Source organism: Battus philenor, unplaced genomic scaffold (genome assembly GCF_028537555.1).
Source record: "Battus philenor isolate CCGP_79_NKW_IND1 unplaced genomic scaffold, ilBatPhil1.0.hap1 SCAF_4, whole genome shotgun sequence".
NCBI lineage: Eukaryota > Metazoa > Arthropoda > Insecta > Lepidoptera > Papilionidae > Battus > Battus philenor.
The window spans coordinates 6,988,283-7,049,328 of record NW_027181704.1 but is presented as its reverse complement, the minus strand read 5'-3'; the positions used below and the strand labels follow the sequence as shown (position 1 = coordinate 7,049,328).

The window sequence follows — 61,046 nt, the reverse complement described above, 5'->3', positions numbered from 1 at the left end:
CCCCGGCTTGACAATTGATACGCCTTTTAATTTCCAATTCATAGGTGACCGATTCATTGCTCGCCTCGGTTGCTATTATTGAATTATAAATAAATCCTAGAATTAAATTAAAACACTACAGAACGTGTTTCTATTATTTCAGCTTTTCTTTTCGGCGGTTTCATCTATAAGTACATAGAGGAAGCTCATCGATTATCAAAACGTAAAAATCCTAAAGATTTTATAGACGAAGTTGATCCAAATCCGCCAAAGCCCCCCCCACCTCCTGAAGTGGAAACAAAATGTTAAATTTATTATTATATACCTTTATCCGATATTTTTTATATTTTATTTACTTTGTCGATATATTTTAATTCTATTAAGTTTTAAAGAGTAACTGATTTACACGACCTCGTCAGTTAACATGTATTTTTTTAAAAAATTGGATCGTTCCAAATATTCGAAGTAATTTTTTTCTTTTTTATAATTTTTCAATTGTTATCGCTAAAATATTTTAAAATCAATAATACAGTATGAATGAAGCGTGACAATTACAAAGGTTTTATGAAATTAAATTTATGTACCGTTTTTAGGAAAGTCTTGTTGACAAACTTGCATAAGACGTTTTTGTTTTCGAATTGTTCAGTTTTTTGTGTTAAATAAAACAAAAGTTTTTCTCTTCTTCAAATATATTGATATATTTTAAATTTATTTACTAGTGAATATATTATAATATCGTTTGTAATAACGAAATTTTGTAAAGCATTAATAATAAACACACAATAATAAACAGAATCGAGGATCTTAATTTATATCAAGGATTTCTCAAATATTTATCTTTCTGATCAAAGTATCTATTAAGTCGTATTTCTGCATATCTGTGAACAAATAATTGTTAGTATTAAAATGATCCCAAAAACTATTTTTTTCGGTGCTGTACATAATAACTTATTAACTTACGTCCCAAAATCGAAGTTAATATCAGAAAGTTCGTATTGCACTAGTGACCAGATTCCCCACAGGAAGTGCGAGGCCAGCGACAATTGTTGCACCTCGTTGTAAAGTTTCTCTACTTCCGTATCATTTGGTTTTTCCTTATTCAAATATTCGGACAGGTACGTACTAATCCAAAATACTTGATATTCTTTATTTGGATATCGATTATAGTCGATATCGTCAATTGACAAACCTGAAAAAGATACCATCGCTAAGTAATGACAATAATCCTAAATATGGCAAGCATTACTGGATGCGGGCCGTGCGATACCTGTCGTTGAGACAATTTTAGAGGAGGCCTATGGCTTGCAGTCTTGCATCTGTCGGCTGACACGATGATAATAGAAAAAATAAACAGGACTGTTAATAAAATATGTTTACTCTGAAGTGTAGACAAGAGGGTCCTAGAAAATGTGACGATCACTCTTTAAATATTTCAAAAAGGATTATGATATAGTGCTTAAACTCTTGGATACCTGAATAATTAAGAAACCGTATTTTTTTTAGACATTTTTGTCACTTTTTTGACACACATCGTAATCGGGGATTTACAATTTCCGGTAACGTATTTTAAAAGCGGTCCTAGTGTCTCGGGGTAAACCCAGTCTGGCCAAGCTGATCTAAGTTGGCATCATGTCCAATACAAACAAGACTGACTAAACCTAATTTAAAAACAGTAGAAACTTATAATCTAAATTCCTATACTCGCATCAGTTTAAATTCTAACACATATTGATAATATGTTTAATTTAAAAATACCAACATTACTCATGCAGTGGACATGGTAATTATATTTTAGTGTTGACCGTATTCGCATACAGCATTTGCGGTTTGATGTTAGAACACAAATTAGGTTATACGTACTTTAGATATGGAGCAATACGAAAACGATTCGTCAATTGATGTTACTTATTCAATACAGGACTTCAATCATGATGTAGAGATAAATGCTACGTATTTTATGGCTGTGAGAACCGGAGATTGAATGATTACATTGGATGTACGATACAATTGATGTGACCACAGATATTATTTTTGGTTGTAAGACAAAACTATACATTTTGTACAAATTATTGTGGCTATTTTAATCCGAAAATTCCTTGTTTCCTATTGAAATTCTAGCTGTCTCCCACCTGCTTCGCGGACTCGCATTAAATTTTGTGAATTTTATATTATCCATTCCCGGTAATTTTTAACACGTGAAAAAAATCTAACCATGTTTTAGTAATTTGAAATTAATACATATTTTTTTTATTAACATTCCCTCAATCCCCATTGCAAGTATAATTTAGTAAAACCTTTCTTAGCTGACCTTTACCAAATTTCAAATTAGTAATATACGTGGAAATCGCTCACCATATTAATTTGTTATTCAACTTTATCCAATAAATATATCTTAAATGTGGGCTTTAAACATACGATACTTTATGTGATTGTAGTTATTGGGAAAAGAATTAGTAAAAAAATAAAATAATAAATCCTTATCTTCTTTCCACTTAATAAAAGTTTGTTTTTTAATTTATTTATTTTCAACGAATCTGATAAAACGGGTATTAGGTTGTACGTCATGGAAACTTTAAACAAATTCGTACGGTCGAGTTAGAAGTAGTTTCTAATCTAAATTAATAAAGAGTATTTAATAGTATCCACCGTATCTTGAAAATAAATACAATGTGAACTTATCTGTTGTATGTTTGTTACGTTTACGCAAGGTTGATGTTTGAAGTAGTTTTAAATTAACGAAAAGGTCGATAACATTATTTAGATATTAATTTACGAAATGCCTACATAACAAATTATTAATAGAAAAAATTGTATTACACCAGGAAGCAATGTTAAAAAAAAGAAAAATTTGTCTAAATAATTTCCTTTTTCTGGTCTGGAGTTTGCGGCTTGCACGGCTGCCCAAATGCCGCAGAGAGCACCTAGCCTGAGAACCCTTTAAAGATAGCGAAACTTTAGGGCCCCCGGAGAAACCTCGGCTTGAGCCGCTTCATACTACTATTTCATCCGATTGGGAGTCTGCCAAGCTATTAGAACGCTTCGGCGGACGCTACATTGAATGACTGGGCTCAAGGGTCCCTACGAGAAGATTTTTTTTACTTTTATTTACTTGGTCTTTTTCTCTACGATTTTACGACACATGGCGCACGAGTATTCATTGCAGTACTTGTATAACGTGACCGAACTACAGACAGTATATGCCACTAAATTTATTTCTTGGATAAACGACTGGCGGTAAAAGATGGGTTCTTAGTATATTATTGCACATATAAAAATCAATTCAAAACTACAGTTTAGTTTCATTCACATTCATTTCAAAGTCCGAATGTTTGTAAAATCGATAACGATGTCGCTATCTATATAACAATAATACTGTATTTTTTAAGTAACTGGTAACGTAAATTAAAAAAAAATCAATGTATCTATTCAAGCAGGCGTTTACACGCCACTTTGTTATCAATTGTTGTAACACTATAAGTAGTGAGCTCCCACCAGTTCGGAATGGTCCAGAAACTTAACGATTGCTCTTTTTAAACGAAATTTAACTATGTATGATTTGTAACATAATTTAAAACTTTATTATAAAAACCATATACTACTTAAATGAGTCAATACAGCAAAATTTCTCACATTTCGATTAACCAAAAACTTTCGATTGCCGTAATAAGATTTATTTAAAAATATACCTTTTAATTTTAGATTTAGAACTAAGAAAAGAAAAGTTTAACGTACTTTATTTAAAACTACTTACCGACGTATTCGTTGAAATGATTTGCTATGTCAAATGCCTGGTAGTTATAAGCGGCATATTCATAGTCAATGAACGAAACCGTCCCTTTGGACTGATTGTAGATCACGTTTCCTAGAAGCAAATCATTGTGAGCAAACACAATCGGGCTCTCATTTCTGATTAAACGCGATTTTAGTCGCTCAAACTCTATCCTCAGTCTCGTTACAGATCCGAAACTATTGGCAAATCTACAACAGTGAATAAAATACGTGTGTTAAAAATTTTGAAAGGCCCAATATATCAAATTAAAACATCTAATGCTATAATTCCAAAACAAAAAAAAAATAAATCTTTTTTTATATGTACGCTATTTTTTATACCTTTCACGTAAACCTTAATTTATCTGCTTAATGGAAAATGTATCCAATTTATTCACTTTCACATCAATGTTTAAATAATTCATAAATTTTTGGACGTTTAAAAAAAAAGATTATTATTATTATCTATTACCATATAACAAAATTACGCTACATAGAAATAAACTCAACGGAATTTGTAACGGATTGTTTTAACACATGGGTGTTTTGATTTTTATATAAAATCGATATTTTATCGACTTTATTTTTATGGTAACCTTTACGAATTTTTAAACAATATTTTTTCCGCGTAGATGGAAGCGTTAGAAACAATGGAAGGATAAACAAATACAAGCCAATGTATTGCAGAAGTCGTTACTGAAACAGATAAAATGTTTTTTTGTGTTTAATGTTTGAATACAGGCGTACTGCGTTTGTGGTTTTTTAATTGATTAAAAATATTACAACGCTAAACATCCATTGTTCTTACTTTGCTTATTAAACTTTTTCAACACTTGCGTTCTATTTATACATTCGAAATCAACCATCATAAATAAAATATTTTCTGTTTAATTTGGCTCCCAATGTATATACCCAACCTTATGCTAAAGAATTGGATAACGCAATATGAATAAGGCAACGGATATCAGACTAGTATATTTGTCAATCCAAATTTTATTGTAATGTTATTAGTAATTACTGATTAAATTTAAATTGCAATGTTAGTTCTATAACCTAAAACGGAAAAATAAAATATAAAATAATATAATTAGTTATTTGAAATAAAAATAAGCGATTCAACACAGAAAATTTCGCATTTCGCGTAAATCATTGACATGCTATAACCTAATTTAATCATCGATTTATGAGTTAAGTGTTAGATTCTTATTCCAATTTTAGCATTGATTTGTCAAGGGAACAGAAGTAACTCGACGTGGACATTAAATCGTAACCCATTGACATTTAAAAAATGGCAAACGGTTATGGTGTAATATTTGCAAAATGGTTTAACAAAACAAGCACGTTAGGCACGGATATCAAATAAGCAAATTGAGACGTACTTTCACTTCATACACTGAAATTGTTCTAACTGCGCTGCAAACACCGCTTCCATATTACGTAAACAGTTCATGACTTGGTTTCGACGTGACCTTTAACTGATAATCGGTTGCCGCGAAGACTATTGCTAACACTGACACTAATACATTAACTTCATAACATTAGAAAACTTTTGCATTTACATATAAGCAAAAAATACCCAAGAACTGATTATTTGCATCACAAATATTAGCTTTTAAGCCAACAATGAATATGGGATAGCAATAACAATAAGAAAATTTCTTGGCGAAGTTGAATATTATATAAACAGATCTTAAAAGACAAAAATATTTGTTTTATCTTTTAGTGAAGGCATAAACTTTGATCCACATGAATAATTTAACCAATGCTAAGAATGATGAATACTGAACCATTTATATCCATAAAATAAACTGAATATAAATAACTTATCAGAACCTCTTACAATATGTAAAATAACTGACCTTGTCTGTTTCTCTTTCTTTGAAAATGTTTCCGGTATTAGACACAAAAATTGTTCAATTTTATCCCAAATCATTGGTTTTTTATCAATCTAAAAAAAGAAATGTTATTTTATGACACATTACTGATGACATTAATATATACTTATTTAATTTGAAGAACATTACAAAGTTGATGATTTTTATTAAAAGCAGAAAATAACATGTCAACATAGGCCTAAGGTCTTTTAGGTCTTAAGTATGCTGTTACATAAGTTGTTAAAGCTGTGAATAAATAATAATGGATTATTATTTATTAGTATGAAGATAAGCAGGCCATTCAACTGTTGCTGTATGAAATAATATAAAAGTATTACAACACAACATGATCTAGTGACTTGAGAAGGTTAATCCAGTTACTCCAGTAAATACATTCTTCCTGTGCACAATTCCTATGTATTATTACTGTACATAAACCTATTGTCACATCATATCAGACAATAGACGCAAACTGCAAGACATAGGCCTCCAATGACTGGTCTTGTGTCCATATTCATCAACCTTCTGCAACCATAATTATTATCGGAAACACTTGAGAACCTTTCAGCTCCAACAGGAAAAAAAACAATGACTCATCTATCATCTAATAACAAGTAACTGCAATTCTTTACCATGTTAAAATAGCACCATGCTGAGTGAGCACAATCTCAATCTTTTGGCACTGGCAATGGCACAACAAGAATATTTACATTAATCTTGGAGATAATGTAAGATTTCCCTGCCTATATTTACATAGTCTTAGGGGCTGGGAAAACAACCTTTCAAAAACGAAACATTTAGTGCAACCCAAAATGAGCCCATTGCTGCTTTGAAACCAGCCCACTGAGATAAGACAAGGCAAGAGGACAAGAAAAGTATTTCCAGCTCAAACTGAGGCTTCAAACTGAGACTTTTACATTTCATTACAAACCACAATTAGGCAGCAGCAGATGTCTTTGTATACTAACATTTATCGTGCAAACTGTAGTTAACATAATATAATCACAGATAGTGATAACACTCCTCTAGTCTTGCAACCCTTTCTCAAAAGATATTTATCTTTGTTTCACAAACATCCCTTGATGTACCTAAATAGTATTCTCATAAAAATATGGTTTTAATGAATGCAAGTAAAACTCACATTCCAAAAAAAGCTTCATTACAATTATGTAATATTATTCATAAAGGAGACAACAATTTTTATTGTTGACTCCCATAGTTTTATTTAGAAAAAAATATTTATAAACAGAGTTTAAATAAAGAACAAATTAACCCTGTTAACAATAATAATTTCTTAATCTTTGTAAATTAAGGGTATGATAAGACAATGAGAAAGGGATTATAATTTATCAAAGCTATACTGGTTAAAAAATCTAATCAACATTATTGCTATGCAAAGGTAATTTGTTAAGTTACTCAGCTTTAATGATAATACAGAATAGCTAATATAATCTATAACCATACATTAATTATCTTTCTTGATCTATGCTACTAAGCACTGCAAAAATTGTAACTAACAATGGGCACACTCTTACCCAGCCTTTAGTTATGGTATTCTTTGAGGTTTACATAAGTTTGCTTAATAAAGACTTTTATAGCAATGTCTTTTAAATCAACCAAAAGTATAATGTAATAGATTAAGAATTATATTCACAAAAAATACCAATTTTTAAAAATTTAAACTGGCTTATTAAAATAATTGATTAATTATTTTTAAAATCATTCCCTTATTAGCCACCTTGTACTACATTGTAAAACAAGTTATAGTGTGACTTATAAAAGAATAAATGAAAAGCTTCGGGTATAAATATAAAACTTCTTTACAGGTATAATAATATCACAATCTGCTGTTATTTCAGTTTTTTATTTAAATATTACTACTTACTTCTTTTCCAAGTTCAACTTTATGCATCTTTGCCATTTGTTGAGCCACCATGGTTGCAATTTTTGGATCAATAACTGTGTCTATGTTGAGAGTTACTCCAGGAAAATATTCATAAACAAGACCATTTTTAAAAACTCCATATATCTCTGGGGCCAATCCAAGAACATTAAGGGCAGTTATGTTTCTTGAAAGAAATAGTTATTAATAATAGTATATTAAATTTAGAAACCATTGTATAATATGATTCTAATTCAAGGGCAAAACTTACCTTATTTCTGCAGTTCTGTCAATGAGTAAGTCTGTCTTATTTCCATAAATACGAACAAGCACAACCTCATTACCTTCACTTATATCATCGTTCAAGTGACACGCGACAAGTTTATTTGTGATGCCATCAGTGAAAAGCTGAAACAACATACATTCGATAGTAACAATTTCAACGCCATTGTTAGTTATTAATTTAGTCATACCTTGAATTTAACTCTCTCCCTAGGCCAGCCTGGTCTAATTTTATTAAGAACCTTAAAAATTCCTGGATATACATTATTTTCTTCAATTTCTACTGGTATAAAAATATCTCCTGCTGCCAAACATAATAAGGACATTTTTAGTATTTATGAAACAATTACGAATTTAACCCTAATCGTCAACATATAATTTAAGAGCGACTGACATCGAACGTGATAAAAAAGAACTGCTATACATTTTATGTTATCACAGCTATTAAATAATTATTTATCATATCAAAAGTTTATATTTTCTTTGACGGACATAAGAAAGAGACACAGTATATCTTAAATGTCATGTAGACAGTTTTATGTCATAGTGAGATAAAACAATTTTAAGAATGAATTGTTTCATAATATGAGTACAGAATTAATTAATATGCCTATCGCTTACTTATGTAAAAATATACAATATGAATGTATTTTAAAAATTTGAATTAAAAAAAGAATAACCAGTTTCGAATTATCGATTATTCGATTTTTAACCTAAATAGGCTTACTTATAGTGGTATTATGTATTACTTTCCTACAGAATCATATGTATGAAGTTTACTTTTACGCGTTATCTTGCAAGTTTTATTTAAATTTAATGAACACATATAAATAAAATTCTGTGCAGTACCACAATTTTAGCCGCCTCCTTGATACATTTACTTAATAATTTTTTTTCTAATAAGTCGCCTTGTAGTCGGCCAATAATCACCTTGTAATTTAAAATAGTTTAGTTTATATTATTATTAATAGTTTAGTTATAGTTTTAATGCCTGGAGTCAATTTCTAAAAACCAATATGGTGTTAATACAATCTTACATACAAAACAGTACAAAGAAAGTAGCAAGGGGGCGCTTAATACTATTATATTTTTACTAAAAAATCAAAATCATCCGTTTGTAATAACATAGTCCTGAAATACATTTTAAAATATATTTTTGAGTGAAACAGGCCTTATTAATCTAGAGATTTATGTTTGTTTAGCTACCGACGTGTATAACTTAAAAATTAATATAATTTGTAAAGTTATAATTAATCAAAAGTTCTGTCAACATATCATTTAATAAGTATTGCTTATAATACCCAAACAATCGAAATCACTAGTGGAATTAAATTTTAATTTAAATATAGTAGTAGCATTATTTTAATTTAATTTGATCTGTTTAGTATAAGAAAAATTTACACAGATTTTCTTATTCGATACTAAACGCTTTCGTCATACTGATAGTAATATCGATAAATATGTTGCAAGAAATGTAGCTTCACTACTCTACTCTCTTATGCAACGGTGATAGAGTAGAGTTGGAATACATATAGTGATTAAAATTTGTTACAAATTATAATTAAAAATTAATTTCCATTATGGGAAAACACTTTGGTGAATTGGCTAAAATCAGAGGGTTAATTACCTATAAATTGTCGCCGCATGAGCAACGCGCTTATGCTGGTGCCATCTCCAATGGACTACCGAACCTATTTCGCAGATTTCGTGAAAATGTGTTCAGAGTTGCACCTCGTAAGTTATTTTATAAGTATTTCATTCACAAAATTGTTGACATTACCTTTAATTAAATGATGTTTATCGAACTTATGTAGTTCCTAATATACAACTAACGCAATAGGCAGTGTTAATATTTTTGTAGTGATTATAAACAATTAAAATTTTTATCCATTTTGCTATTACGTAACTTTGTTTTGAAAATGTATTGAGTAATTTCTCAGGAAACGTGTTTCATTGGAGATTAGCTATACTTCAATTAATAATAACAATGAGCAACTGTAGAAAGCCACTTGTTTTTTATGTAAAAGAAGTGATTGTGACGGAAAAAAACTTTTACTTTAAAAACTTCGTGGTGGTATTGTCAACTCATTTTATATTATAGAGGATTAAAAAGAAGACACTTAGATGCTAGATTAGTTGTTTTGACATATGGAAAAATTAGTGTGAAATATTGTAGCGATTGTTTTCCATCTAGTATAGATTTATATTTGTGGTTTTTTTGAACAAAATTACCCCACTACCTAGCGCTAAATAAATACTTGTGTTGGTTATTATGATAGTTTTTCAACTTTTAGAATAAATATCTCTGTACCGTTTCTATCTGCATTGCAATTTAATCCTTCTAATTGGTCATTACTAATGTGTGTGGTCTATGGCCAAAATGTATTGAAATCTAAGAATGAGAATGTTCTTCATGTTCTCTTTCTGCATAAGCTCAATTTGTATGTTGAGTAAATAATTTCATTTATTTTTCAGCATTCATTGTTGGGTATCTAATATATGAAGGTGTTGAAAGGGAACATCACAGACGCACACGCAAAAACCCTGCAGATTTTGAAAATGATGAATAAATGAATCAACATGTAGATAATTTTGTGTAGAATCTTTTAATTTATTTAATAAATAAATCTTTAATTTTACTGTTCTTTTTCCTTTATAAAAAATTTTCATTAAATTTTGCTCATTCATCACTAACATATATACAGAAATTATTTCTATTTGCTGAGAAACTGTAAATTTGGAAGTTCACATCAATTCAGTACAGTACATACATTCAAGATCAGTTCAGAATTTCACAATATCTGTAGCACATCATCTGCACTCACTGCTCTATATGATCCTTGAGGTGCTACATCTTATGAGCCTAATAATTTCACTGGAAAGAAATGAGAAGGACATAAGAGGAGCATGGTAATTACAATATTCCATGAAAAACATATTGTAAATATGTATTATAACATAGCTTAAACATTGTAGTATGAAAGGTCCTCAAAAACAGTGGCAATAAAAAATATTTATTTTACTATGCCTCTCGCAAACTAAAATAGTGATACAATATTATTTAAAAATAAAAGATTTATAAGGCATTAATATTTAGGACTTAATTTTCTTAAAAACCAACACCTAAATTGTATGAGGTATTTTCAAATTTGCAGTCCTTAGAAAAAAAACAACGGATTGTACACATTTGTTTTATTAAAATATATGATTCTTGTATATTTCTTATTGATCAATATTACATCTCTAATACCTAAACTACTAAAATTATGTTATTATGAATGTAAAAAATTCATTAATAAAAATTTTATATATTAATTAACTATTAATACTTTGTATTTCATTTATTTAATGTCCCGATCATTAGGGTAGCTGGTTTAGTTGCCATTACTGCACTGATTGTATTATGCATAATTTAGAAGCAAATAAGCAATAGTTATTAATAGTAAAAATGTCATCTAAACTGGGATTCATAAAAAGACTAAACATCATTGCAAAGAAATTTATATAGTAATTCATGTTAAAAATATGTAAGTAACTTTAGAATTTGGGCCATGTTTTGATGTAAGTTTTCACAGTCTTAATAAAAGTCCATCTTTAGCCAGGACAACAAACATTCTTTTGTCATTTGTTTAGTACATATCTCGGGTTCATCTTAGGCAGTCATATAATCAAAAGGTAAATGAAAAGAATGAATCTTAAGTAAATACTTATATAAGACATTAAAGAAAATTTACTTAACATGGTTGATGAATTTCGCTTAAAAAGTGTAAGTCTTTGTTAGTTCATTGCCAGTTATAATTGAAATATTTAAAAAACAATTAATTGAATATTCCATAAATTTTTAGTTCATAGAATTATTTTACTAAATTAACTAAACTAGTAAAGAAATAAAAAGGCATTTAACCCTTTACACTGTTGAATTAATTTTCTGTAAATTAGTTGAATATTTAGAAGGCAAATATAACATTTTGTAAAGTACCTTACAAAAGTTGTTAGAAAAAAAATAAGGTAGTGGTTGTCAGTGCAAAGGGTTAATATTGGTTATAAGCAATTAAGTACAACAGGTGTAACAGTGGCATTCATGAAAAAGCATATCATGTTATTAAATATTTGCTTATAGGACAAATGTACATACACATATTAGCAAGTTTTTTGAAACTCATTAATTACATTTGAATTGAACATAAAGAATAAACCAATCCTAGATTGTTACTACTGAATTGCAGAACAGGTAGCAACTGACATTTAGGACAAACCCCCCACTTCTGGATTACTTCAGTCAATAATGGATTGCATAGTTATGGATGGTGATGGTATTTACGAAACCACATGACACAAGAAGAGAAAAAATAATTCAAACACTTAATGAAGTACGTGGTTCCTTCTTTTTAGGGACATATCCATACAAAAATATAGATCCTATAACTAATGTTGTACCAGCAGCAAATTGTACTGTCAAATGGAAATCAAATATGTACATTGAGGCAACACATGATATTATAATAGCAACAGATGTTGCAAAGCCCTTGAGTATGTTATCAGCGTACTTGACTACAACAGCTACTATCAAACCCCCAGCGGCTTGTAGTACAACTAAATACCAAACAAAACCATCAAATCCTTGTAATAAATCCTTTGCAGACCCTTTGATAAGATATGTTATTGCCGCAAAAGGTAATGACAATAAGCTCAACTGGACATTTCTCATCCACACCTGTAAGAAAAGAATATTTATATTTTAATGGAAATCTTTACCTAATTATAAATTGATTTGAAAAATGATATCCTGTTTAACACTACATTGTGCTTATTACTTTGGGTGAAAGGCAGTCTCATAACTTTGCTAAAGCAACCTTTACCCAGTTTACTGTGTATATCGTGTGATCTACATGAAGTCTTGATAAAGTGACCAACTATAAATAAACATTATAAAATAGTACTCTGCATTAAAAACAGGACGTCAGACACAAGTGTGCAATATAGATAAATTTGTATTTGGAACACTTTATCTTTATCCACCACAATAAAAAAACCAAAACCAGCCATAATTTGCCTGTTATTACTCTTAGTCTTACTCTTCTGCCATTGTTCCAAATCAAATGCGGAATATTGTATATATATATATATATATCATCATCATTTATTTATATAAATGATGACATCAAAAGCATGTAATTGTAACTTATATTTTCAACTAATATTTGAGTAATTTTTGTTCATTAATTGTTAATTTTAAGATTATTAAGTCATTTTAAACTAGAATAAAATCATAATGAGAAATGGTCCAGATAGGGTATATAAAATGCACTACTTACAGATATGTTAGATTCTTTAAGTACTTTTTCAAAGTAAATTCCAGCAAATCCTGAAATAAAGCATGCTGCTAACGCTGCACTAAACCCAATTACTTTAGACTGTTTTTGCAGATCTTCAGAGGACTTTGTTTCTTTTGCAGCTGATGACAATTGTACAAGAGCTACTCCTCCTGCTAATAAAGCTAAGGCACACCACTGCCACCGTTTCAATTTCCTTTTTAAAACTATTACAGCAAAGAAGGCTGTTGTAAGCAATTTCAACTGGTAGGTAACCTGAAATGAGAAGTTTTGGAATAATGACGGTTTCAAGCAATATAAACATTTCAATATATTTTTGAATATTTTCAATGATGCTAATAAGTCTGCAAATGTAAATATTGTTGTACCAATAAAATCAGAAACCATGATATGATACTCCAACAATAATTACCATATTATTAGTAAATAATTGAAAAGCTTTAGTCACATGTAACAAATTTGAAATATCGCCCTAAAAATACTTGAATACATCAGATATATAAATTCAGAGCGGTATGAATTTATTTATATGACTTAAAATTTTTTGACAATGTTCGTTTAGTTAATATTTAATAAAGATTATCGATACATATTAATCATTAACATTTTTCAAAAATTTTGCTGTCTTGACCTTTAAAATTTTTTGAACAAAGAGAGTATCATAGTTTTAATTTAAATATTACTTGTAGAGATAAAAATTTTATAAGGAACATGTTTGCTATCAGCAAAGCCAGGTCTAGGGTTTGGAGGGGCACAAACAAAACAAAATTTAGTGCCTTTTTATACAAGAATATACAAAGTTTCAGCAAATTAAGATAAAACTGTGATTTAAACAATAAAGAACCATAAAAAATATTTATTTGAAAATACAAGTTCAATGCCAAATAACTCTTTCAATGCTATATGCTATTATTACACCAGATTAGGAACCCGCAGAGTTCTTAAACTCAAGGCTCAAAGGCCCACTGTTGGACCTCGGCTTGGGCAGTCATTCATCAACCCTTTGTGCAAACAGAGTAGTGCACGAAACACGACGAAAAAATATTATCACCGGCTCGATACTTAGATTAAATCTCCCTGTATCGGTATTAGTTTCATTATTCTGTCTAAGAACTGGTTAAATTCATTAAAGTCATAAGTGTACAAACTTTGAACGTGACAGAAAATTTTTGGGGAACATTGGAGCTTTTTCGTTTAGTATAGAAATGTCGCTATAATTTACAATCGAAAAATATAACACGATTTTTATTTCAATATAATATTGTGACTTTGCTGTAGTATCTAATAGGTATCTCTTTAATTAAATGAATAAAAGATTGAAATATTATAATAAGTACTCACTTGATAAGTAGCAGCATCCAAATTAGAAGCAGAAACATACAATAAGTTATTCTGAATTACATACAAAAATGATGGCACACATACTCTTAAAGTATCTTTGATGTTTAATATAACTGTTGCATACATTGTATGTAAACCCTTTTTTAAAGTGCCTGATTCTTGCATTACTAGTATAATACATATTAATAATTTAAGGATTTCTGCCATAAAAACAGCTGAAATAAGAAAAATAAATATATTTTTCTTCATGTGTAAAAGTAAAAATAAAGTGAATGCAATACCTATAGGAAAAAAAGGACGTCACATAATTCGATCTCTAAATCAATTGATAAATATAACAAAATAAGTAATTTATCAAAACCATAGCATTTTTTAAAAACTGAAAAATATTTTAAGATAATTGTTGTGAAGGCGCTTGAAACCTTTTTCTCTATGTTGTGTCTACTAGGGTCTCCAGTGTTTTCACCAGTCATCTAGATCAATGTTCAAAAATCTATCCGGAATTAAATGTAATTTTGTGTAACAATGTAACATATCTTTATTTGCAATTGCACTGCATGTTTAATTTTAGTGTAGATGAGGTAACAGTCTAGACAATGTTGTGTTTATTTTACTTCTAAACTGGTGGGTAATCCTGAATGCCTATTATAAATGTCTTTTAGTAGTCGCGTCCCATAATAATTTATGTCTACTTATCCAGATTCATCAAATTTATTTGCTGTTTCCAAATGCATATCATGTCAACTTTAAAATTATAATTTATTTAGACAAAGCATTTTTGAATGTGATTTAAAGATTTGAGAATTCATATTAATAGAATTTGTTGAACTATTTACATAGGTTTGTACTAAATTCTATAAGGAATTAGCTAAAAACTTCATGACATATTCTTTTCCAAAATTATTAAAAAATCAAAAGGTTATATATTTATTTAAAATTGTTGTTATTTTTGCAGTCCATATCACAATTTTATTGTAAATAAATTATTTAAAATAATACAACTCATTGAACCTTTTTTTATTATTATAACAATATGCCCTTAAATTATATTAATTAAGCAACACATAAAACATGTATTAAAAACAAGTATCTTATTATTTATGTTGAGAATCTAGTCAAATTTTATTAACCTGAGACTTCTTCTCAAAAGAAATTTACCTGAATATATTTAAGAGTAATTATTTCATGAGTTGATTTGGGGACTCTGTGAGTCTGAGCTAATACTCTGGTGAGCAGAGATTTCCCTGGAGCCTAAAACAGAACTAATGCTATTACCATCTGTTATCCCTTACATTGTTGTTTCTTGGAAGGGACATCAGACATTTACATAGTCTTGCAGACAGCATATTCAGTAAAAGTAAGTCTAATAAATAGATATAATTTCTTGCTTAGTTTGTGCACTGTTCTGTAATAAGCCATGTGCTAATTTTTATATCTTTTACTATTTGTTTATTTTATATAAGTGTTGTTATCTTACCTGCAGGTGCCGAAAACATAACCACATTTCTTGTACGAGCATATCTCATACTGAGACCAAGAGCTGCATTCTGGATTGTTAATATGACCAGGCTCACATATTTAAGATATCCAGCTGGAAAAACAAATTTGTACTCTAGTTTCAAAACCCTATAACATTTTGTTATATTTAAAGAGTCAAGTGACTATGACAACTATTTCAGTTGCACCACATAATGTGACATTGTGGGTGAGTATATTGGAACAACCATTATAGCAATTGTTCATTTTATAGCCATAAAAGCCTCATGCTTAACCGATTAATGCAATTTTAGTTAATTTAACTGTTGATTTTTGCCTTGTCTCTGCGAACTGTTGTCCACAACTAAGCAGCATAGAGCACAAATTGTAGAATAAATGACATTCCAATGGACAGGTTTTAATCTGATGTTTTTGTAATCTATACTTAGAAACTATTATCATTATATCAATCTAATGACTACATGAAATAAAAATACTTTAGTCAAATATTTTTAAATGATAACATTTGTACATATTGTAATAAATGATGTAAAATATGGGTTTTTACATTTTGCTTAGCAAGTATTTTAAATACTTTTGTTCTTTACAGAACCTTGTCAGAACTTCAACCAATAAATTTGATATTATAATTACACAAATTTGTAATCATTATTACTATTAAGAAAATTTTGACTTTATGTGTAGGTACATCTATGAATGTGTTCATATGTGAACTGTAGTGAGAATTTAGATAATTTCAATGATAATTTTTTTAACAGACATGGAAAATAGCATAGTCTATTACCCCTGTTACGGCAATAGGACAGGTATGATAAAAACAAATTATATCAAAATTGCTATCAATTGCAAAATAATGCTTTAACCCACAAAACCAAAATATATCATAATAAAACTTAATATAAAAATGAGTTACATATCACATATTTAAATTGTTAGAAAACAAACTTAAGATACGCATTTACTAACCATGTCTTAACCTATTATTAGGAGAATAAATTTGTGATTTTTTGGGTCCAACCTCCATGTTCTCAGCGTCTGGGTGACTGGCATTTATTGCCTCCTCCTCTTGATTATCTCCAATATTTTCCAATTCTTGACTGTTACTCTCTGTCGACTTCATATGAACTTAGTTTTTAAATACGAAAATACAAGTAAAATCAATCAACAAGTTTCACATTTTTAAAGGAAACACCACTACTAGTCGCTTTAAAAAAATAAAAACAATCTGGAGACAGAAACATTGCTATACATTAAAATCTAAATCTTCAACTTGTAAATTAATAGCAAAAGTGTATTGTTTAAAAGTTGTCGACGTAGTCACAAATGCAAACACATCAAAACATAATACTTATAACCTAGCGGAAGTCGTATTGGTCACTGAACTTTAAGTCTAATGTTGTCGTGTTCCTTGTCAATTAAAATCCACAGATAAAAAATAAAACCAAGGCATGTCAAATGATCAACTCGACCGTAATTTTAAGCAAGTAAACGCAGAAGCAACACATGTTTGTAATAGGAAATGGCAATTGCGAGGAAATTTAAAAATACCCATACAGATGCTTTTTTAAAAGATTTTTTAATAAGTATGAAATTACTTTTTATTTAGTGTCAGCTATTGCATTTCCTGTCTATTTTATTGATGATAAATAAATTTTCAAAAAACATGCTTCTTTTATGTATTTCCATCAAATTTAAGGTAAACTTTAAAAAAATTGAACATTCATGATAAAGATGAACTAAATTCTCTCTTCTGGGGGTATTTCTAAACTAGAAATAATTTAATTAAAAACCCTAAATGACTTTGATGTTTTTTTAATAGAAATTGGGAACCTAAAAATATTGTGACTTATTAAATATATGTAAAGGAAACGATTAATTGAATCACTTTTTTATTGATAGCGATTAATGATGTGGCTGTTTGTAAAGATGTACTTGTATTTCTGTGCATAGTTTTAAAAGTAAAAGTTTTAAGTTGGAAATTACTATTCTAATTTCTTTCTCTACAACTATTCGCACCATGTATTTGTTGCTAATTAATGAATCAGAAGAAAACCTGTTTCGCCGTTGTAGGAGGTCGAAAGTGGCAATAGAAGTTATGAATACAGCGGTACTAATGGCAAAATATTTATTAAAAACTATGCTCCAAAATTTAGTTTAGCTTTGTTTTTGGAGCTTAAGGCCTAAGTCATAAGTTAATTCTTATATTGTTTGTTTTTCACTGATGAAAGTAGTTATAATGAAGTCGAGTAAAAAGTACGTGTGATTCCAAAGAAAACAAGCTTGACTGAACCATAAGCGCACACAGGGGAACGGAAAATACGTAGGAGAGGTTCACGGCGGCAAACGCGCAGCTGTTGGAATCCATACGGCGTCGACAAAACTCGTATTGTCATAAATAGAAAATCTGTCACTTCCCCCTCCCCTCCGAATTAGTACCCGCCTAATCTTAGTGAAGGGCTCAGTAGCCTGCGACTGGTCATCCACATTGAAACTGAAGGTAGCCCACATTGACGGCCCGAGACTGCCACTCTGAGTAGACTCGACAAACCCGTTTTAGACGCAAGCAAAAGGATATGCGGAGCAATAATAGAAGCGTTTGTCCCTGTTTCTGCAGAAAAGGCGAAGTCAAGGAGAAAGACGTGTATCGGCATTACAATGCGCCGTTACGCGCGAGCCGCAACACGGTTGCGGTTTCGATGAGGCGGGAGGGTATAATCAACCTCAGGTTGAATTGTGGTTGGCGGTGGAGACAAAGACTAGATCTGTCGCAGGAGGCTGAGAAGAGTGAGTACATGTCAATGCTTAGTCTCTTGGTGTCCTTGGACTCGGACTGAAGACGGTCTTGGAGAAGTACGTTGCCTTCGTTAGGTTGAGAAGAAGAAAGAAGTACGGTGCGCTAGGTTTGCGAATCTTTCATCACTAAGACGGGGCTGCGTGGGCACCGTTACGGGCGATGTTACGGCCCCGTGGCCCTATGGAGCGATAATAGAGGAATATCGTGAAAGTATTATTTGGAGAAAGACCGAATGGGTTAATTTTTTGTGTCATTGGTGTTCAAATTTTACAAATATTTAGAAGCGTTGCATTGGATGAAATATATTTTTAACACAAAATTTACGTTTGAATGAAATACCAACCTTCAATGTTGCATTTATTTGTATTTTTTCTCATGAAGTCTTCTAGACGAAGCAGTTTTCAGCGCCCATTTCTGCCATAAACATTATTACTGGCTCTGTAACTATTGGTAAAATCATTACGATAATCAAACGGTTTCTTGCTACCACGTATGCACAAACTCAACGTGCCAGTGTTTGGAGTAGAAAAAAAAATAGCTGCAAAATGTAAATGTTTCATTATTTTCGGTTTAGTTAAATATAGTTAGTTCTAGAGATGCATTCTTTTGTAGGATATAGATAATAAAATGATGTACCTTAAACTGCAAGTTGCGTCAGTTTCCGCAGTTGTAAATTTTGCTGGAGTTGAAACTAATATAGGTTGATTAATATAGACTGCAAATAGCAATTTGCATAAAATTTAATAAGCGATTATGGCAAATAATGCCGTTACTTCCATACCAAACAAAATACTATTAAGAAATCACATCTTTTGTTATGTGACAATAGTAAATTACATGTGATAACAAAAGTAATCTTTAAGTATTATCTTCACATTAGCAAGCACATATCTTTAATATCATTAAACATAATGTAAAATGTGTGTAATACTATGACACGCTTTTAATGTATCATTTTATGCAAGTATTGTTAAAATTTCGTGGTCGTCTTCGTTTCATTTCATAGACGCCCACTGCAGACTCAGGCCTCCTCCAAAAATATCTATGGGGGATGTACCCTAATCGCCACACTGTCTTCTGAAAACCTATTTGTTAGCAGTGGTTACGGCTGGACTACCACTGCTCAAATTTTTTATTTCAGGCTTTTAAATCTGTAATTACAAGTCGATAGCTTTATAGACAATATTTAAACCTAAAAAAATAATTTCATCATTTCAGTCGTAGGACGTTCATTGGTGGACTTAGGCCTTCCCCATGGATTTCCAATGACACCGGTTGGAAGCGGCACACTTCCAGCGTCATAATCTAATTATGATAGTTACAGCAAAAATCAAGCTGATTTGCATGAAGATTTTTTTTGTTTTTATTATTAACGCTTTGATACCATTTAAAAAACTTTCTAGCTTATTATTATATTATGTTATTAATTAAATAATTACCCTCTTACAATAAATAAGTGTTAGCAAAAAGTTGAAAACTATATTTTGAAGAAAAACTATGTTGACACAAGTCCATGAGAAAATTCTGTTCAACTCTTTATACATTTAAAACACATACATGCTTCGTCCATACACAAACGTAGAAATAAATATTGGTCAACGACTGTAACACAGTTAATACTATAGTGACATATTACAATTAATCCTATCTGTATCTCGAGTGGGCTTGATAAGGTGAGCAGAGGTCGTTTACTTCTGCCTTTCACAGAGGTAGCGGATGTGTTTTTTTTATTTAACAAGTATTAATTCTAAAAACTAATAATGTATTTAAGAGCGTATCTTTAAAGAAGCTCATTATTCACAACAATCTTCTTAATATTTTAAAAATTCTGTTAAAAATATTGGAAACAAAGTCGTAGATACACATTACTGTGTCCAATCTAAGTCTTAAAGAAATAAATAAAAAGGAACTTGTAATTGCTTGATATTTGGACATGCTCTACAGTGCTATATTCACAGATTACAAGTTATAAATTATCGACGAGTGACAACCCAAGTCAAGGTCCCGTAGCGGCCTTGAGCTTAGTCACTTCATGGAGCAGCAGCCTAAGCTGTCTAAGAGCTCAGCGGGTTCCCAATCGGTGAAATAGTAATAGTAGTAGTAAGACGTAGTGGCCAGAGAAGAGGCTCCCTCAGGAGCCCTCAAGTTTCGCTGTCATAAAACAGGTATTAGGCTAGGCGAGCTCTTCTCTCTGCCGCCTCGAACCTGAGGAAACGGAGGAACGCCATTTGGGCAGTAGCGAAAGTCTATTCTAAAAAAGTCGAGTCATAGGTAGAAATATTTGCGCAGAGTCGTAGCCGCTTGAAGATACGTGCGCCTTAAGACTTTCATGTCATACATTCCGTCCTTCCCCTATATAAGGGACGTTGGTACTTTGACCCTATTGTTAATCACACTCTCTAATTGTAGATGCAGCCACATACAACAAGCTCTAGTTATGAAAATATGGCAGTTGCCAGTGACACAATCTACTTTATTCCAAGTAAAAACAATGCTGCTATATTAAATTACTTCAACACCACATCATATGCCCGTTTTCATCAGCAATATATTTTATTATACTTAAAGTTATATAGTTCATTATACTTGTGACACAACCGCTTACTAGGCAACACCTATTTCTCTCAATGCGATGTAATGTTAGCTTTTAGGATTTTCTTGTTATTAGCATACTGATTGAGTCAAAAGCAGTACCTAAGTGAATTTGTAAATGACTACTGAAAAATAGCACTTGGCCATGAAAAAACATAAAAATTACATTACTTTTATTTCACTATAACTACTACTAATAATCTTAATTTACTAGTATGAGTTAATAATTTTTCTCTTCCTCATTTGCTCAATCCATGCATCAAGTTGTTGTTCAGGTGTCAATTTATTATGTTTATAATAATCTTTGGGCGGTTTTCCTTCTTCAAGTCGAACAAAGTAATGACTATGCATATACCGTACTTCGCCCATTCTTCCTCTTGCATGTCTTCTTATACCCTTTATCACCAATCCTTTACTGGCAAATGATTCAGCTGAAATACGCAGTAAGATTTAAAAAAAATTTAAGGTCTATAGTAGTACATACTTTTTTTGCTTCATATAGATATTATTATGCACCTAAGGTTCCCAAACTTACATACACTACCCCTTTGCAAGACCTAAAATTGCCAATGCCACATTTTAGAAATAGTTCAGAATAAAAAGTTTATGTTTGTCTCTCATCTATTAAAAATTTTGTAATACCCCCGTTTTGGACCTAGTGTAATTAGCCTTTGGACTACTACCACTTCCATCTCCACCAAAAGTAGCCTCCTTATGTTTGAAAAATCACACTGTACTGCTTGACTGAAACTAATATATACCTAAAACTGTGTTTGCATATTTCTGTTTACAACTTTAGCAGTCTGCATTATTTGTGATAGTTTTAGTTTAAAAAGTAGTATAAAATTTATGTCAGGGATTATATATCAAATTAAATAATAAAATAAAATATGAATGTATACACACAATTTAATTTAAAATTTTGTCTCTATTTTCCTATTCTGCTTTACTAAATGCATTATTGCTATTTGTTTCTACATATTTTACAATTGTTAGAACATGTAAATAACATTTAATTGTGTTATTTCTACAACAGATAATATCTGTACCTATTCACTATTCACCTTATTACTAGAACTTAAGTATATAGTTATTAAACAAGAAACCCATGATAAAGTAAATGCTGTTATAATAGATGTTTAAATTGTGCAAAAATTAATACATGTAAATCATACAGTAGTGTATACCAATGTATAGTGTATTGATTTAAATATGTTAGGTAATGAAACTCATTTTAAAAATACAAATCAATAAATTAATATTTTTGTTATCAACTAACAAAGTAAATGCAATAATTAAAAGTTGACTGGATACTTACCAACCCACAAATTGCTCTTATATTCTACATTATGTTCTTTAACAGCTAGTTCTTGTGCTTCTTGTATTGCTTCCTTAACAAAAACAGCTCCCTTTTTATTGACAAAACTTAATTGTTTTATAGCTTCATCAACCGTCATACCCCGAACAAAACTGGCTATGTACCAAAGCTTTTTTGGGCTATATTTTATGTTTGTTTTTTGATGACATACATACTGTAAACAATTTAAAATATACAGGAATTCTATCCACAAATAAATTTTCTTTAAAAACATATATAGACCATAAAAAACCATTTTAACATTATGGTTTCTTATGTTTAAAACTGATTATTACAAATATAAAAATCTATTATGCAGTGAGAATAACTTTACAACACTAATTCGTTTCAGTTTTTTAAACCTAAATTATTTTTTCTCAAATTTAAATTTAGTAATAATGTTGACCACCGTAATAAGAATGATAAAGATAAACATCATATTATATTATTAAAATAAAAAGGTTAATGTTCAACAAATTAGTAATTTTTTGATAATGGTTTACTTACTGCTGGTCTAGGCTCCTCTCCAATGGTTTGAGGTGAAAAGATCTTTTTGTTGTATTCTAAAAATCTTTTAGGTGTTTGTGCTTTAACCCATGCTGCCATCGGCGTATTTGTATGGAAACCGATTCCCAAAGTGAGAGTAGGTTTTAATCCAATGTTACCAAATATTTTTATAAAATTGTTCATTTTAAGGCTTTTTAATTGATCTCACAATATTCGACTTTAAATATATATTTCTGTTTAAGGCATGCTGTACTTCATTGATATGACTTTTGACAATATATTTGAAGTTGACTTAAACAGGTGATGGGATGATACAGATTATTAAGCTGAGAAATAGAATATAAAAACCAAGACATTAATTCGTTGTTTATTTCTGTAGCCAAGTTATTAAAAGTAACTTAAAACTAAGTCTTTTATTTAGGAAGTCATTATACTTAAAAATCGTATCGCTCGACAATAAATTTGCTGCGTTTTGCGTGAGTGGTGTTACAATCGTAATTATAAAAAAAGGAGTGTGAATTTATGGTATTTCCAACTGAATGTTCATTCATAAGGTTAAAAAGTGTCGTGCTTATAAAATAACTTTGCCTGGATAAACAAATTATACTTCCGTAATCATTCACACGTGCATTCGCCAAGCAAACAGGCACACTGAGTTTATTCTTTAAGATTTTGCTCCTCGCAAACCTTTACAGCAGCCGCCGACAGCATTAACCTCAATCCACGGCCTCTCGCCTAGGCGAATGGTTTAGAAAATAAGGAATTAACTTCAGCCCCTTCAAGAAAAAACTGAAATGCTTCTCTGACAGGGGTCCCCTGTCCCTCTTCAGCTGTCCTACCAACAGACTATCCCTCTGCCATAAAGTACTTCTCCGCAAAACTTGCATAAGACCTGTCTTCTCCTACGCACGTGTAGTCTTTGCCCACGCCACTGGGTCCATACTCCTTCCACTCCAAGTTCTCTAAAACTGCTTCACCCAAATCGCCATCGGTGCGAAGTTGTATCAACGTAGTTGATATCTACAGTAACGTGAATCTCCTAATGGTTCAGGAATTCTTTCAGGCTTGCTCTTGAAGAAGACTCAACACATTAAAATCCCCTCAAAGCGAACGTATCTCGCTACACCTCCCGCACCTCCTCCAAGATCAGGCTCTTCCTGACGTCTCAGGGATGTCTTTACTGATACCACCTAAGAGTTTCCACAACCCATTCACAACACTACACCCTCCTCAGTATCTTAGAACACTGCAAGCGTAGGCCTCACCTCAACAATAGCCACTACACGCATGATACATCGCACACCAATACGCCCATGATGCAACAGAATCAGGCACTATACTTTTCAAAATCCGCTTGGCTTCCAAGGAAGGCCGCCTGCCCTGTGTCCGCGCACCGCGAGGGCAATCCGTCATCCACCTTCTATCACAGAGTAGCCCACGCTGCCATCCCAAATTGCACATTTACACTCTGTATAATATACACTCACACGTGTAGTCTTTTACCGTCTTGCGATCGTTTATCGCTCGTCTGGAATACGATCGGCTCAGTAAATTTTGTTAAGTTAACGAACCTTTCAGTGCCACGATTTTAATTCCGATGAAGCTACAATAGCAAATACATATGACAAAGAGACAATACAAAAACAAATGAATAATACAGAGAGATGCAAAATCAATTCAAGACACATTTAACCTCCAAAAACCAATCACTAATTTTGGTAATATTTATTACTTTGTAATATCTTACGCATCACCACGTCTGTGATGATTTGCTTAAAATGACATACCTTCAAACGATACAAGCGACTGTTTCGTGATGCCTTAAATAGCCTCTAAAAATGACAAATTTCACCAGTAGTCTGCAAGCTTCATTGAACTAGACAAAGTTCCTTCTATTCAACATGTGTAAATAAAACCATCTGATGTTTGAAGTCTTTTAGGCAAAATGCTACTTCTTTTAGAAAAGCCAGATGACTCGTTGCTCTAAATGAGCAAATTGTAGGTACTGTTATTATATTAATAATGGTTTAGCTTACTGTGGTCCGAGACAAATATAGATTATACAATAAGAATCCTTTTCTTTGCTTATTCGTTGTTTTAAAGTTACCAAAGGGTTTTATTTGGGTTTAGACCCAATTTCTGGATAATATCCAAAATTACTATATTATTATTTTAAGTTAATTTTTTTTAACTTCCATACCATTACGATTGTTGTTTTATTTGTCGCGTTCCAAAAAATTGCGGCAGTTATAAAATGTATATCCACAAGAGATTCATTTATGGCTCTAATGCTAACAGTTAGAGCTCATGCCATAAACGACATCTCTCGATAGTATATCGATAATATAATCGATTTAAATGCTATATATATAGGCATTATATATATATATATATATATATATAAAACAGACATATAAAGCAAAAGAAGCTCTTGAAAGTTGTGACCATAGAATGCACAGCATAGGATATCCATCCACAACAAGTAAAGATAACCTTCTCAAAGATTTCGGATGCTGGATGTAGACTGCTTCAGTAGGGGATGTTCTAAGGTTGAAATGACTATGATTTTTTAAAAATATGTACATCAATATATTCTCTAAAGCAAGGTTGCACAGACTTATTAAGACTAGGGGCCGTTCGGGCAAATCATGAACTGATGGCGGGTCGGCCGCCAGAAGTATAGGTAATTAAATTTTTTTGGTTTTATTCTGGAGTAGAATTCAATATTTTTCGAAAGTACAAGAGTATTATTTTTGCTGTTGGCGGGTCACCAGTATTCGACCGGCGGGCCACATGCAGCCCGCGGGCTGTGTATTATGCTCTAAAGGTTATAAGATTCCAAGCTCGTATATTCATTAATGACAGGGATATTTTGTAACAGTGTAGTCTTTAAGAATACATGTCCTGAAAACTAAAAAAATAATTGTCACACATTCTTTCTGCTTGAACACTTTAAGAACCATGTCAAACTTGAGATTGGATTGATCAAACTCTGTCTTGTTACTTGTATTGTAAAAAAATGTTATAGGCAATTGGAAAATATATTTTTGCTATACCAATAAAAAAACCATGAGAAAAGGTAGTAACTACTTTAACAGATTAATGTCCTTTATGAATGTGATTTGGTTTATTAATGAATATTATTTTTTAATTTTTTTCCACCATGATCCAAAAAACCATCCCCAACTACTTTACATAATATGTGTATCAACAGCTACACTAGTCCCTATAAGTCCTTGTTCAGTAAATAGTCTTGCAAGCAAACAAACTTTTATCTAACTAACATGATAATGTTTATAAGGGCTTTAACTCATGTTATTCTATTATACAACATAAATCGAGTATAAATTTCGATTTAATTTTCCTACCTTCAGATAAAAACCTAGGTGATTGAATTACCATAAAAGACATTCACATACAGAAATAGATTCATTACAATGAAATATAAATGTATGGAGCATATGTCCCATTAACAACTGTAATTAAAAAAAAATGTTTTAATTTCAATTGCCAAAAGGATATAACAATAATAATTGCACATATTTATATTTAAACATTAAGGTCTGGGGTAATGATTGTAAAAATTAATGGTGAAAAGAACTGTTCATAAAGTTATATTATATTTTATTTAATGTGTAAGTGAAAAAGTTACAACCCATAGTTGTATGTCTGTCAATAAAATATACATAAACTCTTATTATTACATGAAATCAAACTAATGTCTTTACAAATAATTTCCAGGTTTATATGTCAAACTTTAGAAAAGCTATTCATGTGTTAAGAGGACATATTTATATAAGTGATGTAATTCTCTCATTTAAAAATATCTAAGTAAAATAATACAAGCCATGCAATTTAATAGAACATAATACAATTTAAAATAGGCCTTTGACATTTTGCCTCAAAGTCATGTAACAGTTCATCTATGTCATTGTCCAAGTCTTCACTTTGTGCCATCTTAGTGACCATATCACTAATTAAAAATGCACCTATTGTTGCCTCTTCATGGTTATCTTGAATGTCTATATTAATCACATGAACGGGTTGATTGTAAACTGACCTTTTTGAACCAAACCATTCAATTACTTGATCATACACTCTTTCTTCGCATGTTATTATAACATCAAACCTCTCAGTAGAAACCTGAAACTTTTCAGGATATGGTTTAATACGCCGGTTTCTGTCCAACATGTGTAGCAAACCATTTTGGGTGTAGTAAGCCTTGTCTTTCTCCAATAAATCATTGTAAATATCATCATAAGGAACTCCAAATTCGTAACAGTTAGGACGATCTGCGGAGACACCTGGTAGTTTGACCTTTTCTCCAGTGCCATATGACTTTACTTTAAAACCTTTTTTTACCAAGAAAGCATGAGCTTCCATACTTCGGTTCATATTTGAGGAGCAGACTACTGCTATATACAAATCTGCCATAGTCATTCTATACAATGTACAGGAAGCACAGTCACAATTATTTTATATTTTATAAAAAAGTGGACGAAACTAAAAACTTTACAGTATACGTATGAAGATTTATTCATTGTATAAAAATATTCATGTTACTTAAAAGTTATGACATTTAAGATTAATAATTGACAGAAATCAAGCCACGGCGTGACAAACTGAATTGACATCTATCGAAATTGCTGACATTTAAGTCCAAAATGCTTACATTTTTTTGTGAGTTTTATGGCTAGATTTCGTGAATATTTAAGATAAATACAATTGCTTAAATGTTACATTTAAAATAAAACAGAAATTATAAGACATGGCGCAATAACATAGCATGATGTCGCTTTATGGTTTAATTTAATTTATAAACTATTGTACACACTGGGAAATATTTACCTAGTTGCATAATAGTAAAGAAAAATACAATGGGCGGTGTTATCACATGAAGCAATTTCTTCCAGACAATCAATGTATGGAAACATTACAAGGATAAATAATGGCTTGGTAACGTGTACATATAAATAAAAATATACTTATGTACAAACATGCATACATATGTATGTAGTATATATGTATTCATATATACTTATAATAAATGCAGTAAAATACATTATTATAAATACAATAATAAATAAAAACAACAAACAAACTTGGATCGCACTTGCCTAAAAAAAGTAAAGAAAAAAAATTAATTAGAGGATAAATAATTACTGGTCTAGTAAACATTTCTTAACTATTTTCTTAAGAATAGGCAGTAGCACATCTTATATTCAGCGGTTATGCATTCTGCAATTGAACGGCCTGTGTGGTTAAAGATTTGGCCATCAACGAAGAAGAATGTACTGGCATATTTAATTTCTGATGATTCCAAAGACGTTTAATGTGTATCATGAAGAAATTGAAATCTTGTTTTGAGAAAAGAGGGAGTGAGCAGATTGAAAAGAATAGTTTAGAGTAAATAAAGTATATTTTACTGTCGAGAACTATACTACAAACATAACCGTCCGGAAAAGGTTTTGGAAATTAGTAAATTAATAATTTAAATAATACACAAGTAAATAAAGTAATAATTATTTTTTTTGTCGTTTTTCTCCATAAAATACTTTACAATAAAAAGCTGCTATTATATTTTTCTTTCATTTTAGTAAAGTTTGAGATCGAGAAAAATGAGGAAGCTGAGAGTCTACATTCGATTTTAAAACGTATTTATTTAGTTTTTGAAATGACATTGATGTATAACCTTTCTTTTCTAAAGTAAAATAATTTTATGTAAAATATAAGCAGAAGTTGAATAATTACATCAAAATATAGTTTAGATTTGGATTTATAGTTGATTATTTTATATAATTAATATTAAATTACAGCGATTCTCATAGAATGTTGAGGCGCGGGTCTAAATATCTAAAAAAATGTACCTTTTTACTTCAAACTCAAAACCGATCATTTTTGACCAATGAATATAAATGTGAAGCAGCGTGGAGTGAGCAGAAATCATCGCCCGTTTTAAGAAATGTAAACCTTAATGATTTCTATACTACACTGAGCCAAAATTTTACTTCAAAAGGCGTAATAAGTGCTATTGATGTAGATGTATTTGCAAATGCTGTTAGAGATCCTGCGTATTTGGAGGAACTTAAAGATCTTCTTTTTAAATTAAGATTGTCTGCTGAAACTGGTAATACTCTTGAATCAACTTATCATGCCACAGTAAGAAACTATATTGAATTTGGAAATATACAGGATCTAATTCACATCCTTAAAAATCCATTAAATTATGGCATATTTCTGGATGATATTACTGCCAACATTTTGTTAGATAAGCTTGTTACATCAAATAACTATGAATTAGCAGCTAATGTTGCAGGACTTATTATGTTACAAGAAGAGTTTTCTAATGAAATTACTTGTGCATTGAGTCAATATGCCTGTTACAAATATTTAACAGCCCTGAGTGGAGTTCCACTAGAAGAGACACCAAAACAGGAAGAAAAAAAGAAAATAGAGGAGATCAAAATTAGAGTTAAATTTATAAGAAACTTCTATTATGACGATCATTTTGATATAAAAGACTTACCCACTTTATCAGGGAAAACTTTAGCCTGGATATCAAAGAGAAACAAGGAAAATGTAAATGACAATCTACAGATAATTGGATGGTTGCATTATAAGAAATATGACAAACTTTTAACTTTGTGTGAAGATTTAAATAAATCAAAATCATTTAAAGTCTATGAAGAAGTTTTGAAGTTAATTGAGAAACATATGGAGAGTTGTGAAAAAGAAACATTGGAAAAATGTTCTTCATTACTAAAACTATGTCCAAAGACTGAACTTGTATTGGAAGATTCTATTAAAAATTTGATAGAAGATGCTATTAACAAAATACAAAAACGTGATATCTCAACTTATCAAATGGTGAGTATTTTTATTGTCTCAATTTTAATTTTTTTAATCCTTGTGATATGTCAAGATCATTGTGAATTGAGCAGTACAATTAATTACATTGTTATATATATATTTATAGACTTATTTATATTGCATACACTAAATTTCAGTTACCTCAACAATGACTCCCTTTTAATTAAATACCTGACACATTCTATCAACGTACAGATAAGAGTATCTGATTGTTTTATTAAATATGAAAATTTAGTGTACATCAAGATTTTAACCTTTAGATAAGTTTTACAAAATATTTATAATATTGCCCTTAAAATAGGCCAAATAACTATATATAAAAAGGTACTTATACCAAATCCCCCTGTTAAAAAAATATGCTTATCATTTTTCATACCTTATAACTATTTGATTGGAGGTAGTGTGATTCAACATTTGTATACCAACATCATCGGTGGCATTAAATTTTAATCTTTCTTGTAATTATTAATTTTTAGTTGTTTCAAACATGGGAAAAGAAGAGAGAGGAAAAACTTAAAGAGCAATTACAACGACTTAAGAGAGTACAACGAATTGCGGAAATTGAAGAAAAACAAAAAGAATTAAAAGTGGAAGAGCAAAAGTTATGGTTCTTTGAAAATGAAGATAAAATTGATCTTGAAATTGAAAATAAACAAAAACTTGAGAATGAAGTTAAAACAAGTTCAAAGGATAAATCTGATGAGAATTATATTCCACCAGAAATTTTACCTAAACGTAAATAGGTTTATAATTTTAGGTCAATAAAAATGATTGTGAAATTCAGAGGCTACATTTATTATTAATGTCTAATCAAACTTGCGTTAGTGCTTAAGAAATATAACAATTTCTTTTAAGTAGATTCCTTTTGAAGTTTTTTAAGATCAACTTGTATTTTTTCTAAAATATCCTCAGTTCTTTTAGATTTTTCAGCCTTAATATTATCCTCCAAATCTACAACTTCTCTAGCTAAATTTCCAGTATCATTTACTAGAGAAACAATGGTGTTACATTCTGAATGCAGTAATGCCAGCAATTTGTAAGCTTTCTTAGCTTGGTCATCCTTTTTAGCATCCTGAAATTTTTTTTAGTAGGATTATTCACTTGCTCATAATATTTTTTGTACTAAGCTCATTGTTACAGAAAATTTTACCTTAAAAAGTGTTTCATCTGCAATGGAAAAACATCTGTCCAGCTGACCCTCCAGTGTATTGATTTCTTTTTGTATTACTCTCGTATCTTCTAGTATCTTCCTTATTTCCATATTTTGCTTATCCACATTCCCTATGATTTCCAATATTCTTTTTGTGTAAACATGCCTATAATTAACATGAAGTGGAACCATATGTATTTTTTATAAAAACAAATGCAAAATTTTAATATACTAAGCGTAACTAATAAAATTGATAATTTTATTTTTAAATGTGTTTTGGAAAAATATTTTTCTTTAGCATTTATTACAGAGATGTACTGACCTTTTATTGCCTCCCTTTAATTTTTCATATTTCATTTTAAGCTGGTTGCTTAATTCTTCTTTCTTTTCACATTCCTCTTTCATGGCTTTTGCATTTTCTTTTAAGTTAATTAAAATGTATTTGCATCTATTCCTCTCAGACTGTATATGAAAATAAGTAAGAAGAAAGCTTTGTTTATTTGTTAGTTATAAAAAAGTAAAAGTACAAAATAAAAATACTCTAATTATAAATAGTACCCACCTCAGATAATGGAATAGTGCTTTTTATTTTATCAATTTCAAGTTTTAAACCTAAATTTTGGGAAGTTAGATTTTCACTTTTTCCATGCAAGGCATTGATATTTTTTCGTGCCATATTTATTCGCTCTTCTATTGTCCCCTCTTCAATATCAGTTATTCCAATATCGTGCAGTATATTTTGCACATTTCTTAAGTCAGCACCTGCTTTTTCACAGCTTTTTATGGCCTGAAAATACTTTTAGTTGTTGGTACATGGTTAAAGTATTTGATGCATAATTGTCACTTGCAAATTATGTATACATTTAATGGAAATAAATATTGGTGTGGGAAGATGCATAAACTCAAACCAGTTTTTGTGTGGTATATGAAAATTTCATAGAAATTGGAACATGATTAGGAAAAGTACCAAAAAAAAAATAGTAGAAAGAATTTTGTATACCTAGCTACCAAGACTTATGTAAGCGTCTAATGAAACAGTTGTTGCAAAAAATCAAGTCACAACAACATGGAGTAATAAGTGTGAATAGTGTATTTAAGTGATTTAATAATTTTGAACCACAAAAAAGTTATCATGTGTATCTATGAGGATAATGGTAATACATTCTAGGAATTTTTAGTTATATATTCAAGTTTTATTATAGTATTTCAATTATTTTCTTTTTGAGACATTAATATGGTCTACTTCATACATTTTTTTATTGTTTTGTTAAAACAATTTTTTTAGCCACTTACAAAGTTTTTAAACAATTTCTTAATACTACTACCTGTCCACTGTCACAAGAACAAGTTTGAGTGTACTTGATGATAATTAGTTATTGATGGTATAAAGTTCATATCTTTCAATAATACAAAATTCTACTGAAAAATCCACCAAGTGATAATTTTTAACAGTTCACTGCATAATAAAAAAACATTACTTTTGAAAACAAAGATTACATATTTTCCTGATTACTAAAAAACAATTGCTTATAATTGCAATCTACTGTATTTTAAATTAAGAACAATGTGAATTATTGGTGCTATAAAGTTGGTTAAACCCACCTTACCTGTGAATATTCAACATCCATTACATTTCTTTCACTTTCTAGCATATCTAGCTTCTGCCTTAAAACAAAAGCCATCTCTTTCAGCTCTTTAAGGGTTTTTTCTGTTCTACATTTATTTACAATTTCAATATCATTTTTCTTTTCATGAGTTTTTATGTTTGCCTTGTTCTTGGTAACTTCATTGATTTTCCTTATTTTTTCTATTATTTCCTCATCACTTATTTTTTGCAAGTTAGTTAAATTTTCTGGAAAGAACTTGTTTATAGTTTTAAAACTAGACACACATTTTTTTTATTTATGACAACTTATTATTCTATAAGGCAGATGTTTATGATATGCTATGCCATTCTTCATATTATCAGTAATTAATCAGCTGTGTGTAAGTTCAAAAATAAGAATGAATAAACTAAAATTTTCCATGAAAGAAAAAACTACATGCCAATTAAAAGTTTGTGCATGTCAGCTGAAGTGAAATAATTATAATTAATGTTTGAGCACTAGAGGTTAAAATTTGACACTATAAAAATATTTCAATTACTTTTTAAGAATAGTTCAGAATAATATAATTTTTGGAATACAATTAAAAATGTCAACATGCTAAATAGATAACTACTTTATATGCACTATTATAATTCACCTTCTTTATTCACATAATCACCTATTGTATTAGTTTTTTGTACACAACAACTAGGTATCCACATTTTGTTCAGTTCTTCATTAATTTTATTGCCAATATCTTCTACCAGTATATTTTTTTGTTTTGTAGGTGCTGCTGTACTACTTAAATGTTTATCTTCGCTAGGTAATTTTTCTATCAGGAACATAAAGACTTGTCTTAATTCATCTTCATTATAATATAAAAATGTCTGATATCCAACATCATTTTTATAGCCCAAGTCCTGTTTTAAATAAGATGCATAAGTTAACAGTATTAGAAAACAATAAATAAATAAATGCAAGCTTAGTAAAGATAGTTATAAACTGTTAATACATACCTTGCATATAGAAGCTATCTGAGCAGCTACTTCTATTCTATGGGATACACCAGATGGTAACTTAGTCGGAACTTTTAATGTGGGATTAATTGTCTTTATACAAGTAGAAGCAGCTTCAATAATTAAAGAGACGGGAAGATCACATAAGTTTTTAATGTCATCATCAACATTTCTGAAATTTTTTGCTTAAATCACTAAAAGTGTAGCATTGGAAAAAAATAAAGAAAAATGTTCCTCAAAATAATAGTTAATAATTTACAAAATGGTTATAGATACAAACTCTGTGTCTGGCAAATATATAAACCATCACACAATTTCTTAAAAAAATGAAATTGATCGTAACAAATATTTTTTATTTGATCAAAACAAGGAATGTGATAAAACTTACATATTAAGTTGACGAAGAAAGTGTATAATAATAGAATCAACTTCTTCCATTGTTTAAAAGTATTCTCAATCAGTGCATTTAATATTGTAGTGTGATTTATGTGTTATTATTATGAAATTACTATAACGACTTATTTAATAGTGATAAAAATTCAATGAATCATAACAATGTTTCAGGAATCCTTAAAATGTCAATAGATCAATAGACAATTTTAGATTCTGTTTGTTTTTTTAATGGAGATAGTATTAATATTTTCGATAATTGAATTGAAAATTATTGACAATAACCAACAGAAAAGGCTAGTAAAAAAAGTTTTATTTGAGAAATTGCAATGAAATAACAAAAGTCCTATTAACAATAAATACAACAAAAACGCTTATGCAGCTTTTCGGCTGGCAGAATGTTTTTGGCTATTGTCATAACTTATTAATGAAACAACGATGTCTTATATTTTACTGACAGATCATTTCAACTTTAAATAGAAGTAAAAATTACAATTTAGACTAACCTTAACTAATTTAAATAAAACTAACAATTGAAAAAAATTGTATTACATGATATTTTGTATCAACAAATAATAAATTATGAAAAGCTTACTAATCATATTTACATTTACTTTCTTACAATTTGTGGTAATTATTTCTAAAACAGTATTTTTTCTCTGATATGGTGTCTTTCTTGTCTTTTTAACACGACCGTGCTAGTGTTTGTTGTGCGTGATTCATAATTCTTTTATTGTTTTTAGAATTGTATAGATTATGATGGATGGTTGAATATAGAAATTCAGCACTCACTAAACTGTATTGAAGAAAGATTCTGTAAAAGGGGAAATATTTCTTTGAAAAGCATTAGAGCTGGTACTTCTATAATTGAACAGATATCTTTTAAAAAACAGCATTTACAACAATTAAAGGTAAAAGTTCACCTGATAGCAACTTATAATTTAATATTAAAATGTATCATTACAGCTAAAAATATTCAATTATTGATTAACTTTAATAAATTTTCAGGAATTAGCAGAAGTTGATGGTTTTTACACTATTAGGTCTTTAGTAACAGCAGCTGATAGCAAGGAAGTTGAATTTTTTTCCTCTGTGAAAGCAAAAGCATTTTTAGATAATGGCTTGGCTGATGTTATCAATGCTTGGGTGTTACCTAATGGTGCTGTAATTGCAGTTAGCTTTCAAGTGAACAACTCATCAGAATCTCAGTTGCCTCTTAATATAAATAAAGAACATAAAGTTACATCAAACTTCTACTTACGACAAGTTGAGCAGGCAACAGTGTATGTATTTTTTAATCTCATTTATTATATATTATAAGTTTACAGTCTTCTTTAATATATTGCATTTATTACCTGCAGAATTTGAGGAAAGACCCTCCGTGTTCCTTGTCCTTCATAATGGAGATGACTGTGACCTCCTCGATCCTTACACCTATACTGGCACTCGGTTTCGACACAGAGCCCTCCAAATGCAGGACATTCTGCTACCAGGTGGATCACGCCCGGTTTACAGAAGCTTGAGCGATCCTCCTTGAGCTTAAACTTATGGAGGAACTCAGAGAACCCCCGTGCCCCATGATTAGCTGGGTCAAGTCCGTGTCCACCTCCATGTTACGGAGCGCGCGATAGGCCGCAACGGCGTCTGGGAAGAACTTTCGCGTTGTCGATGCCGTTGTCCCTTCCATGTACCTCCTATTCTATTTGTCAAGCGTTCCCAGCCTAAGTTGTCGCTTGACAAATGGTATGGGGCATTCCTCGTATTCCGGTCGTCTTTTACTCTTCAGGGCCGCGTCTTTAACTAGTTGGTTTCCCCTCTCGTTTCCCTTTGTCCCCACATGTGTTTTCACCCAAAACTAACATACTTACCATTTTCTCTTGCTTTCATAACATTCTCTTTTACTCTTACCGCTAAGGGATGGAGTGTGTTCTATCTTGCAAAAGTAGTTTGCACTATGTAACTTAACTTTTTAATTCAGTAAACCACCTAAAATTAGGAAATAGGAAAAAAAAATCATTGTAGTAATGTAGTTAATCAAGTAAGATAATGTGTTAGGGTTTGTTGTATTTTAACAATTAATTTAGATATTCATATTTTTTTCTGACTCAGGCCTGATACTGCTTCATACATACAAAAGCTTGAGCGTGAAAGAGAAGCTAGAGAAAAAGGAGATTTAAAGGATAACAGATCATTTTTAGCCAAATATGTGAGTACCATATCTGCCCTTTGTGTGTTTTTATATTAGAATGGGTCTATTTAGTAACCGATCAGAACATAGTTAAATAATTTACTTTAATGTGTTAATAAATGTATTTCTTTTTTTTGCAGTGGATGTACATAGTACCAATTGCTATTTTTGTCATGATATCCGGAGCTACAAATCCTGAAGCGCCTGCAGCAGCAACTCGCTGAAAAGTTTTATTTATTTATTTATACTAAATTATTATATTAAAATTGATAAAGGAATGTAGTGTAATTAACATTTTGTTTTATTTAATATGACATTTTTAATTGATAATCATGGATACTTATGAATGATTTAAGTTATTGAAAGTGATAGTAATGACAGCCCATCACAATACATTAATTTTGTGCTAACAGAGTTATTGCTATTTTGCATGTCAGTAGACTAAATATCAATTTATTATGTCTAAAATATGAGAATTAATTAGATCATTAACTTTTCTCTTCATAATGTTGAACTAGTTGAACTCTGAACTCAAACGAAAAGCTACCCCCTACCTAACCTGTTATCTATTTTGTACTCTATCAATTACAAGACATAATTTTTTAATTGTTGTGTTTAAAGCATTTCTTAAATAGCTATCTGTAACCCTAATAAGGCTTATGCTATTGTTTTCAGTATGTTTTCATCTTATATTGCAAAAACCTTAAACACATACTAAAGTTATCAAATACATTTCTAAAAAAATGTTCCTACTTAACAATATAACAGAAATAACTTGTTCTTGGTGGCAATACTTAAGTTTCTTGACTATCTAGTAATACTTTATAAATTTAAAATGTTTTTCACATAATAAAAATCTTGAATAACTAAGTTTTTTGAGTTTTAAACAATTATGTAACAATATTTAAGACAAAATGTGTTAAGGCAACAACTTTAAAAGAAATAAATAAAACCATGAGTTTCCATTATATGTAATAAAAGTCTGGACTTTTGGAAGTAACAAATCATTAAATAAAGATTTTTATACACCATATTATTTAAGCAACTATAATACATAAAAAATGTAATTCAAGCACCAATTTTTTCGATTTCTTCTGCATCTTCAATATCTAGCAGATGAATTTTTTTACCAAAATGTGCCTCAATGTCCAAGCAAATTTGCATTGCTTGAGAGGTGTCAATCAAGTTAATTGCTATCCCTGCTTTTCCAAATCTACCAGTTCTCCCAATTCTGTGCAGATATGTTTCACAATCAGCTTTCCTTTCCAAATCCATAGGCATGTCAAAATTTACAACTAATGTAACTTGTTCCACATCAATGCCACGAGACAGAACATTAGTTGTGATCAAAACTTTTTCTAAGCCATCTCTGAACCGATCCAGTACTGCTATTCTTTGTTCAACTGTCAACTCTCCTGACAGCACTGCTACTGAATGACCATCTCTAGACATTTTTTCTGATAACCAACTAGCAGTCTTTCGTGTGTGGCAGAATATTATAGCTTGTCCAATTGTAATTACACCATAAATGTTACAAATTGCTCTATATTTGTCATCCGCATTTTTGCATTTAACATAATATTGTTTGATATTGTCTAAAGATTCTTCTTCTCGCAAAAGTCTGATAATTATTGGATTGGGTATAATTATCTCAGCAAAGTCCATAACAGCACTGCCATAAGTAGCTGAGAAGAACATCATTTGACAAGTTGGAGGAAGATATTTATGGATATTTATACATTGGTCTTGATGACCTTGTCGATCAATCATTACATCAGCTTCATCTAACACAAATACCTTAATTTTGCTTAAGTCAAATACTCCAAATTTAACACCCCAGTCTAACATTTTACCAGGTGTGCCTATTATAATATGATCTGTGATTTTAGTACCTTTTGGTATTTGTTCACCTCTGACTGCATATTTGAGTTTTATTTCTGGGCAAAATTTCGCCATTTTTGCTGCTACTTCTCCCGTTTGAATTGCCAGTTCATATGTTGGGCTAAGGCACAATACTTGTGGATAATTTTTAGAAGGATCAACTCGGCTTAACATAGCAAGAACAAATGCTGCAGTTTTACCTGTTCCTGATTGAGATTGGGCAATCATGTTTTGTGGAGGATCAGCCAAAAGTGTCGGCAGAGCAGTTTCTTGAATTTTTGACGGCGCATTGAATCCCATTGCATAAACGCCTTTAAGTAAATTTGGTTTTAAATGCAGAGCTTCAAATGTTTTAACAGAATAAAGTGGTGAATTAGGATTTTTTCTCTGGATTTCAATATCCTGTTTTGATTCGACTAAACCTTGTCTTATAATTTTCATCAAAAGTGATGCTTCAGCGGGATTAGCGGTGTCCGGAACCTCTTCCGAGTCAGATTTCTGATCTTCATTCTTTGCTAATCCCAAACCTGCTACTTTATTTGAAATTTCCAATTCTTCCGCCTTTTGTCCCCACTGGCTTGCCATTGCTTTTTCTGGAAACATTTTAAGTTATAAATTTATAGACTTTATTAACATCGACAATTTATTTTGTAAATCAAGTATTGTTTACATATGTTCAGGTAATAACATTTATAATATTTTACACGCAAGATTACTTACTGTTTGATGCAATTTAATTATTACAAATGAAAGTTAAGCGCTCCAACCACAAAACTTTTATTTCTCGACACTTTTCTAAGTATTAAACTGTAGCAGAGTATGCTTTGTCTCTCGATTACAGATTATATATGGCTTTGCTCTCTCTTTCAACGAAAACCAGTTAACAACGTTCCGTATTACAACAAAAAATTTTTATTAGATGCTTCAATATTTAAATACGCCTTAAGTATAAATAATCTTAGAAGATTGTTTACCATATATATCAGTAAGAATGTCATAGGCCTGAAGATAAATAAGAAGGTAAGGCCTGTGCGTTTCACCAACGAAGACTTATACCATTTGTGGAAATGATTATAGTATAGCGTTAGACTAGGAGGCAAAAGCACATTAATCATATGATTTAATAATTCCTATCCCTTCGTTCAAAACAGAAGTGTCGTAGTCCAACAGAAAACTAAACAGGAATAACAAAAACAAATACAATATATTTTACAGTGATCATTTTATTCATTCATTTAAAGTATTATGTTATACTGAATAATAATTATTCATCAAAATTAGTTTTACACTTTCTTTTTCATGTAGTTGACATGGGTTTTAATTGATGGAAAATTTAACTTATTTCGAGATTTTTTATTTTGTAAATAAGATCAGAAAGTGAATAAAGAAATGAAGAACATTTACAATACGGCTGCAAGGATATTTATTACTATTTCTCTTTTTTGTGTTTAGTTCAGCCATCGTTGATTTCACCTATTTAAATGGGTGTGCGCAATGGAGAGACTAATTTAGGTTTAGATAATTTAGCTCAGGCTTGAAATGTTCCGTGTCTCGTCTTTGAGGATCAAAATCGATCGTTATTTTTCCAACAGGTTTTTAAGTATTTGCGAATAGATTTTCTATAAGACAAATATTTAGTGCAGTGACAAGAGAAGCCTCTGCAAAATTCATCAGCGTACAATTTATGTTTTTTTTTTAATAAATTTTTCATTTTATATAAAAAATTCATTGTATAATTTCATTTCGAAAAACATTACAATTAATCTTTTTGGGAATATACTGCAAATTTTCTAAATTTTCGATTTGGTCACAAGTTATATTATATTTTAGGGTTTCAGAAAAAGGTTGAGGTATTTTAATAAAAGACTTTTTTTTGTATATTTATATAAAATCAATAATTATAACGATCATCATCATCACGTCAGCTGACAGACGCCCATTGCATGGCATATGATTCCCCTAAAAATTGTTACAGTGAGTATTCTTAACCTAAAGTAAATCGTCGGTTCTCCTAATGTCGTCTACACAGGCCGCGTCTACACTCTAGAATCCTCCGGTTCCAATGCCTGTGGGTTTTACGAGATGAGAATTTAGATGAGAAGTTATTCTTCGAGCTACGTCGGAAACCTTAGCTTTTCTGCGGATGCCCTCATTTCTAACTTGATCTCGCTGCAAAGCTGATCATAACAACAATTTAAGCAATTATGTGTTCGGCGTTGACGTTGAAGGCCCTCCCCCAAAAATTTGTCGGCATCGAATAAGTTATCGAGCGAGTTTTCGTATTAAGTATAGTTTGATAGAGCAGAAAAAACTTCATCTAATATTTCATCTTTTTTTATCATTATTTTGTGATTTAAACAAAAATAAATTTAATTGAAATGGAAATATAACAACATTTCACTTACTTTATTGTTGAGTTATTAAATATCTTTAAATAGAAACGCTATTTTGCGATTTTTTGATTAAAAATTAGTTTTAAGTATACTTAATGAAAAGGCCTGTTGTTAGTTTTTGAAGAAGTTGTACGTTAGATTGGGTTAATTTAGATTATGAACAATTGGCTTATTATTTTTTTACTAAAGAACAAAATCTTAGTGGGTTCTTCTGGTTGAATATATAGTTAGGCTATACTTTGTTATATATGGTTACTAATGTTTAAAATTATATATGTTAGTTTTTACTACAAATGATCACCACGTACAAAATAATAATTTTTTACTTTGTGTTGTTTACGGCAGAGGAACAAAATACACGAGAATGTATATTTAATGTAATAAGAAAAACTCATAGCCAGATAAATAATTTTTATTCCCCTTACCATATAATTAAGCCAATGCTGGAATACAAACAAAATAAGAGAGGATCTGAGAAAAAGTAAAAATGAGAATGGATTACAAATTGATTAAAAGTTTTTATCCATTGTAAAATTTTGAATAATTCCTTGGATGGAGATACATGGGAATTTGTGCGTCACTAGTTTGAGAATTTAGTATTAATTTATAATTTGGAGCGAGAAAATATTACCCACAGGTTCATACGACTCTTGCCCATCATGAGCAAGGTCATGGAGCGGATGGTGATTCGTAGGATCCGGTGGTACATTGCACTATATAATAGTGGCCACCAGTACGGCTTCATGCCGCAAAGGAGTACCGAAGACTTCCTTTATAACCTGATCCAGCAACTATGAGCTCTGTTGAAGGAGACGGAGATTGTTGCGCTGGTATCATTAGAGATAGAGGAAGCCTTTGATAATGCCTGCTATAAGTCGCAGACTGGCAGAAATTCGCTACCCTGCGAACCTGCACAGTCTTGTCATCATTCATCAAAATAAATTCATTTTACAATTATTTTATTGTAAAAATGTCAAAACAACGTCCGCTTTTTATTGGCACATATTGGGAACGATTTTTCGCCTAAGCCCGTGTAATGAAAGACTACCAAAAAATGAAGGTACTTAACTTTATATATCAAAAACTGCATTAAAGTAATACTCTCTTATATTAAAAGAAAGACTAATTAAAACTTTTTGCTAATTGCTTTTTATTCCGATTTGCCTTGTCAATTGTACGCTTTTAAATATGTATTATTTAAAATGCGTGTTTAATAAGTAATGCACATAATGACTATACTCTGGTTTGCAAGGTCGTACATATTAAAAGTTTATGTAGTATAATAACTCTTAGTAGCTAAAGTATTTCTGCATAAAATTTGATTTACCATAATAGTAATAAGAGCAGTGTTGATCATTTAAAAACAGGTAAAACTTTGCATGATTAATCACTCTATAGTAAAGAAGACATTTTTCATCATTAACTGGAAAAAAGTTAAAATTCAGGTTACTGCATTATCATTATTACAGCCGTCAGACGTCCACTGCAGGACATAGGAACTCCTATAGATTTCCAATAGGACTCAAGTTTTCCATAGATCTTGAACAGGTCGTCTGCCTACCTTGTGGGTGGATGTCCTCTCCTGCGTTTTCCGGGCCGTGGTCCCTACTCCAGAACCCTCAGACCACAGTGGCCTGCTATTCTGCGGGCTAAATGGCCTGATCATTGCCACTTGAACATGCCAATTTGCTGGGCTATGTCGGCTACTACTTTCGATCATCTATGAATCTCTTAATTCCAAATTCGATCTCGTAGAGAAATCCCGAACACAGCCCAATTCATAGCTAGATTTTATGTGTAATTGAGTTATTAATTATTTATTATCTTTTAGAAGTTCGTACATTTAATAAAACGCGCAGAGACCATAATATAATATTAAGTAAAAATAAGTTTTCTTTTTTCCTTTTATACCATGTAAGCGTGCGTAACATTGTGAAACCTATTGTTAACAGGAAGTCTATTAGATTTGTTTGTGCGTGACACGTAACGGGATTACGACTTTATTGTTATAATTAGTTAGCTTGTAGTATTATGTTGCTCTCTTAAGCTAAAATGTGTTGTAAGCAGTTTATTTGATGTCCTATTACACGTAATATAGATGTTATACCATGTCTTATTCCTTATTACGTATCATTCAAACTATTTTTGTGGTTTAAAGATATTCCATATTTTAATTTCCTAGATAATACTTTATATTAAAAATATCTAAAATTAATTCACTGCGAATGTTAAAAAACCATTAAATATTAGTTTTAAAGTAATAAAACTAATGAAAACGATATATGTTGTTTATTATTTTCACAATATATTTATCGGGAAGGTTATCTGCAATGTAATGTAAACGTTCCCGAGATATAAAACTATAACATGTATAAACATTAAAATGTAATTGTTATTTCAGTTCACATTTGTTTTGCTAAGCCCCTTTAGTCTCTAAGATATCTCAGGGTAAGAATGTGTATTTTGGTTTTTGATATATTATTGGCGAAAGAAACATTGAAAAATTTAATGTATTTATTAAATGCTTTAAAATATAGAAACTATTTATTAATTTTCGTTTGATAACTACTATGAACAAATTATAGTAATAATTTGTTATATTTATTTTCTATCGTTTGTTAATTTTTCTTTAATTTAATAGCAAGTTTAAATATTGTCTAGTTTCTGTTAAATGTCAACGCTGTCAGCCTTGCGAGCCTGTTACGGCTTTGTCGGCCATTGGGCTCGAAGCTGAAATTTAAATTTCTCCCACTGCAATTTCTGCTCGTTTTCTTGCGCCATTTGGATCTTATGTAGAGCATCTGTGTGACTCAGTTATACTGTTTCTTAGTCGTGTTAAAAGTAGCAGTCCTCCTTCTGTAGGCGTTGCCGTTTTCACCGCTTTTATGACCCACGGTGTTGAAGTTTCCTTATTTCTAAGGTTTCTTCTTTCTGGCTGCTATCTTACACGGGCGTGTCTAGTCCATGTGGCGACTCATATTGGTGTCTTTTTTGCTTCCGGGAGGCGGCGCTTGATCTTTTTTGGGGTTAGTGCGTCGAGTTGTGGTAAAGCGTAGCGTGGCCGACGCTTTGTGTTAGGAGGATTAACCTCTGATATATAATTCTCCCCTACGACGTCTAATTTGTTAAGGAGGAGTTCGGCGTTTTTGAAGTATCTTCTTGAGGCCTCTTCAAAAAATTCCGATATTGAAGGGAGGTTCTAATCGCTATGCATATTCAAATTCCGCTGGTATATTTTCGTGGCGGCTGCTTTCCGGGCGTAGAGATTTTTTTGAAGACTTGCAGGCGATTCAGTTTGCCCTTGTTGTCATGGGCGACATAGCTCCCGTAATACATTATTGGCCTTACGTAAGACTTGTACATTAATATTGTGTATTTTAGCGCGAGTTTGTTAGACGAACAGATCAGTAGGTGTAGCCTACGCGATATGTACGCGGCTTTGTTTCTTACGTTCTAGATATGTGACGTGAAATGGAGCTTGGAGTCAACAGTGACTTCGAGACACTTAAGCGATTTTTTCTATGGGAGTGTTCGGCCGAAGAGAGTGATGTTGTTCAGCTTTCTTTGTTTGTGCAATAGCTTTAATCTAAGCTTCTTTTTTCTTGTGAAGTCTCTCGTTAAGTGTATATTTTCGTTTCACTTATCTGGGTATTACTTAATAGGTTTGTGACCAATCAGACTAAAAAACGTTGATTTAATAACATATTAAAAAATGTGATGTTCTTTCTGTAAAAAACGTATGTTAAACGCATTTTTTAAAATTAAGTTAAAAAATAAATTTACTATTATTATTTATAAATTCTTTTCAGTTAACCTTCGTAATGGCCACCAAAAAGTTTGCCGGACCGTCGCCCTTTACCTTTACCGCCACATATCCGGAAGCGGACTTGTTACACACTGAGTACTATTTTTTTATTTCTTACCAAAATATTTTAACCTTATCCTTTATTACTGAAAATCTTGTTTTTTTTTTCATCGAATATTCATTTATCATTAGTATAAAAAATAAGTCATTTAAAAATACTTTATTAAAACAGCTTTACTAAAGTTATGTAAACATGTGGTATAAAGTACGATTACCAAACATTGAAAACAGCTAATAAAAATTTTATGTATTAGATTTAAAGATAAAAAAGAAACTATTCAAAAACTTGTTTTAAACCTGCAACAATATATTTAAAATGTTTATTGCTATAAAAAGCTTATAAAAGCAACGTCACTAATTTAATTTATCTCATCGATAAAGTCAAGAAACAGAGCATACATTATTGCAATTTAAAATTTCAATTTAATATATATTTATTTACGCATCATATTAAAATTATAATTTCATTCATAAAATGAAGCAACAAAATCATTGTTAGATTTCGAATAATGTATAAACTAAATGGAAGTGTTAATAATTTACAAATCAATAATAAATGTATTGTTGTCTATTTTCAGGTACTTGAACAATATAACCACAAATGATGAGAGGCCTCGTGCGAGACCAGTCGTGGCAGCCATCTTCGGTCTCGGTCGTGCTGGTTCCATTCATCTATCCAGTATTATTAATAATCCACGAGTTATTCTAAAGTACATCGTCGATGATCGTAGCGAAAGGTTTAATGAACTAAAGGATTATTGGAAGCTGACTGAAGATGTAACGTTTCTCACTTCGAAGGAAAGCGAGAAGGTCTACAAAGACAAAAGGTTGATATTTGGTAGAATATTTTATTAATATATCAGCTTTATGTATTGAACGCAAATTTGGTGCGGTTCAAGATTTTTCGCATCATTTTAGACTTTCAGTGCCGGACATATTCTATTGCTAATCCGCCATTCATTATTACAATTATTAAAATTTATATTTTTTTGCTCTGTTTTTTAGTAAAATATGTATTAAACTGTCTCCCACAAGAGACACGAGCTTTAATATTTTATAAATGCTCCTTGTCATTTATTTATATGAAAATAAGGTTCAAATACTCGTTTTGAATTACAGTGTTAATGTAGTATTCATCGGGTCTCCGACACATACTCACCATGATATTGTCGTAAAATCTATAGCCAACGACAAAGATGTGTTTTGTGAAAAACCTATTGCGGAGACTATCGAAGAAACTAAGAAATGCTACGAAGCTGCAAAGAAAAAGGGACGGAACCTTTTTGCTGCTTTTAATCGCCGCTTCGATCCTGCTTATAGAAGTTTGAAAAACAGGGTCAGGCAGGGAACTGTTGGACACGTCCAAATCTTGAAAGTAACAGCTCGCGACTCACCGTTACCATCCATTGACTACTTAAAAACTTCAGGTGCTCTTTCATTTTTCGTAATTCCTTGATACATTTTTTTTTTTAATTTTACTCTTAATTCATTGAATTTTTATATTATTATTTAAATTTATTAAATCGTGTAATGACATTATTGTAACGGCCTGAAACGACTTTTACAAAACATTCGGTTATTTATAAACAATAATGTGAAATATAAACAATTAACGAAGCATATAGAACAGAAGGTAACCAATATTTATTATCTTTAACGGTTATACTTAAATTTTCAGGTGGGGTGTTCCACGACTGTCTCGTGCATGACTTTGACATGTCTTGCTGGGTGATGGGCGAGCTACCTATACGGGTTCAAGCGTCTGCTTCCGCTCTAATACCAGATATTAAGGCCATCGATGACTTTGATACCATTGCATTCATTCTTACATTTCCTTCAGGCGCTATCGCTATTGGTGATAATAGCCGATACAGTGCTTACGGATATGATCAAAGGCTCGAAGTTTTTGGCAACAAAGGTAATTTGCGAAAAAAATAAACTTCAAAAATTTATGACTTATTTTTTACATAAATATTGTAATTACAAATAAAAATTGTTTATTGTTAGAATTACCATTACCAAAAGTAGGAATAAAAACATCTGGTCATAGCTAAGTAATTAATTTTTTTTTACAAAATATTTTGTTATCACTTTTTTGTTATTTGTGCTTATCAGAAAATAAAATGACTTTTAATTTATCTTAGGTATGCTGAAGGTCGAAAATGAAAAACCTTGCCCTTCGTTAGAGAGCTATATTGGTCACGAAGGTGTCAAAAACAATCCTATATACTATTCGTTCCCATCTCGTTTTAATGCTGCATATAAAAAGGAATTGGAGCATTTTCTCGACGTTGTACAATGTAAGTATAGTTTGTTTATATGAAACGGACTATTTAGTTGTGTCTGTCGAATATTATTGCACTCTAGTTTGGACGCTGTAGATAGTGAAAAACTATTGTGATTAAACATTAGGCCAAAATGTGGTCACTTATTTTAGCAAAGGGTAGCAAAGTAAGACTGGTCATTTTACTTACTTAATTACATACAATACAAACGGCAAAATTTGTTAATTTAAATATGACATATTTTATGAAAGTTTTGCTTAAGAAATAGTTTTAAATGCAGAAAAGTACAAATTATTTTGGAATCTAACCTACAGCGTTCGATGCAGAAGCATCATTAAGCTTCAAAGAATTGAGAATATGAGTGAGAATTCGGAGAATTTAGGAGATAGAGACAATCGAAAGAAGACATGCATTCAAGGGTGCATTAGCAGCAATCGACAGATACTATTTCACATCAGTATCTGTAAATTGCACTACCGTCAGAAGAAGTCGAGAGAACTGCCAGGACACAGAATTAACTGTTTTTGTCTCCTGACGCTTAATAATATATGATTTAGTGGAGTTGCTAAAATTGGGTGATGATTTGAAGTAATAATTAAAAGAGTCTAAGTAACAAGGATTGATGTTTTGAGGTGAATTACCAATTCCCAAGGACTTAAGAATTTAGCAGACTTTGATTGGTTACCATTATAGACAGAACTATGGACATGTTCGCGTTGTGCGTTTCTGATTATTTTGTTCCAGTGGATTTGCTATCTTAACTGTTTTCATATATGTATGTAAATTACAATTAAAACAGATGGTGACGAAATGGAAGTAACGAGTTGGCAGACCCTGGCTGTCAGCAAGATTGCGACTGCTGCCGAAGAGAGTGCTCGTACCGGCCAAACCGTAGAATTGGACTGGAGCATGGACAATATTCCAGCCGTTTACTCTTAAATTTCTTAAAAATTAATTTTTGACGTTTTTTCACCTTCTAATCATTTAATGATAAGTTTAAAACGAAAGCTTATTATACCTTCCGCTATATACCTATTTTTTAATGTTTTTTATCAATAGCCCAAAGCATCATTGTTGTAGCATATATTTCTGTACAAGGTTAGAAAGCTATAATAACTTTAATTGTTTTGATTTAATAATAAAATATTAGGTGCGGTTTGATGAATAGAACGTGATGCTGTAAATTAAAATTTGCTCACCCGAGAAAATATAATAATAGGTACTCGAAGTTTTTAGAACTGGCTAGTATAAAAATATTACTAAAAATATTGTCAATTATGGAAAAGAAGTTGTTATTGTTCTATTTACTGCATTTTGTGTTTTTAATACAACATATAGCTAATAAATCATTACGTTTTAGTGTCGTTATGAATTAAAATCTCAGCGATAGTCCACGTGAGCCACGTACTCTAACAGCGACAAACGTCGGAGCTGGAGTAGTAGTGGAGGAGTACATGATAGGTATCTAATAGATTCAGGCGTTACTTTGCGGAAGTCCTCCTTAAGTAAGAAAAGGACAAATATATAGCTACTTCCGCTATGTAGCAGTAGTCGTGCAGTAAAGTGCACCGTCCGCTGATAAAAGCGCATGCGGCAACCAACGCGAATTACACAACTACTACCGTTAAATCACTCAACACGTGTTTCACCCCTCCACGGGGCATCCTCAGTAGTAATGTTACACCGATTAGTGCCAAACATCGAGTGTTACAGCTTTGCTATTTATATGCCACCTCCTCCCCCACTACCACTCAAAGTCACGTGACCGATCTCGTGGGCTATTTTTATTATACCCTCTAGTACGCGTAAGTTATATGCGATTTTACGTAATAGATAGATAGAATATTGATTTGAACGAGTCCCGTGGTAAATTTGTCATAATGGAGAGGAGGAAACATTCACCTGCTCGTTAAATATAGTTCCAATACTCCCGTGTCTTATTATTTTTAACCGTTCTAACACGTCCAGCAATAATCGTGTGGTAAACTATATCCCGACTCTAAAATCTAAATCTAAATGTTTAGAGAAATGACATCTTTCAGGACAATCATTCCTTTACGCGGAAATATGTTCCTTATAACGAATGTTAAAACTTCGACCAGTTTGACCCACGTATACTCCATCACACCCACCACACTTCAACCTATAGACACCTGACTTCCTGCCAACCTCGGTTTTTTCTTTGCGGATGCAAATCGCATGCCGAATAGTGTTGTTAGTTCTGAACGCCACATTAACGCCGTTTTTCCTTAATATTTTAGATAATTTTTCAGGTATTGGTCCTAAATATAATAAACTAGATCTATTGGACAACGCGTCCAGGTGTCGCTGGGTATAAAAGGCCCTTCTCCTGTTGGTTTACCTTCATCTTAATTAGACCATCCACCACTCGCCGCTCGTAGCCATTTGCAACCGCAATTAAATAATTTATATTAAATTCTTTATTATAAGTAATTATGGGTATGTCATTAATATATTTATGTATGAATGAAAGACTGCAAGTTTATATTGCCAAGGATGACAGGAAGAGGATGGAATCACCAGATCCGTATTAGTTCGTTTTCTATATACCTCAAAAACATGCTGACAATGTTTCCGTTTGATCGTGATATCAAGAAAGTTAATTGAATTGTTATTTTCAAGTTTAAATTTAAACTTAATTTTTAGGATGCAATTTATTTAAATTACTTATAAAAATGTCCAGGTCTTGCCTTGTGCCCGTCCAGTATATGAGATCATCCACATAACTACAATAGTAAAGGATGTTACTGTTACCCACAATATACCTATTCTCATAGTTGTCCATCAAGATCTCCAACATCAAAGGAGATAACGGAGATCCCATAGCCAATCCCTCCCTTTGTCTATAATAACTACCGTTAAACCTAAAATAATACATGACAGAGTCTGACAAAAGTTATCCACCTTAATTACGAAAAACTTGACCATTGGTGGAGACAAATTCAAAATATTTTACATGATTATTATGGCGGTTTAGCCGTAGTACAAAAAAGTCGTCGCATTTTTTGGTGTCGTGAAATTATATTGAAATTCGACAATGGAGCCTGAAAGGCTATGTTTGACATTGCCTCAACTGATAAAACTTGGATCATTTATTATGATCCGGAAATCAGGAGACTTCTTTCACAGTGCGTTTTTCCTGTAGAAGAATTGCCTACATAAAGTGAGAGAGGTAGAAGATTTGCGATAATTTTGATCAACACGTTTTTGGTCGAACAGGTTATTATACAAAACCGCAATAGAAAAGTGTATTAGTAAGTAAGTAAGTACATTAACTTTTGTTTGCCTTTTGTTTTGGAAAAAGTTTGGAAGTAATATCCACGCAACAGAATCCTTCACCATAAGAAAACAACGAAATCGACGCTCTTCTTTTGGTGAAGGACTGAGTTTTCGACTATGAGAAGGCGGTTATCCATCATTCAGACGCAACGAATACGGTTTCAATATGTCAAAGATCGGTTACTATACTTGAAAGTGCTATGGTAAAGGACTCCGAAGTGGGAATAGTAAGTAAGACGAGGCCGTCTTTTTTACAATAATTTTACAGGGTGCAATGATGCAAATATTGTCACAAAGACTATAATGTAGTTGGTATTTATTTTAATTCTAGGTATTCTAAACACGTTTTAGTTTAAAATCTTCATTGTTCATAGTGCATCCGCTTTTTTAACTTTTATTTAAATATTATAGTAGATTTTCTTATAAGCAAAAGACTTTTTTTTTTAATTATACTGTATTTTTCCTTTTTTTATCAACATTGGAGCGTTCGTACACTTTCGTATATGTCGTACATATCGTTAAAGTTATATTTCTTCATCCATTTCTATTAAACGTGACACTCAGGAAATTTTGCGAACAAGCACAAAGAACAAGCAAAGAATAAGCTTAAAGTTTTCTTGTGGAGGTATCTATGTCTCTTCTAGATGGCGCCGCTAGAATTGATGGTTGTGATACCGTATAAATTGCGCCGGATCTCAAAGTATATGATTCTCTGATTTCATCCTTTGGATCATACTTTTCACTTAAAAGCAGATTAAGGACGATTACTTCTTTCAAATTCTGGGGACAGCACTTAAACTCGTTATACTATCGCTTTAGAGGGTGTTTTATTCATAAACTAATCCCTTTGAATTTGTAAAAAATGACAGCACGAAAATGTTCCCGTGGCAGACATATTTTTCAATAACACGCAATAGTTTCATAATACTAGTAAAATAATTTAGATGGAAATGATTTTTTATCAATATGTAAGTAGAAATACGAGTTTTACACATAAAAACTTTAAAAAAAGTTCCATGTTCCAAGATTTAGGATTAAATCCTTTAGACTGTTGATATTTTAAATTAAAAGACAAAGTTATGACAGAAGTTTTACAAAAAATGTATGAACCTTGCGTAGACAATATACAATTTCAGTATAAAGAATTATCCTTATTGAAGATAATATATATAAAGGTAAAATACAATATGTGTTACCTATCACAGGAGTTGACCCAAGTTCAAAGTGAGTGTATCGAAGTGGAATATTCTATACCAAAGGTAAAGGAAGGCATTCATATTTAATTTCCCCTTTTACGAGCGCCTGCAATAAGCTTTCTAGCTCATAGATTTTTTTTACAAAATTCTTTTTACATATAACGTTAATATGAGGTTAAATATTGCCAAACATTTAATCTACTTTTACTAATAGTACCATCGTTATAAAGCAGTGTTTAATAATCTCTTTTTTTATTCAGTGGTAGTTTATGACGTCATAGTTAAGGTCGCGGTAAGTCGCTTGATGCGAGCAGCGTAAAACTGGTTATCGCAACGAGCTAAGAGAGGAGGCCTATGCCTTGCAGTGGGCATCCATCGGCTGATGATGATGATGAATTCCCGTTGTGGTAAATCATGTTTTATGATCAATATCAATCCATAATCGCCAAAGTAAGAAGATGGTAGTGAATTTTGCCTTTAAACTTTGGTACAAAAATATATAATCTTTTGATGATTATTATTGTGTTTTTTCAAGTGTTTGTATGTTTTCTTCACCTTTCATGTTTAATATTGTATATTAATATATTTTGATTTTATGTTTTTATAATAGTTTTTAAAATAGAAATTATTGGAATCAATGAGTTAATGTATACTTTTAAGCTCGTGTTTATATTATATGGATGGTTCATATGTATTGTATCTATATGATCTTTAAGAACTTCGTTTGCTCTGTATATCTATTTTACGAGTTATTCCTAACACCAACAATTAAAATAAAAAAAAAATTATAATTGCAAGTAGTCATTTATTTCAAATCTTAATTAGGTCCATTCGTTCATTTACAATAAAGTGTTTATGAGTATTCGGCGGGGATTTCGTCTTTACTCCATTCAAGATTGACAATTGTTCCAGTACGCGCGCTTTTCTCTAGAGCTGTGGCAATCTTACTGACAGCCAGGGTCTGCCAGCTGGTTACATCAGCTTGGTCGCCATCTAATAAAAAATAAACATTGATTTAATTAGAACATCCATTTCAACAAATTTAATATATCAGTTAAAAGGTTTTCAACATCGTTCACGATATTTTAACCTATTTATATTCATATAGTTTTTGTTTTCTATATAGATCCAGGTGACTAAATAAAAAAGACTGGACTAATTGTAATAAAATAGGAGTTTATAGTAATAAAAATATGGTACATGATACATATGATTAAAGAAAAATAATATGGTGCAGTTATTGTATACAAGTTTACATATATTTATGTAGTGTAAGTGTACATAACAGTTTTTACTTACACTGTATGACGTCAAGGAAGTGCTCCAGTTCACCAGCATATGCAGCCTTGTAGCGAGAGGGGAATGAGTAGAAAATGGGGTTATGTTTAACACCTGTGCGAGCGAGCTGGTACTCTACTGATGGGCATGGTTTTTCATTGTCTACCTTAATCAAACCTGAAATAAACAATTGATCGATTACAGTACATTCAGATATTTTTACGAGTTGACGTCGTAGTAAATCTTTTAGTTCTTAATAAGTTTATTAAAAAACTTATTTATAGATTAAAATTTGTCGTCCGAATTTTTACATAAAATACATAGATTAAAAATAAATTTAAAAGTAGCCAATTAATCCATAAAGACAAAAGACATCCCTATGTACTATTATTAGCAAAGATATATTTATTATTTAACTAAAGAATCTATCTACCCAGGGTGGCGTTTGTAAAGACACAATCATGTTTAAATTTTTAATAGATAAGTTTTTTGGGTAGAGAAATAGAAATGTACTGTATTTTTATTAATTATGACATTAAATTTATTAGTTACTATCTAGTGAATCAAATTATTAACTTTAATAATTACTATTAATTTCAAAATTGTGTAGTAATTATTATTAACGAAATATATATTTTATTGTATAAATATTACTCGCAACTGACGTATAAATCCTTTTTTACCGATCACGGAATTCACTTGATATTGAAGAAAATTATTTATTTTAACTGTGCTAGAAATCCCATTTTGTGTAATACGTGGAGTAAAGAAAAATTATTCGCATATAAATTATATTAAATTAAATTTAATGAATTGCTTATTTTGGTGACGTTTACCTTTGTTTCCAAAAACTTCAAGTCTCTGGTCGTGACCGAAGGAACTAAAACGGCTGTTGTCACCGATAGCAATCGCTCCCGATGGGAAGGTAAGGAGGTAAGCGATAGTGTCGAAGTCATTGATGTTTTTAATTTCTGGGATGAGAGCAGAAGCTGCAACTTGCACTTTTGTAGGAACTTCACCCAGAACCCAGCAGATCATATCAATGTCATGCACTATGCAATCGTGGAATACACCCGCTGAAAATAAAAAAAAAATTGGTATTTATATTGTTTTGCCTATCTCGGTTTTGCCTTCGATTTTTTTTAAAATATTGATTATAAATTCTTACCGGATGACTTAAGGTATTCAATGGGAGGCAGAGGAGAATCTTTTGTGGTAGACTTAATCATTTGGACATGACCAACAGCTCCTTTCCTGACTTGTTCTTTCACGCTTCTGTATGATGGATCGAAGCGGCGGTTATAGGCACAGTATAAAACGCGGCCCTTGCTCTTCGCAGTTTCGTAACATTTTCTTGTGTCTTCAATTGATTCGGCGATTGGTTTCTCACAGAAAACATCCTTGTTGTTATTAAGTGCGTTGACTACGATCGCGTGATGTGTACTTGTGGGAGTCAGAACGAAGACTACGTTTACACTGAAAATTTAATTATTGGTCATGTAACTTTATACACAAAATACATTTTGTGGATTTCATATTCAGAGAACTCTTTAAAACGTTTGTCATATTTTAATAAAGTTTATAAGGACAACGTTGGAACATTATTATTTATGTTTTCAAACTTTTTTTTTTATAATAATAAAAAAGTTTTTGAAAATTTTTAAAATCTACAAACCTCTTATCCTTATACACCTTTTCGCTTTCGTTAGATGTGATGAAGGTGATGTCATCGCTTAACTTCCAGTATTTTTTTAAATCGTCGAATCTGTCACTGCGGTCGTCGATAACATATTTCAATATAATTCGTGGGTTTTTAACAATGCTGCTGAGATGAATAGACCCCGCACGTCCGAGACCGAACATAGCTGCGACTATTGGTGCGGCGTTTTTCCTTCCATTGTCTTTAATTGAGACGTTGTTCAAAAACCTGGAATTTTTTTTTGATTGTATAGAGTCAAAAAATAAATCAAAAGTCTTATATTATAATTTATTAAGTTCGTTGATTTGATTTATATATTTGAAACATATCTTTAATACTACATATTTCTTAAGTTTAAACTTCTATAAAGTTATTTCATAACAGTAATAAATATCAATTTAAACAAATTAATAAAATATAATTTTTACTTACTGTGTAAATAGGTAATCATCATCTTGGTAAGTTAGATCAAGAGTGTAAGGTGATGGTCCTGCAAACTTTTGTGTAGCCATTTTGTAAGAATACCTTGAAATTAAAAAAATAGAATATTATATTTATAAAAATATTCTTATGTATGGGAGACCTGTTTTATTAATATTATTTAATTCCATAAATTTAATAAAAACTGAATAAATCAGAATTAATTCGTTCAAAAACATGAACATATGTTCAAAAAATATACTTAATCATACAGGTGAAACTTAATTTTGACTTCGAATTATAATGTAATTGAAAAACAAATGTAATTAATCCTAAAGATTATTAAAAACAATGTGAGCCGTTCTTTCACCACTTACCAAATATGGGCCGCAAGTACGATCTGCAAATCCCAATGTTAAATGTGCACAATATTAAATTAAGTATTTATATAAAGCCACGATTTGGGCAATATCGGATAACCTATTAGATAATTTCTTAATCTGTAATAATGTTTATGTAAACATAAACTACATATGTACATGTTATCACATTATGGGTATCGTATTCACAAGTTTTTAAAAATATGGAATAATTTATGTTGTTTAACGTAAATTTAAAAATAATAAGCCTTGTTTCGTTTTTATTCCTATGTGTATAACTTATCTCTATTTTAAATGACGCCTACGAGGTTATCTCTATTTTTTCTTAAAAATTAGTTAATATGTGCACGTGATAAATTATCATTGTATATGCTGTCGGCAAAGCAAATTCAACATTTAAATACGAAAAGAACATAAACAAAGGATTATTTTCAATTATTAACTTTTCATAAAACTGATTAAATGTAAGTTTTGACTAATGACAAATTGTTTATGTATTTTAGCAAAAAATAATACAAACTGTATTTACGACTGATAATAAAAAAGTATTAATCAGTTAAATCTTTTTCTTTTAAAATGATTATAAATTATTTTTGATTATTATTGTGCAATCTTTTTAACGGTAAATACTTTTAAAAAACCTGATTTATTTAATTATATTTTAAGTTATAGATTTGTTTGTAAGTGCTTTATTACTTTTAGTTTTATTTTTAAAATGTAGAATAGATAGTTTTTCTTTTAATACCATGGTACAGTTGGATGTATTTATATAGTCAGTCAGTTTGCAAAAAGTAACCAAAATAGCATGATGTTAACTCTTTGTTTTACAGTCATTGTTACAACGATTGATCTATTGTGGGTCGCATCATTGGCTGAAAGTGCAATGTTTTAAAAAAAATATTTGTTGTTTTATGGGTCACATTGATGGTTTTATTGGTGCGTTTTTGGAATGAGTAGCGTTTGGTAGTTAATTTGACGCTATTTTTGGTAATACATACCTCACGAAAATAGTTTAGTTTAGATGCATATTCATAGTATGTGGATTTATGAAAGACATTAATAAAGTAAAAGTATCGTTTATGCGGCAATAGTATATGTTTTTATTTATATGGTTATGTATGGTTTTCTTGCTGGCTTATTTCGATAATAACTTGGAAGATTACACAGTCATAAGTTATTCAACACTTTAGACAGCTCGTAATACGTGAGATCATACGTTTCATAAGTCCAATTTATAATTAGCTATAGCATTCATAGGGTTTGATGCCCAATATCATGCCGGATACTACATCGTGACGGTACTTTTCTACTATAATATAAAATTATTTTGCTAAATACTCTTTGTAGATATGTGAAAGTTCCAAATATTTAGAAATATTGACGTCATTATTTATTTACGGAGAAGACAATGGTTGGCGTTGCAAGTTAGGAGCCTTTTATAGTTATTGCTTAGCTGTTTTACGACAAGCTAAACAGACAACAGTAGCAAATGTAATTTAGTTTCGAGGTACAGTATAAGAACGAGTAGAATTATTTATCTACTTGCAACTGCGGTGGCGACTTTGACGGAGGTGGCACGCTCGAGTGCCCGGGACAAGGATTAATTGAGTTAGATATGTAAGGAATACTGATAAAATACATCACACGGTCTCATTGAATCACTGAAGAACTACGTAAATTATCATACTTTAAAAAAAGCTAGTCCTAATTAGGTTTTATTTACAGTGTATAAATTATGCGCCGGTACACCGTAATTGTTAAGATAGAGTATGGTGCTCACAGAACTGTAAAATTAAACAACGCGTGCAAACGCAATTTACAGTAGTTCCGTAGATCTAAATGCGATTCTTAATGTACAAAAAGTTGAGAAAATATTTATGCCGAATATTCGTATAAATTAACATTGCATGTGTTTAATTCTAATAGGCTATCTTGTTCTGTTTATCGATTATTAATCGACAGAGTGAATAGATGACCGCAATATCAGAGAAGCCCAATCAATATTCGGGGAATATTTGATAATTGAACATGCACGCCGTTAATGAAATTTACTCTGCGAGAAGAGACAACGTAGTGGCATATGGCCTTTAACGCCACCAATGACAATATTTCACATATTTATTTTTATATGATGACATATATTTCGGAAACAATCTTAATGAAAATTTTTTAATATTTCTAGTTAAAATACGATTTTTTGTTTGATAGTCAAGAACAATAATCAATTTTATAGCAACTTACAAAAGTACAGGAATAATTTTAGAATTTATCAATTACGATTTCTAATTTATTACGATTCAAACATCAAAATTTACATACGATACAACTTTTGACAGTATTGAGCTATTTTTTAAGATTTAGAAAAGACTGAACATTAATGTTAAATTGTAGTCTGTAATGAAACCTGTCAACATAATTTTATTTAGATTTTTTCATCACAGGTAATCCATGAAAATTTTATTCTAAATTTATCCGGAAAATAAACAGGTTGTTCCTTTCTTGTCTGAAATTACAAAATCATTTACCTAATGGAGTAACCTTAATTTATTATTAACGATAGACGCTACAGAATCATTACGATTTTGTCAAATCATGGGGTTAATAGGAAAAGGTTTATGTCACGCTGTTGTTGTTTCTTTAAAAAGTTTTTTTCTCTCCAGTAAAGACATTAGACAGGTTTTGTTTTACGTAACTTCATACTGATAAAGGAAATTGATAGGAGAAATCAAATATCATTGGAAATAGACTTTGTGACACACATGTAACTATTTAATTGAGATTCTGCGATTCTACGTAGAAATTTAGATTTATTTTTATTTTTAAGCAGTGATTACATAATAGCTTAGAAATGCAGCTAATTATCCTAGATGAAAGTTTGAGCTTTATTAGGTACCACTTTTACATGTACCAATTTAAAATGAAATGCAGGATATCATGCATGATCTTAAAAGGGAATTACATGCTTCGTCTACAAAAATGTAACGGATATGTGGTTAGCCAATCCACATTAAGATAGCTTCGTGGTTTACGTCTAAGACTGTCTAAGGGGAAGCCTACGTTCCAACAATGAGAACGTAATAATTCGTTACTGTGTAAAACATTTTCTAATCAACGTACAATCAATTTATAAGTATGGCATCAGTCAGCTCCAGCCAATATGCGCCTACTATTTCGCGTAATTGAACATGCACAGCGTTAATGAAATTTTCTCGTCGCGGGCAGAATACACACAATATCGCGTGATAGTACTGTATTAGCATCACTATTATAAAATCATAGCATAAATGATGTCCTAGATTTAACCATATTCCCTCAATTATTAAAAAAATGGAATAGACAAAATCCATAAACATTCATATTTATTATCGTAAACTTATTTTATACTTACTATAACTTATTATAACTGCTTCCTTCTATGGAATGTAACGCAAATTGTTTAAATTTTTTGCATTACCCGCCAGTTCATTTGGCTAATACTATTCATGTTAAAAAAAAAAAAACAATAAACCATTTTCCTAGTTATTTTTGGGCGGCCACTTACTGTTAAATTACTCTCTTTTAATCATTTTAGTATCCGTGTATGTCAGAGTAAATCCACCCAGAGAAGCTTGTAATATTGCCTTCTATATGCTATAAGGGTAAATTCGGAAGTCAAATTAAAATCAAAACTTAAAAGATTCATTGAACTTACTAAGGTTTTTAATTTACATATAGTATAAAAAAAAACAGAAATTTTACAAATTATCCATCTTTACTACATAAGTTAACTAGGTAAAGAGCCTAATTTTATTAGGGAATATGCTTTATTAACAGTTAGTTTGCTATATCTTGTAGGACAAAAAACGAAGATCTGAGTTTATAGTGATGAGAAAATCACAACAAATGCCTTTGGGCTACAGAAAGATTTAAAGACAAATTATTAAGACAAACTGTTCTGTAACTGACAAAATGTATGTAACAAAACACAATAATGTTATGGATTATAGATAGATGTAGACATTATAGATGCAATCGTCGTCGGTCCACCATGGGGGGCCTAACCACGCCGCATTTACCGGTTCGTCACTCAACATTTCGGTCCCAATGGCTCTCAGTTGCTGAAGCGATTTGTCCCGTCCACTGTCACTTAAGACGAGCAATTCTTCGAGCTACGTCGGTATGTATAAAAAAATGGAAAATATAGCTTAATTAACTTAATTAACCTTATTAGGTAAAAATGAGTTATTTACGTTTAGAAAATAAATTTAGAACGCAGGAAGTTATTCGCTGACATTTGTATAACAGACCCTTAATTCTTCAATTGTACGATAAACGGTGTATATATTTTTATAAACACAAACAAAGAAATTATATAACCATTAACTGTGTAATATTAAAACCATAACAAGATAACGTTTTTATTATATAATTGCAATAATCTATAAGGTCAGTACAGGGTATGTTATAAACATTTAAATATCTTGTTTGTGCCTTGTTTGTTTCTGTTAATATAGCAAATTTTTATTCAGTGTGTAATTTGGTGTCATCAGATAAACAAGTTTCACACGTTACTAAAAATATTTATTAGTGAGAATTTAAATTGTATGCTAGTATATACTTTTAACGTTTGATCTTCGAATATAATTACGATATCAAGGTAGAATTTTGATGTATCTAGTCTTTGTAAGCGCTTCGTACCTGGCAGTGCGCCGAGTTTTCTTGATTTGATCCCTGCACAAAACATTTCTTTGCTTTTTATTTTGTGTTTAATGTCTCCAATATATGCGTTCCTCGCGTACGTGAAAAGTATTTATGGATACTGACTTAGTCTCTTTTAGAATTGTTTTATAACGGTGGTTTGTGCTTTACACCTTATTTTGCTATTGCATTTAATGTTATCAAATTAATTTACATATACAGGTTGACTAGTCATAGGTAAAAAAACATTTAAAGGGTAAATGTATAGATCATACATCATCAAAAAGATTTATAGCTTTAACATCTCTTTCCAATAACTTGTATAAAATGTTTACTTTGAAATAAGTTACATTAATTTATTTTTTCTATTGGAATTCGTCAGGCAAATCTTCTGGCAGTACAAAGCCTGCAGGGACAGAGAGTAATCAAAAAATCATTTTAATAAGTAGTAATCGAAATTTTGGAAACACTTTTTATTGTTTTAATATCAAAGGGTTGCTTATTACTTCTAAAACCGTCGAGTTATGTATAGAGTGAACCATATACTAATTGCAAATTAATTGCGTATATTCATTCCTTTAAAATTTACACCTATAATCAATAATTCCATATAAATCTATCCCCTGATTTACACGGTAGATACGTTCCTGAGAAAAACGTGTAAATCGAAAATTAAAAATTTTCAAGTCAAAACCGTGTAAATCAAAAAGCTTGCAGAAAATGAATAATTTTGCTAATTAACAGTTGTGATTTTTTTCAAAATTTTTATTTAATCACTCTGTTTTTTTATTTAATTGTAATACATTAAACAGAAGAACAAAAATCAAAACCAAAGGTGTTTTATTATCCTTTATCACTGTCAGAAATTACTCTCATTCTTTTTTTCGGAATCGAAGGTTTGAATTCACTTTCATCGCTCGAAGTTATTTGAGCCGATTCGATGTTTGAAGCAAAAATATTTACATTATGAGAGATGGTAATAAAATCGGTTATTAACAATTGCTTCAATTTTTTTGTGAAAACCGTGTAAAAGCGAAACCGTGTAAAACAAGTACCGTGTAAATCGGGAGATAGGTGTATACGATGAATGTGGACGCTGAGCAGTTTTCTATGTTTCATTGTATATTGTCATAGGCGCTTTTTATCAAACGTAATAATTATTTTTTTTCCTCATATCGGGCTTTCGGTATCTAAATTTATTTATTATTGCCAATGTAATATATAAATAAATATTTAATACGTAACTTGTTTTTTTCCGCAGTCTAA

At 30.9% G+C, this 61,046-nt stretch overlaps 11 protein-coding genes across 14 annotated transcripts; 4 read left to right on the top strand and 7 right to left on the bottom strand.

Moving 5' to 3' along the window:
- Nucleotides 1-662: 662 nt before the first annotated feature.
- On the bottom strand, nt 663-8,246 carry eas (ethanolamine kinase 1). Its single transcript, XM_068771944.1, has 7 exons — nt 7,977-8,246; nt 7,775-7,911; nt 7,507-7,690; nt 5,607-5,695; nt 3,731-3,957; nt 940-1,168; nt 663-857 (listed from the first exon to the last, which is right to left on the bottom strand). Exons 1-7 carry the CDS (start codon nt 8,109-8,111, stop codon nt 794-796), a joined length of 1,065 nt encoding a protein of 354 aa, XP_068628045.1. The 5' UTR covers nt 8,112-8,246; the 3' UTR covers nt 663-793.
- Nucleotides 8,247-9,267: 1,021 nt separating this feature from the next.
- Nucleotides 9,268-10,424, top strand: UQCR-Q (Ubiquinol-cytochrome c reductase ubiquinone-binding protein). The gene is made up of 2 exons (XM_068771947.1): nt 9,268-9,519; nt 10,261-10,424. Exons 1-2 carry the CDS (start codon nt 9,366-9,368, stop codon nt 10,353-10,355), a joined length of 249 nt encoding a protein of 82 aa, XP_068628048.1. The 5' UTR covers nt 9,268-9,365; the 3' UTR covers nt 10,356-10,424.
- A 525-nt stretch (nt 10,425-10,949) lies between these two features.
- Ugalt (UDP-galactose transporter) lies at nt 10,950-19,506 on the bottom strand. 3 transcript variants are annotated; one of them, XM_068771942.1, is made up of 7 exons: nt 19,387-19,506; nt 19,094-19,194; nt 16,923-17,070; nt 15,937-16,050; nt 14,460-14,674; nt 13,101-13,373; nt 10,950-12,499 (listed from the first exon to the last, which is right to left on the bottom strand). In XM_068771942.1, the coding sequence occupies exons 3-7, from the start codon at nt 16,978-16,980 to the stop codon at nt 12,140-12,142; spliced, it is 1,020 nt and encodes a 339-aa protein (XP_068628043.1). In that variant the 5' UTR covers nt 16,981-17,070; nt 19,094-19,194; nt 19,387-19,506; the 3' UTR covers nt 10,950-12,139. The 3 variants fall into 3 exon arrangements, with proteins under 3 accessions (XP_068628043.1, XP_068628044.1, XP_068628042.1); XM_068771943.1 differs by lacking the exon at nt 19,387-19,506 and having other exon boundaries at nt 19,094-19,243; XM_068771941.1 differs by lacking the exons at nt 19,094-19,194; nt 19,387-19,506 and having other exon boundaries at nt 16,923-17,319.
- A 703-nt stretch (nt 19,507-20,209) lies between these two features.
- On the bottom strand, nt 20,210-23,465 carry mRpL22 (mitochondrial ribosomal protein L22). The gene is made up of 3 exons (XM_068771945.1): nt 23,207-23,465; nt 22,661-22,874; nt 20,210-21,773 (listed from the first exon to the last, which is right to left on the bottom strand). Exons 1-3 carry the CDS (start codon nt 23,387-23,389, stop codon nt 21,553-21,555), a joined length of 618 nt encoding a protein of 205 aa, XP_068628046.1. The 5' UTR covers nt 23,390-23,465; the 3' UTR covers nt 20,210-21,552.
- A 3,348-nt stretch (nt 23,466-26,813) lies between these two features.
- On the bottom strand, nt 26,814-27,832 carry Ssu72 (Ssu72 CTD phosphatase). The gene has a single exon (XM_068771856.1). It carries the CDS (start codon nt 27,644-27,646, stop codon nt 27,062-27,064), a length of 585 nt encoding a protein of 194 aa, XP_068627957.1. The 5' UTR covers nt 27,647-27,832; the 3' UTR covers nt 26,814-27,061.
- A 1,075-nt stretch (nt 27,833-28,907) lies between these two features.
- On the top strand, nt 28,908-30,856 carry LOC137928597 (uncharacterized). Its single transcript, XM_068771483.1, has 2 exons — nt 28,908-30,073; nt 30,553-30,856. Exons 1-2 carry the CDS (start codon nt 29,036-29,038, stop codon nt 30,817-30,819), a joined length of 1,305 nt encoding a protein of 434 aa, XP_068627584.1. The 5' UTR covers nt 28,908-29,035; the 3' UTR covers nt 30,820-30,856.
- LOC137928596 (coiled-coil domain-containing protein 22 homolog) lies at nt 30,854-34,374 on the bottom strand. 2 transcript variants are annotated; one of them, XM_068771481.1, is made up of 8 exons: nt 34,217-34,374; nt 33,829-34,000; nt 33,471-33,732; nt 32,834-33,078; nt 31,789-32,013; nt 31,549-31,688; nt 31,227-31,392; nt 30,854-31,148 (listed from the first exon to the last, which is right to left on the bottom strand). In XM_068771481.1, exons 1-8 carry the CDS (start codon nt 34,264-34,266, stop codon nt 30,927-30,929), a joined length of 1,482 nt encoding a protein of 493 aa, XP_068627582.1. In that variant the 5' UTR covers nt 34,267-34,374; the 3' UTR covers nt 30,854-30,926. The 2 variants fall into 2 exon arrangements, with proteins under 2 accessions (XP_068627582.1, XP_068627583.1); XM_068771482.1 differs by having other exon boundaries at nt 33,492-33,732.
- A 314-nt stretch (nt 34,375-34,688) lies between these two features.
- On the top strand, nt 34,689-36,698 carry EMC10 (ER membrane protein complex subunit 10). Its single transcript, XM_068771795.1, has 5 exons — nt 34,689-34,848; nt 34,962-35,129; nt 35,227-35,501; nt 36,328-36,424; nt 36,547-36,698. The coding sequence occupies exons 1-5, from the start codon at nt 34,801-34,803 to the stop codon at nt 36,628-36,630; spliced, it is 672 nt and encodes a 223-aa protein (XP_068627896.1). The 5' UTR covers nt 34,689-34,800; the 3' UTR covers nt 36,631-36,698.
- Nucleotides 36,699-37,344: 646 nt separating this feature from the next.
- Nucleotides 37,345-39,268, bottom strand: Dbp80 (putative ATP-dependent RNA helicase Dbp80). Its single transcript, XM_068771681.1, has 2 exons — nt 39,008-39,268; nt 37,345-38,880 (listed from the first exon to the last, which is right to left on the bottom strand). The coding sequence occupies exon 2, from the start codon at nt 38,870-38,872 to the stop codon at nt 37,475-37,477; it is 1,398 nt and encodes a 465-aa protein (XP_068627782.1). The 5' UTR covers nt 38,873-38,880; nt 39,008-39,268; the 3' UTR covers nt 37,345-37,474.
- Nucleotides 39,269-43,043: 3,775 nt separating this feature from the next.
- Nucleotides 43,044-48,189, top strand: LOC137928757 (uncharacterized oxidoreductase YrbE-like). The gene is made up of 7 exons (XM_068771718.1): nt 43,044-43,128; nt 44,490-44,581; nt 45,124-45,372; nt 45,665-45,972; nt 46,224-46,463; nt 46,690-46,845; nt 47,630-48,189. The coding sequence occupies exons 2-7, from the start codon at nt 44,502-44,504 to the stop codon at nt 47,767-47,769; spliced, it is 1,173 nt and encodes a 390-aa protein (XP_068627819.1). The 5' UTR covers nt 43,044-43,128; nt 44,490-44,501; the 3' UTR covers nt 47,770-48,189.
- Nucleotides 48,190-52,111: 3,922 nt separating this feature from the next.
- Nucleotides 52,112-55,119, bottom strand: LOC137928897 (uncharacterized oxidoreductase YrbE-like). Its single transcript, XM_068771902.1, has 7 exons — nt 55,101-55,119; nt 54,736-54,828; nt 54,280-54,531; nt 53,773-54,080; nt 53,441-53,680; nt 52,626-52,781; nt 52,112-52,319 (listed from the first exon to the last, which is right to left on the bottom strand). Exons 2-7 carry the CDS (start codon nt 54,813-54,815, stop codon nt 52,180-52,182), a joined length of 1,176 nt encoding a protein of 391 aa, XP_068628003.1. The 5' UTR covers nt 54,816-54,828; nt 55,101-55,119; the 3' UTR covers nt 52,112-52,179.
- Nucleotides 55,120-61,046: the final 5,927 nt, after the last annotated feature.

Excerpts from the sequence above, each read along its gene's own strand:
- LOC137928757 (XM_068771718.1), top strand. The coding sequence starts at position 44,502 with ATGGCCACCAAAAAGTTTGCCGGACCGTCGCCCTTTACCTTTACCGCC. Across the intron at positions 44,582-45,123 it reads GCGGACTTGTTACACACTGA|GTACTTGAACAATATAACCA; the intron begins GTACTATTTTTT and ends GTCTATTTTCAG. Across the intron at positions 45,973-46,223 it reads TGACTACTTAAAAACTTCAG|GTGGGGTGTTCCACGACTGT; the intron begins GTGCTCTTTCAT and ends TTAAATTTTCAG.
- eas (XM_068771944.1), bottom strand. The coding sequence starts at position 8,111 with ATGTCCTTATTATGTTTGGCAGCAGGAGATATTTTTATACCAGTAGAA. Across the intron at positions 7,912-7,976 it reads GGGAGAGAGTTAAATTCAAG|CTTTTCACTGATGGCATCAC; the intron begins GTATGACTAAAT and ends ATGTTGTTTCAG. Across the intron at positions 3,958-5,606 it reads AAGAAAGAGAAACAGACAAG|ATTTGCCAATAGTTTCGGAT; the intron begins GTCAGTTATTTT and ends TCACTGTTGTAG.
- LOC137928597 (XM_068771483.1), top strand. The coding sequence starts at position 29,036 with ATGTTGAGGCGCGGGTCTAAATATCTAAAAAAATGTACCTTTTTACTT. Across the intron at positions 30,074-30,552 it reads ATATCTCAACTTATCAAATG|TTGTTTCAAACATGGGAAAA; the intron begins GTGAGTATTTTT and ends ATTAATTTTTAG.
- LOC137928596 (XM_068771481.1), bottom strand. The coding sequence starts at position 34,266 with ATGGAAGAAGTTGATTCTATTATTATACACTTTCTTCGTCAACTTAAT. Across the intron at positions 34,001-34,216 it reads TTTCTTCGTCAACTTAATAT|AAATGTTGATGATGACATTA; the intron begins GTAAGTTTTATC and ends AAAAAATTTCAG. Across the intron at positions 32,014-32,833 it reads TGGATGTTGAATATTCACAG|GCCATAAAAAGCTGTGAAAA; the intron begins GTAAGGTGGGTT and ends AAGTATTTTCAG.
- LOC137928897 (XM_068771902.1), bottom strand. The coding sequence starts at position 54,815 with ATGGCTACACAAAAGTTTGCAGGACCATCACCTTACACTCTTGATCTA. Across the intron at positions 54,532-54,735 it reads GATGATTACCTATTTACACA|GTTTTTGAACAACGTCTCAA; the intron begins GTAAGTAAAAAT and ends AAAAAATTCCAG. Across the intron at positions 53,681-53,772 it reads TGAATACCTTAAGTCATCCG|CGGGTGTATTCCACGATTGC; the intron begins GTAAGAATTTAT and ends TTTTATTTTCAG.
- Ssu72 (XM_068771856.1), bottom strand. The coding sequence starts at position 27,646 with ATGACTATGGCAGATTTGTATATAGCAGTAGTCTGCTCCTCAAATATG.
- EMC10 (XM_068771795.1), top strand. The coding sequence starts at position 34,801 with ATGAAAAGCTTACTAATCATATTTACATTTACTTTCTTACAATTTGTG. Across the intron at positions 34,849-34,961 it reads TTACTTTCTTACAATTTGTG|AATTGTATAGATTATGATGG; the intron begins GTAATTATTTCT and ends TATTGTTTTTAG. Across the intron at positions 35,502-36,327 it reads CAAGTTGAGCAGGCAACAGT|GCCTGATACTGCTTCATACA; the intron begins GTATGTATTTTT and ends TTTCTGACTCAG.
- Dbp80 (XM_068771681.1), bottom strand. The coding sequence starts at position 38,872 with ATGGCAAGCCAGTGGGGACAAAAGGCGGAAGAATTGGAAATTTCAAAT.
- Ugalt (XM_068771941.1), bottom strand. The coding sequence starts at position 17,076 with ATGAAGTCGACAGAGAGTAACAGTCAAGAATTGGAAAATATTGGAGAT. Across the intron at positions 16,051-16,922 it reads TAATAATAGGTTAAGACATG|CTGGATATCTTAAATATGTG; the intron begins GTTAGTAAATGC and ends TTGTTTTTCCAG. Across the intron at positions 13,374-14,459 it reads TGGATGCTGCTACTTATCAA|GTTACCTACCAGTTGAAATT; the intron begins GTGAGTACTTAT and ends TTCTCATTTCAG.
- mRpL22 (XM_068771945.1), bottom strand. The coding sequence starts at position 23,389 with ATGAACAATTTTATAAAAATATTTGGTAACATTGGATTAAAACCTACT. Across the intron at positions 22,875-23,206 it reads GAGAGGAGCCTAGACCAGCA|TATGTATGTCATCAAAAAAC; the intron begins GTAAGTAAACCA and ends AATTGTTTACAG. Across the intron at positions 21,774-22,660 it reads TAAGAGCAATTTGTGGGTTG|CTGAATCATTTGCCAGTAAA; the intron begins GTAAGTATCCAG and ends TGCGTATTTCAG.
- UQCR-Q (XM_068771947.1), top strand. The coding sequence starts at position 9,366 with ATGGGAAAACACTTTGGTGAATTGGCTAAAATCAGAGGGTTAATTACC. Across the intron at positions 9,520-10,260 it reads TGTGTTCAGAGTTGCACCTC|CATTCATTGTTGGGTATCTA; the intron begins GTAAGTTATTTT and ends TTTATTTTTCAG.